This window comes from Prunus persica, chromosome G8 (assembly GCF_000346465.2).
Source record: "Prunus persica cultivar Lovell chromosome G8, Prunus_persica_NCBIv2, whole genome shotgun sequence".
Taxonomy (NCBI): Eukaryota; Viridiplantae; Streptophyta; class Magnoliopsida; order Rosales; family Rosaceae; genus Prunus; species Prunus persica.
The window spans coordinates 17,885,940-17,953,156 of NC_034016.1; the positions used below are offsets into that span (position 1 = coordinate 17,885,940).

Sequence of the window (67,217 nt, forward strand, 5' to 3'; positions counted from 1 at the left end):
TCTGATCCATTTATGTCCAAATTCAAACACAATGAGGCCAGCCCCTTCGGTCAATTTGTCCAAAGCCAAAAATATTCTGTTACGAATCATGGTAGTGGGAGTGAGTCGTGCATGAACGCGTGACGCGAGCCAAATCGTTCATGATTGAAGGCTTTCTGGTAGGCCACACAGATCAGTGTTTGTGATAGCGTTACATGCGCACAATTGATGCTACTAAGAATTGAAGTTATTTTGGGAAATGGGAATGATACTCAAGTTTCAAACACATTAGGAGAGGTGATTCAGCTTCTACTGATAATTGTCCTTTTTTGTTCCCTTTCAACACTTGGGCCTTTTTTTCATACTTATTTTTTTATGTACAAGAAAATTCGTTTATTTATTTTTTATTCCATTTTTGTTATCATATTGTTTTTTTCCCCCTCATTGGGAAAATGAAACAAGCAGCAATCAAGAACTCAGTACAAGCTGGATCACCCAGCAGTAAAATACAACGACAACAAACACACAAAAAGAATTACTCTTAACCTCTGGAACTTTGGACAAAGAAATGGAAAACTGAATCAGTCATCTTTTATGTCACTGCTACCCATTTTAAGGGAAACATAATCCGTTGGGCCATAAGGCTCAAACAATTCAGCTAAGAGCCCCTTCTTTCTTTTCGGGTTCCATCCCATGTCCTTGCACAATTGATCATTGTACCATATATGTAGGGCACCGATACATGATCTCCGGTAGTATTTGCCCGAATATCGCTTGGCGTATTCATCCCATTTTTCGACATCTTTCTCCATCTCCTTGATGCTTGGTAGCTTAAATGTGCCTCCAAGAAGCTCTGCTAGCCATCTGCATCTCATCTCAGATGTGTACAAGTTGGAAACACTCTCGGAGAATCCAATTACAGCTAGTTGTGGAATTCGTCCATGTATACATTCCCTGATTTGAACAAAGTCATATTGAGCTACCACAATTAAATGCCATATTTAATAAAATTACCAAACAAAATTATACGTACCATATTTAATAATCACATATCTCACACAACTAAGACCTAGATGTGACCGAAATGGATTCGTTAACCGGATGTTATCAGCAAATGTGTTACATAGACCAGAGCTTACCTGTAGAGGGGTAATGTTGCATTAGGTGATCCGGCTATGTAGTCCTGAAAGGTGGGAGACACAAAGATGTCTTTGAGCTTTTTATCACCCCTATAACCCGTAGCCAATATGATCAAATCTGTCTTCACAGGGGAGCTTTCTCCTTCAACCAAAATGCCTTCTCGGCAAAAGCTGAAGCTGCTGGGAGACTTTTTCAGTATGATGCTTCCTTCTTGGACATGGTCATAGAACTTCTCAGGCACTGTTGAGATCAGACAAGAACTGATTGCTTGGAGGAAACTATGCTTAGGTACCATTCCATACTTGGCTAAACCAAGCTTCTTAGTTATATAACTTTCCACAAATTTTGAAAATGCCCATCTCTGTTTAATGATAAAAAAAAATTACTAATAAACATCAGCTTTTTGGAATTGATTATGATCAAGTTCATAGATAATTAAAAAAGAAAAAAAAAAGTTTACCAGAGGTGAAAGAATTGTTGCCAGGAGACTGAGTAGGATGCCTTCTCCAGGCTTATGAACCAAAAGCTCCGAGAATCGATTAAGGTATAGGTATGCCAGGGGCACACCCCATGGAAGATAATCAGGGACATTCCAATGTTCAGTCTTGTATAAGACTGTGCATGGATGTTCAAGCCCTGCAAACCAACTAATCAATTAAGAAAAGAAAAAGATGAAAGGTAATACAAACTACTATGAATAAGACTGATCAAAGTATTTTTGTGCAGATGCCACGTTGTTCAAATTTTCTCTAGCAGACTAACAACTCAATTTACCATTTGTGTTTGAACACTCCATTGCAATGTCCAATGCAGATTTCTGAAACCCAACAACTGTTACTTGCTTTCCTCTCACGAATCTGCGAGCGCTTTCGTAATCCATGGCAGCATAATCCATAGAGTGTATAACCTCTCCATCAAATACTTCTGGTCCTTTGTTGGAAGGGAATTCAGGAATGTTTGGGACATCACTGAATCGTCCGATGCAGAGGATCACAAAGTCCACCACGTGGATCTGTTTATCCATCCTCGATCAGCATGACTTAAATATTGATAGTCTAACAACTTAACATAATAAAATATAAACTCGATTGTATATATTATACTTGTACCTCGGTTGAAAGGCTTTGTTTGTCTTCTACTACAAATTTCCATTTCCCTTTGGAGCTGAAGGCCTCTCCAGAGCCACCCCACAAGCTCCAAGCTTGCATCTCATCCTCAGAGGAGCCTTCATACTCAATCCCACAAACTTTGGTGTTGAATTTGATATGCTTGAGCAAGTCAAAATGGTGAGCATATGATTGGATGTAATCCAAAACCTGACGTTGGTTAGGAAAGTCCTCTGTCACAGAAGATGGCCATGGGAAATCTGAGAATCGGTAAGCTTCTCTAGGAGTTTGGAGCTTGGTGGTCTCAATAGTTTTGGTCCAAACTCCTCCAATGGTGCTTGCAGATTCAAACACAATTGGCTGAAAGCCCTTTGAAAGTGTGTACTTGCAGGCAAGAAGGCCACTAGTTCCAGCTCCTATAATGGCCACTTTCTTTCCCATTCTGATCTAAGAAGTGTGTTTGCTGCTGCTATGATCGGTCTTTGTATGCTTATGTAAATATAAGCATACAATTACATGTTATATTCAATAATATATCATATATCCTTTTTCGGATATCTCTATGAGTTTCCTACAGATTTCAGATAGGATTCGGATAAATATAAATAAATAAATAAAAACTTCCTTGGAACTTGATCTAACATCTTCAATGTGTATTATATCAAGGGAGTGCATAAGCCACCATTCCCACCCTTATCCCTGCCACCCAGGCCACCAAGCCACCATTTCTCTTTGTATTGTCTCTATCACAGATCTACCCCTACAACCATGAAATAAGTAGGTGTCAATGCAAAAGCAAAATACAAATCAAACTGGTTCTCCAAATTGTTGAATGTAGGGATATACTTTTTTGGTAAATTGATTATATTGAGAAGGGGCGATGAGTCATGTTTATTCAAAGGATATTCCATATTGATCTTCCATATAACACTTTTTCATGTACTTGGAACGTTATGGGTAATTTTCGTGGATTTTTATTTTATTTTTTATTTAAATAATAAAAGACTTGTTAACTTTAAACACTTATTTTTATGAAAAAAAGAAGAATTTAATACTTAAGTTGTTGATGTGTTATAATTTAAACAGATAAATTAATAAAATGGTTTAAATACAAAATATAGAAGTTCGAAATTCAGAACGATATTATTAAAACTCGAAAGAAAACAACTATAAATATACACACGATGTGCTACCAAAAAGAAAAAATCATATCCAAAAGTTTTTAATAGATCCAACTATTCACGCACGTATTTCTGTGCTTACTTTTTTTTATTCTCATCAAATCATATAAGTCTTTCGACTTGAGATTTATTATGATGCGACATAAATTTTCTTTTTTTTCAATTGAAAAGGGAGGTAAACCCCAAAGAACAACAAAACAAGATGGGACATATAATTTGATATGCACGAGATGAATATTAGGTCTTGTCCTAGTCCAAAACTTCAAAAAGGTTAGCTGGAATTAAAAATGGAAAGATGGCTGCTTAATTAACCTTTGGTATGTTCGATTTTTCAAACCCATCATTAGATTTGACTATGAAATTTTTTTTGATCAATCAACCAATTTTTAAAATTATATAATATACGAAGAGAAAAAACTAACTCGAATGTAAGAAACAAGTACACTACTTTGATCAACTTTCTTCATTCAATTTGCAATTAAAAGATGTTTTTATGTCACCTGAAAAGATTCGGATGAGATTGTACTTTGCTTTACATATCTGGCCTTGCAAAAAAACAATTTGGCATATGTTGTTGACTATGCTGTACATGCTTATATTGGTATTCTCTAAAAAAAACTTAAACTAATTAAGAAATATTATCCTTTTTGGGGTCAAATACTAAGAAAATGATGATGATGATGATGATGATGTTGATGGTTCGTGTCCGCCATTCAGATTTGGAAAAACATAACGTGGCAGACAGGCTCACCAGATTTGCTGTAGATTTTTTAGGGCTGATATTCAAAGAATCATGATAATACCAAAAATAGTAATGGATTCGGTCAAAATGGACGGCCCGATAGAATTTAATTTTGCCTGCCAGAATTACACACGGTCTCAATATGAGAACTTATCTCCGGACAGAGTGGTGTTGAAAAGTGGGGAAAGCCTGTTTTTAAAATCCCAGAGCTACTGTTAATCTTGGTCCTTTTTGTACAATGGGGCTTGCCCATTAAGTCAATTTCTCTAATGCCCAACAGATTATCCATTAAGTTAAATTCTAACTTTTAGTTGCCAGCTTAATTTACTGTATATTTCACAACTGTTCGTGGGCCTTCAACGAATGGCTCGAGGAGGCTGGGTTCGAGTACGCATATTCAAGAATAACATCTGAACAAGATGAAGAAAAAATAATCTCAGTTTTTCTTATCTTCAAAATTGATGTGAATGCCATCCCCAAATCCTAACATGGGACTTCGAACAATGAGTGCCCCTTTGATCGTTGTCCACCTATTAACAGAAATTCAAATGATGGTTGGTTAAGATCTGTCAAGAATTGCAGACACAATTTTTGTAACTCCAGATCCAAATGAGATAAAATAAGAGGGTAAAGAAATGTGTTAAGTTTCTGACGTGGAATCTTACGTGGGATCACTTTTTAGTAGGCCATACGTGCAACCAATTTCACATCGGTCACTTATATATATATTTTATATTATTTTAATTTGGAGTTTTGTTTGATTTGGATTAAATTGGGCCAAGTCAACCGGCCCGCTTTGATACCATGTTAAGATTTCAGAGAAACGAACTCTTGGCCCACCACTAGCAACATCGATATTGTCCCCAATTTAACCACTTGTTTAGCAGGTGTGGGGTTTTATACAAAAGGCCTCGACTTTATTATGAGTGGAGCCATTTATTATATGAGACTTTCTATTTTCAACTTTCCAATGTGAGACTTTTTATCTTCACATTCTCATACGCTCCTGCACGTATGATGAATTTTCAAGCCTATTACGTAGACAACACATATTAAGTGACGTGGAGCACGTGTGACCGTTAGGCTTTCACACATGGACTCACCTGACTCTAATATCATGAAGGAAGTTGAGGATCCCCCCCTATTGCCAATTGGTTTTGGGGTGGAATCTCAATTTTCTTCATGGTATCGGAAAACACACCCTTCATTTGAACTTCATCTCATCGATTTGTTTGTTGGTTGAGAGATTTTTCATCATTTGTAGAGCATTGGACTGAGAGATCTTCCATCTTTGTTAAAGAAGAGAGAAATCAAACCTAGGACCTCTGGAGTAAATACTCGTATTCAAACCAATGAATATGAACAAAATATATTGGTCCAATCCAAGGTATTTTTATTCATAAAATTTACAAATTTTATGAGTTTTATTAATACTTTCATATTGTGAATTCCTTAGTATGCATTGGCAGTTAAAAAAGGTAAACTTAAAATTTGTTATTTATTAAATCAAAAGAAACAAGGAGGCTGAATCCCCAAACAACCAGATGGAACAACTCATGTAGTGAATATTTGATAGCTGGGAGGCCTTTTTAGTGCACAACCCTCAATTATTCCAACTTAATTATATAGATATTCCTGTATTTGGCCTAATTCATAACTGAATTGCACGTTATTTTTAATTATAGGAACATCTAGACAAGTGCTCGATCATTTCCCATAAACAGAATTTGAAAAGTATCTCAGTTTTTCTTCTCCGTGAGCTTAATGTGAATGCTTGACCCAAATCCTAACACATGCTTTCGAGTAATGCGTCCCGCTTTGATCTTTTTCCAGCTATGAACAAAAAAGTTAAAATTCAAAAACCTTGTAGTGAGAAAATGAGACAAAAAAATAAGAGGAGAATGGTGAAATGTACGTACCTATATTTGGTGACCAAGACATGGAGAAAGGTGGCCAAGAACACCCTACTATACTCTGCCCCTGCGCATTGTCTCGATCCTCGACCAAACGGCATGAAGTTCTTCGATACAACAAGGGAGTCAAGGTCCTAATTTCCATAAAATATTTACACATGTGTGTATAAACAAAATTAGCTTATTTTGGAAAAATGGCAATATTACTCTCAAGTTACAACACCAAACCCCTCTCTTCCACCCCACTAAAACGCACCTTCCAACGCCACGGATTGAACTCGAGGGGATCCGTGAATGTGTTGGGACTTAGTTGAAGTGCAGAGGTGAGAACCATAATCGTCCAACCTGCTGGAATTGTAAATCCTGCAAAGCATGTACTTCAACATTTTAGTGAAAAAAACATTTGCAGTTAGAAACTAAAGGCCTAAGCTATTTGTAACCAAGGACGTACCGTTTACTGGGATATCTTTCAAAACTCTGCGGAACAATGCAGGTGCAACATTTCCCAGTCTAAGAGTTTCATTGACAACCTATGTTTTCCAAAGACCAGCAAGTTAATAAGACTTTTTCCATAGTATTGTGTGAGTAGGAACAACATGTTGAGCTTGTGTACTTTGTAGAACTATTTACCTGACGAGTGAAAGTCATCGATTTATATTCGTCCCATGTGAGTGAGGAATTTGGATTTTCTCTGTTTTTGAGAAGTGCCTCATTCTCAGCCTTGACGATAAAAGATAATTGATTATTTGTGACTTAGGTAGAAAATTAAAGAACATGTTAAATTGATGCCTAAACTTAGTGTACTTACAGTCAACTCTTCTAAAGCTGCAGGATGCTCTGCAAGTAAACTGAAAGCTAATGACATTATTGCTGAAATAGGATGAAAGCCAGCAAACAAGGCCCCAAATAAGGCATAAACAACAAAATCCTCGGACAAGAACTTCTCCTTGTCCATGTCGCTGCTGATTTGGTCAAGGAAATCTCCTCGATGTGTGTCCGGTGACGTGCGTCTCTTCTTCAGCATATCCCTCAGCATTGTTGTTATCTTCTCGCGGTCCTGAATAGGTACCAAAGCTTTAAATATCTTTATGGTATCTGATTGAATAATTGAAACAAATTTTGCATGTTTTGATAAGCAAACCATTTTGAATACTACCTTTAAACAGTTATGGTATGCTGTACCAGGAACATTCAAGGGAATTGACAAAAAAGTGCTCAAGATTTTAGAAAATTTGTCACTGAGGTTATCAGATGATGTTTCAGCATCATAACCAATCAAATGCTTGGCACCAAAATTCAAGAGCATCTGCGACGGCGAGAAAATGTAATTTTAATTAGTATAAACAATAAGCGCAGTGGATCATAATAACTAATAGATAAGTGATTAAAAGTAATTGGGTTGAAATTTTTACCACTGAGGTAGCATGTTTAACTTCAACAGATGCCTGACTTGACCAGGAGGCAAGAGTTTTGACGACCGTTTTTTCTATTAGAGGGAGCAACTTTTCCTTAAGCGTCTCAGCGCCCAAGTGATTCAGTGCAACGCTCCTTATGTACTTGTGAACGACGGCTACCTTTATCTCTTCAGAAACCTTGAAGATCTTGGTAAATGAGTCCATGTACCACAGTTCAACTAGCTTGCCTTCTTGTTGAAATAGGTAACTATTGAATTTGGGATCGGCTGAGACTACAATTGGTTTACCAGCCAAACTAGTCCGAAATATCGGGCCATATCTGCAAGGCAGAGAAGAATTGAAGCGAGAAATAAACTGGAATTTGTTATGGTAAATTGAGTAGGCATAGAGTTTATTTACTTTTGAAGTCTCTTCTTAAAGAAAGGATGAAGATCAATGGAATAGCTCGGAGACATCGCATTGAGAGTCTCTCCAACGAGAGGCCAGCCCATAGAACCCGGAGGGAGAACCCCATTGCATTTTGGATTTCTCCATTGTGTAATCCAGTGAGTAATGTATGTCACTAGCAAAACTACTAAACTCAATCCAACAGCAGCCCACATTTTCAGATCAGAGAAAGAATTGTAGTCTTATTGATTCACCTCCCCTCCCTTTATAGATCTATATCTCATTGCGAAAGAGGCCAGGCCATCACTGGAGATGGTGCTGATGGTGTTAGGTCAAAAAATGCATTAAAGTCTCTGTGCATGCAAAATCTACTTACCTAACCCTAAAAAGCTTGTATCTTGACGTTAAAATCTATCTAGTTGCAGTAAGTTTCTACTCTTTTTTTTGGTCACGTAGTTGGTAGCAGCATTAAAACTTAGTTAGGGGCATTGAAACACAATTTAGGTCTTTTAAGTTAGGTTTCTAGAATTCCATAATCTAGATAAGTATTCTAGAGTTCCATATACGTACATCAAATTTTTTAATCTTGCTCCTCAATCAACGGGACCACGGCGTATAAACGTAAATCACTCCACAGAATCAACTCATCAACACTGATTTATTTTGTAAGTCTATTATAAGTTTGGCAGAACCTCATGTTTAGTTAGGTTATGGGAGGGGTAGCCTTCTTGCATTCTAGCTCAATATGAAATACATTTTTTATTTTTTTTAAAATGAAAATTCGGACAATTTTATTGCTCAAGAAATACCATTATCATTGTTAATTAGGAGTTTCTACTCACTAAATCGATGCTTGAAATTTGTCTACGTATGTATGAGCCTTTTTTTTGTGCTTAAGTTGTCTTCTCTATGGGTAACCGTATTTAAGCATTAGGTGGCGCCGCCATTAGTTGGTGGTTGATTTTAGGTCCAAATGTATTAAAATTTCAGTGCATTCAAAATTCTATTTACGTAGGCACACTAAATTTTTATTTTATTTTTTGGTCAAAGTTAGGAAGGGGAATGGAGGAGGGAAACTCATACACATGAGTATTTCAGACTTGAATCCAGGACCATTTGGGAGCACACAAAATGTCTAGGCCAATTTAACTAACATCCGGCCAAAAAAATCTATTTTGGTGTATTAAAAATCATACTTAGGTACATTAAAACTTAGCTGGGGCATTCAAATTAAAATTCTATTTAATATGTAGGAGACTCTAGCTGTTTATTTTAAATTGGTCCCCATTTTTTCAAGCAAACATAAGGCCCAAAATTTCTTCACATTAAGGATCACAAAAATTACATGAATGCCACATGTTCCCAACGCTGTTTGTTAAAATGAAATTATGATTTAGTCCATTTCAAACTTTTAAGTGCCCGTTTGGTATTGCTTATTTGAGGTGAAACGTGATTTTTAAAATTTTTGAAAAGCCTAATCCGTTTGGTAAACTATGAAAAAATCAGTTATTGTTAAAAAGTTACTGTGAGAGAAAGCTATAAGGGAAATCAGCTAATGATGTGCTTTCATTTTCTGATTAGGCATGAATCAGTTTCGAAGAGGCGCTAGGTTTAATGATCATGCGGGAATCATTTTTTCATTATGCGGGAATTAGTACCAATAACACTTTTAACAAAAAATTTACCAAACACCAAACAACTTTCTCTCATAGCAAATCTGACAGCGATTATTTTCACAGCACAATAATGCCAAACTGGTCGATTGGGGTTCTTCAATTTTCCAAAAACTTTTTCTTTTTATTAACTGATTTTGTTAACACATTTATAAAAATAAAAATAAAACTTAAGAAGCCAACCTCTTCAAAAATAAAAACCTCAGATGCCAATAGGTAATACACAAAGTAATGTGTATGGTTTTTTTTTAATTTTTTGATATAGCCAATCGTAAGAGTAGGAGCACAGGTGGATCTAAGTGTGGGTTGGAGTGGGCTCCAGCCTAGTGTTGAGTTTTTAGAATATACAACTTAGGCTAAATAGTCCAAGCCCAAACTAGGTGAATCAAATATTAGCTTACACCTCTATGTAGACAAAAGCCCACCCTCGTATAATCCCAGTTGTTAGATTGATTGGAATTCATGTGATGTAACTTTAGAACCCGTTTGATGCATTTTTATAATAAAGATAAATACTTTTTAATATAATAAATGTTGTTGATAAGTGCCCCATATGGCCTCCCAATCGAGAAATTATAAAGTGATACTATATCACCAAAGTCCAGTTGTAAAATATATTTTATTTATTTTTACAACTGGACTTTGGCTTCCAACTTTACCCTTCAACTTTAATCACTCAAACCCCTCCCCACCATTTTCCCTGTGCATCGTCTTCTTCCCTACGCTATGCCTGTTATCTGCAATACCACATGTCTTCCCTTCTCTCTCGCCACCTACCCCAACCTTCACTGTCTTCATAGTTAATGAATCTAAAGGACTTCTATTGTCAAATGACTCAAAACCCATAAACAAAATCTAGTCAAACTCTACCATTTTATCTCTGGAGACACCCTTGAAGCTAAAGAAGATGGGTAATCTCTGAAAATTTCACTTCTTACTCTTTTAAAAAGACCTTGAATGAAAATTTCAGCGTATGATACGCCCATTCAAAGACAAAATAGAGCAGAATAGTACGGATGTATCACGTCAGCGTATCATACTCCCATTCAAATTTCGATATGTGTCTATTTTTGAAAGAAATTAATTACTTTATTACAGCTGGACTTACTTAACCTTTATCTTTTAAAATAAAATTAGAAAAATAAAAAAGAAAGAAAGAAAGAATTTTCCAACAACCCTTTGTCCCCAACCTGAACACCCCATTACCGCCAACCTGTGCCACCCCTCTCCTTGCTCTTCCTCTTCAAAATCGGATGCTCAACAGACAATTCACCTTAGAATCCGATTTTGAACCCAAGTCTTTTATTAGCCAAATCAAATTGAAGAAGATTGTTCTCCAATTGATGCGCTCTGATCACAATGGCAGCACCTTGGGTTACTTGGGCACAGCCCAACATCCACAAATCCCAAACACAACACATCTTTGTTCACTTGCACCATTGAATTTGCTACAAACACACTCTCTAGTACACTCACTTTGCAACACAAAATCAATGGAAGGCACAGCCGATGTGGATTGAGTTGAAGCATACTCTGAAAGGTGCTACAGACGTCACCCTAGGAATTTGACAGGAAGAGCAAGGGAGAGGGGTGGTGCATGTTTGAGTTGGAGACGGAGGGTTGGAAAGTTCTTTAATTTTCTTTTTAAAGACTTTTCTAATTTTATTTTAAAAGATAAAAGTTAAGTAAGTCCAACTGTAATAAAGTAATTAATTTCTTTTCAAAAATGAACACATGTTAAAATTTAAATAGGAGTATCATACGCTGACGTGGTAGATCCGTACTATTCTATAATTTCTCCAAAATAAGGCCCACGCACTCCATAAAAGTAATATAATGGATTGTTAATTATAAAGGTAAATGATAATTTCCTCTTTATCCTGCTCCATTTTGTCTGTTGCAATTCATTGTTTTCTTATAAATTGTTTTTTTTTTTTCATGAAAACCTTTATTGTGTTTAGGGTTTTTTTCTGTAATTCTTTTTATGCTATAATCTTTCTTCTGCTCAATCCATATTGTTATGATGGTATTAGAGCTCATCTTGATACTTCTATAATTTCTCATATATTTCTTTCAATTTCTACTTTTTGAAGCTCTGTTCTGAATTTAGGCACGAAACCTTCACTAAATTTATGAACTTTTCAATTTCTCTGAGATTCTTCTGTGTTCTTTTTTGAATTTCTGGTTCTTTTAAGTTACTTTTCCTTCCTAAAGCTTGGCTTATATGATGATGGTTAACCATAACCATTGGAAAAAACATAACCACTATTATAATAGATATCACAACAACAACAACAACAACAACAAAAACAAAAAAAAACAAATTTACCCCACCCCTATAAAAATTCCTATGTTCACCATTGGGTAGGAGGATTTGAAACCTAAGACGAATGTAGGAGTAAATGCTCTTCACCACTTGAGCTATACCCCCTTGCAGCATGTGTATGTTTTTGTTGTTAATAACATGAAACACTCAATTTGATTATATATATAGGTAGCACCTAAGTGTTCGATCAATTTATGAGAGAAAAAATATTCATCTCAGGTTTTCTTCTCCTCGAACTTTATGTGAATTCCATCCCCAAATCCTAAAATAGGGTTTCGAGCAATGCGTGCCGCTTTGATTGTTGTCCACCTATGAACAGAGATTCAATAGATGACTTAGCTTTTTGTTTTTTGGACAAAGATGACTTAGCTCTGATAAAAACCTTGTAAAACACACAGTAGATTCGTAACTTGCGGTGAGAGAAAAAAAATGTACCTATATTTGGTGACCAAGACATGGAGAAAGGTGGCCAAGAAAACCCTACTATATTCTGCCCCTGCACATTGCCTCATTCCTCCACCAAAAGGCATGAAGTTCTTGGACACAGCATATGAGTCAAGGTCCTAAATTTCATCAAATAAATATAAAGTAAAATTAGCTGCTAAAAATTGAAGTCATTTGACAAACGACAACGACACTCAGTCCGTCCCCGAGACACGAACCTTCCAACGCCATGGATTGAACTCGAGGGGATCCTCGAATGTGTTGGGACTTAACTGAAGTGCAGAGGTGACAACCATAATGGTCCAGCCTTCTGGAATTGTAAATCCTGCAAAGCATTTACTGGAAACATTTTAGTAAGAATCAACTTGCTGTTAGAAACAAAAGGCCTACGCTATTTGTAATTGAGGACTTACCCTTTACAGGAATATCTTTCAAAGCTCTACGTAATAAGCCAGGTGCAACATTTCCCAGCCTAAGAATTTCATTGATAACCTATATGTTTTCAGAAGTCCAGCAAATTATAAGTCTTTTTCAAAGCTGTTGTGCAAGGAAGAAGGAAATGCTTGTGGAGAATTGGGAACTAACCTGAAGAGTAAAAGTCATCGATTTATATTCGTCCCATGTGAGTGAGGAATTTAGATTTTCCCTGTTTTTGAGAATTGCCTCATGCTCAGCCTGACCATAAAAGATAATTGATCATTAGGGTCTTAAACAGAGGAGTTATGAAAATGAAATTGAAGCTCAAACTTTGTCTACGTACCGTCAACTCTTCTACAACTGAAGGATGCTCTGCCAGTAAACTGAAAGCTAATGCTAATACTGCAGAAATAGACTCAAAGGTGGCAAACAAGCCCCCAAATACCAGCTGAACTGAAAAATCCTCTGACAAAAATTTCTCCTTTTCCATGTCAATGCTGATTTGATCAAGGAAATCTCCTCTCCGCGTCTCAGGTGAAATCTGTCTCTCCTTTAGCATATCCCTCAACATGGTTGTTACGTTCTTTTGGTGCTGAATGAATTCCAAGACATTAAATTTTTGTAAAATCTCATTCGAAGGAGACAAACTTGTTGCTAGTTATAATATGCCAATTTGAATATCACCTTCAAACAATTATAGTAGGCTGTGCCAGGGATGTTCAAGGGAAAGGACATAAGACCGTCTATGATTTTAGTATATTTCTCACTCAGGTCATCAGATGATTTTTCTGCATCATAACTGATCATCTGCTTCGCGCTAAAATTAAAAACCATCTGCAATGGCGAGAGAAGTTATATTAAGTATGACAAGAACAGCAGCAGAAAAAAGCAGTACTGAAAAAGAAAATAAGTGATTAAGATTTAAGTGGGGTTGAAATTTACAACTGAGCCTGCATGCTTCACTTCAACAGAGGCCTTACTTGACCAGGCACACAGACTTTTGTTGACGAATTCTTCTATTTGAGGGAGCAGCTTCTCCTTAAGCCTCTCAGCACCAAAGTGATTCAAGAAAATGCTCCTTACATACTTGTGAACCATACCAACTGCGTTCGTCTTAGATTCACCTTCATGGACGAAGATCTTCGAAAACGTGTCCAAGTACCACAGTTCCACCATCCTCCCTTCTTGCTGAAATAAGTAGTTATTGAACTCAGGATCAGCTGTGACTACAACCTGTCTACCCGCCAAACTAGTCCGAAATATTGGTCCATATCTGCAAGCCAAAGAAAAGAACATCTTGACTGAACTAGGCAGGTAACTTGGTATATCAAACTCCATTTTTTTTAAAAATCATTAGATTGATTGAAATATAATAAACAAAGCAATATGTTCTTAGTTGAGTTTGAGTGAGCAGAGTTTTACCTTTGAAGTCTCTTCTTAATGAAGGGGTGAAGATCAAGTGAGTAGCTGGGAATGATCAAATTGAGAGTCTCTCCAATGAAAGGCAACCCCATTGAACCTGGAGGCAGAACCCCATTGCATTTTGGGTTCCTCCATTTGATAATCCAGTGAGTAAAATATATGACTAGTAAACCTACTAAACTCAACCCAACCAGAGTCCACATTTTTGTTTCAGATCAGAGAAAGAGTGGCAACTAGCAATCTATATGACCAGACTATATATATATATCATGTGGAAATATTGGCCTGACAAAAGAAAATAGGAGAAATTACAAGATTATTCCAAAATATATCTGACTTTTCTTGCACATTAAACATTTAAAATGAAACGTTCTAATGAGAGGGCACACATGACATGACTTATATTAAAAGTAAAAGCCACCGTCTCTGACTTTTGCTCATCTGGTTGAATGAGAAAACAAGCACCCTCAGTCCTTGTTATGGCCCTCAGTCCTCACTCAGGAATAACTTCTAGGTTTAGGCTTGTAGGAAGTTCAGGGAACCTGAGCTATATGAAAGTGTTTTTGGTTATCTGAAAGCGCTTTTAATCTTTATAAAAACATATCGAAACGAGCCAAAGCCTATCGTTGATCAGGTCAAAACAGATGTAGCTTTCACCAATTTGTGTAAGCTTTTTTTAACCAAAAATCATAGTATAATCAATGATTGCTGGTATGTTTGACTATTCGTAGGGATTCTGAAGAGTGTCTTTCAAATAAAATTATTTGAAGAATCCGTCAATAGAATGGGTGATAAAAGCTAAGCTTGCCTGAAATATCAAATACAGTCTTGTCCAATATTAAATAGTACACAAGGTTCCCTGAAATTTGGATCTCAGACTCCACAACAAAGCGAAAGGTTTTTTTTATTTAATAAAGAACAAGCATAGTTGGAGTGGAGATGGTGCATGCTTCATTTTAAATTAATGCTAAATAATAAATAAAAAAAACTTATACTAATTAGGAATATTGTCCTTTCTGGTGTCAAATATTAAGAAAATTCTTAATAATGGAAGATTGTGTTTCGAGAGCATCGTTGAGGTTTAAAATATAAGATGCCAGTGAGGAGCATCAGATTGACGATGATAATAATACAAAATATTGTAATATTTCAGTCAAATTTGGGCTGCCCCCATTCTAAGACTTCTCATGGCCTGAGCAATATTGTATTTGATCTCCCAAGATTTACGTATGACCTCAACATGACAACTCTGGAAAACTGATATACTAATCGATGGGAGCACTTCGCGGCTGACAATATTTCAAAGTTTGAACATCAAAAGATCAAATCTAAATCAATTTGATTCAACAGTTAAGAGATAGAGTCTCACTATAGAATTTTTATTTAATTCCAAGTGAAAGCAACTACGAGAACCCATAAATTTCCATAAATTTTAGTGGCTGACTAGTGTCCAGGAGATGAAATCAACAACCCACTTTGGTGTTTATGCAATTGATACAGTTTTTAAGCCATGAAATCCAAACAACTTTGGAAGGTTAGACTGATCCTGTTGAAATTTCTTTGCTGGTTAAAATTATTTTCCCCATTTGTCCACGTTTCTTGCTGGACTGAACTCACGACAGGACATTTTGTTACATACACAGATATACTTGTCCAATTATTTTTCTTTTTTAAGTTAAAGAAATACATAAAAAGTCAAAATTGAATACAATTATTTTTGTAATTACATGTCGAATTCAAAAAATAATTGAGTGCAAGAAAACATCAACCTAAACTTATAGATAAACAACAGCAACAGCCCCGATCTCTTGGACTTAAACCCTGTTGGTTACAATAGATAACATTCATTTCATGGTAGATTAATATAGTTTCATCAGCAGGTGTTAATATTAAATCTCATCCTTACATGTGATCGAAAAGAAAAATTGATCATCCTTGTATCATTTCGCAAATATTGGGATTGAACTTGAAGTAAGGCTGGGCCCAGGCCCACGTCCAACTATAGCAACATAACCCAATATCAAAATATATAAATACAGGATAACACACACAGGCAAGATGTCATAAGAGTTTAAATCTGAGACCTCTGGTGTGCAAGTCAAGACCCTTTTCAACTGAACTAGACTCCATTGGCCAGTATTCTAATAATATAATCTGATCCAAAATAATAATCTCGGTTCAGTCCAGAATCCTAAATGAAAGCTAGTGTTAACTAGTTACAAGTGAGTTTTGTCTTGTCTTTGCTTAAACAACATTACAGGCCACATTAACAAAAGCCAGACAAATTTGAGTAGAAATGAGGTACAATTTCTCGTGGGAAGGAACAGGAGATGCTTTTCATCAAATTGAAAACTTTGAGCAGTGGGAGAACATTTATTACTGAATCAGTATATGGATCAATTCGGCTTATTCCCGAAAAAGGATAAAAAAAATAATAATAATATTGCATTTTGACAGATGTAGGATAACCTACCAATGATGGAGAAGAAACCATGTGAGAACGCTGGTAAACAATAGTATGAAGTATAACCAAAATAAACACAACAGACGTGTTCCCGGTCAATCAGTCCAGATTAGCAATAACCGCATCAACAACCTCTTGAGTGGTGCTGACTCCGCCGAGATCTTTCGTCCGGTACTTGCCTTCTGAGATCACACGTTTCACGGCTGTTTCAAGTCGATCAGCAAATGAAGGAAACTGGAGATGCCTCAACATCATAGCTGATGACAGTAGCAAAGCCACTGGGTTGGCCTTCTTTTGCTCCCATAATTTTTCGTTTCCGACATTTCCTGCTGAAGCACCTTGCTCAAAAACAGCATGATCAGCACCCACATTTCCTGTAGTCACCGAACAACTAATGAGGCACGGTTAAAAGAGAGAAACTACAAGAACCAGATAGAGTAAACGCAGTGATCAGTCCTTAAAGCAAATGATCTTTCTTTCATGTAATACATCATTCTTACTATGGAGAGACGAAGTAAATACATCGTGATGATAGTAACAAAGCACAACTTGCCACTATATTACCATGATAAAAACAAGAATTCAACTCGCAACTAAAACTATTACAAAAATGACTGGCAATTTATTCTCATAAATTAGACTAATTAATAATGATGTCTACCTCCTGGCATGACCCCAGTGCCTCCAGCAATACCAGCTGCCGTATTTGCCACTAGGTTTCCATAAAGATTAGGAGTGACCTGCAAGATATGAAACCACCTCTGTCAATGGAATGGGAAAAGAAAGTATCAAGTATTAACTAACAGGTAAATTCGAAAAAAAGCAGAAAGGCATGCATGTATTTCAAATTTCAAAAGCCAGATACCTATGTTTTAGCTGGGCAACACAGACAGGTCTATTGGCTAAAATGAAGAACAAGCATGACACATCAGAAGCTCAGGGTTTGGCCCAAGATTCAGTTTTTTTTTTCCTTATACGAAAAAAAAGGAAAAGAAATCCCATGCACAATACTCCTGCATAGCAGGGGTAAATACTCAAGCCCACCCTTCCCCCTCCATAAGGAAAAGAAAATGAGATTCTAAATAAACAAATAATAACAAAATACCTTCGTCATGAATCAAAGGGAGTTTATGATACACACATGATGCAAACCCATGACACAAGGAAGAGGAACAAGATTTTGATCCTAGTTAAAACAGAAACTGAAATTGCACAATAGAAAAGAAGGTAGCAGAACAGATTGTTGGAGTATTACAGTTTGATTCCACTTAAACGAACTTGTTCAGAGCTGGAGCTTCTTAAGAAATAGAAAGGCCGTACTTTTTTCCATTGGCATCATTTCAACAACCAATGAAAACAGAAAGACAAATACCATTAATATTCAAAGAAAATTTATTTCATATTACCCCATTAGTCACAAACTTATCAAAAATTCATCCAGTCACAGCAGTCAACTTTATGTCAAACAAGTACTGTGCAGGAATTCCAAGTTCAAGCACAAAAAGGCATCACTCCTACGACCAAAAAAAAAGGGCATCACTCCATGAAACCTGAATTTTGCCTAAAGTCAAATAATTTTATGTTCCTTGACCCAAGTTCAAGATGTAACAGGATGATAGATGATAACTACTTGGAGGGTAGCGCCCCCTCTTGACAGCAAGTCTATTTAAATAGTTTTTTAATTTTATTTTTATACTCACTTCTTACCATTAACACTAAGCTCTCAAATACAAGAGAAAGGACAGAGTTTGTTGCTAAACAAACTCCGACTCACTAGGCGAACACATCTCTGCTAAACCAACTCCTACAAACCCACGTCAGACCAAGTGCAAAAAGCAACGAAATTTCATCCAAACTTATTCAAATTGTAAAACAAATGGGAAGATTTGAAATGAAGCCACATACCATAACGTCAAATTGCTCGGGCTTCGAAACAAGTTGCATGCAGCAATTGTCCACAATAATCTCATTGTACTTGATACTTGGGTACTTGGTAGCAATCTCTCTACAAGACTCTAAGAACAACCCATCTGCCAGCTTCATAATGTTGGCTTTGTGCACAGCAGTCACCTTCTTTCTGTTGTTCAGATACGCATACTCAAACGCATACTTGGCAATTCGCTCTGAGCAAAACTTCGTGATCACCTAACCAAATTCAAAATCAAATCCCAATTTTTCCCAAAAACACAAACCCACAAAAATTCAAGAGTAAAGATTTGATTTTTGACAGGTTATCATACCTTGAGGCTCTCAACGACGCCGGGGACGACCTCGTGCTCGAGCCCCGAGTATTCGCCCTCGGTGTTCTCTCTAATTACGACAATGTCCACGTTCTCGTGGCGGGTAGGGAGACCGGGGAGGTTGAAGCAGTTGACCAAGGAAGCGTACAAGTCGAGCTCTTTCCTCAGCTGGACGTTGAGCGAGCTCACACCCCCGCCGACTGGAGTCTTTAAGCCGCCTTTCAGGCAGACCTTGTTCTTCCGGATCGACTCGATCACCTCCGTCGGCACCCGCTTCAGATCGCCGTGGACGTCGTACCGCTCAAAGTACACCGGAGCGTGCATCGCCTCCATGACTTGCTCGACGGCGTTGGTGACGAGCGGGCCTATGCCGTCACCGGGGATCAGGGTGACGGGCCGCGGGGCTCCGTCGCCTGGTCGGGGCATGTAGGTGACGGATCTTGTGTTCGGGTCGGGTTTGGGAAGGAAGGGTCCGGGCGTGGGGCGGTGGGTGAGGTTTTTGAGGATCGGGAGGGTCCGCCGAGCCATCGGGTTAGGGTTAGGGTTCTGGGTTTTCTGGAGGGAGGGGGGCGTCGTCGGGTTTGGGGAGGGCAGAGTTTTAGCAGAGGAGTTGAAGTTGAGCTGGTGGTTGACTGATGGAGGGAATAGGAAAATGTTAGTAAATTAGAGGACTTTTTTGCAATAAAGTCACGTTCTAGTTTGCATTTTTGGGTGGACCTTTTGGTCTAGTTGTCAATTGCACTGATTAATAATACATAGCTCCTTTTTTTGAGGGTATATCTTAAAATTTTAAATAATTAAAAATATTCATTTCTTCTACCTGAGTCAAGCCTTGGGGATCATTGGGCACATTTCATGGCTGGAGCTGTTGGTAAGTTGTTCTGCAGCTCTCAACTGATGCCTTTAATGTCTTCAGAACTTCAGATTATGTGTAGCTTTATGACATTTGCGTTAGTTCGAGAATTGCCTACTTAAAACTTGATGCATTTGCTCATATTCATGTTTATAATTTGTGTTGCCTCATCATGATACATTGTTCTGTACAACAGAGGAGGCCATTCCCAGTGGCGCCTGCCGGAGGGCCACCGGCTGGCAGAACGGTGTCGGTCAGTGCAGTATGTCCAGCTCTGTCTTGTCACCAATTAGGATGCCCATTGAGTTTGAAGCACATTTCTTGAAAGTAATTACATTCTAAATTCTTATAAACATGGTTAGTTACAAAAGTTACTGCGGTAGCAGTGACAAAACAAATTGCAGAATCAAAGTTCGTGTGGTGGGATAAGCAGACTTTACAATCTTTTATTGCTTTCTTAGTTTTGATCGTTGTTTCCTCTGTGCAAATCGTTTTTTTTGTTTTTTTGTTTCCTCTCTGTGGGGAACAAACTGTGTGCGCAACTAAATGAAAAGAAAAAACTCAATTTTGGCAATTAAACTGGACATAACATTATTACGAAAATTTACGAAACCTTTTAAAAATTAAGTAACACACTTGTTTAACTAATTCTCTAATCAAATAATCTCTCCTAAGGAATTATATAAACAATTTTCTAATGAACTCACGAGTTCACATGGAGGAGTTGAAGTAGAGCGGCTGAAAACAAAGTTAGTTACACAACTTTGTTTGCAATAATTCCACCTAATTTCCCACATAAACAAGCACAAAAATTGCAAACATAATCCAATATTAATTCACATCTCGTTAACAATCAAATCAATCTATTGAAGAGAGTAATATATTGTACTTCAAACTTCAGCTTTCGAATTTCAGGTACATCAATAAAAGGTCAGACTAGTAAGCTTTTTTCCAACCATAACACTTACAGATCAATGAAATACAAAAGTTACGTGATTGCTAAAGAACTTCTGATTCTGTGAGAAAGTCGATGTAATCTCATCTGAAAACACCATACAGGCCTTAGAAAGAAAGGGAACCACAGAATACCTGTCCTTATATCACTTAACCAAAAACATGCAACAAATTTATACAGTCTTGCACATGGTTTCTTAACTTCCCATAATTGTCCTCGTTCATGAGTAAATAACCACTGAATTGCAGGATTTAAGTATCACTGAGTTGAAGCAGCAGGAGGAGCACCACCCAATCCCATTTTCTGCCCCAATAATGCAAGCTGCTCCACAAACTCCTCTCCTGTGAGTAATTCTGTTGTTCCATAGATAACATGTTTGACAGACTGTTGACGTTGTACAAGCTCTTGCAGGCTTCCGTATTCCACATAATTACCACCACCAATCATGAAGACAATAGCTTCCTTAAAAGGTCCTTTCAAATGGCTGCTACTCATTCCTGAGCTTGACTTCGGGGCACGAGGATCAAACACAAGGTAAGAATCAATTTCTGGATTTGGCTTCCCCTCCATCAAGGCCTCCACTGTTCTTGTTAATGCTAGCTGTCTATCATTGGATAACAGATTTTTCACACCTGCTGTCACGGCGCTTATCGATTGCCCATATAGTTTCTCTGCCCAGTCGACTATGTTGCTTCTGCTAGCAGAATTGGCTGATGCTAATGAGACATTCAATGCCTTGATCTTCTTCACATACTGAAATGCACGGGTATCGACCTCAGACTCCCTGAGGGCTGCTTCCACTGATTCCACTTCTGCCTGATTAATGCTTTCTGAAGAAATAAGATACATGATAGAAAACCGCAGCTTATCCATCTTACTCCCTTTCCCTCTAAGCACACCCAAAAGTTCACTTCGATCAATGCCCCCTCTAACCATCATGTCGTACTCCTTTTTGGCAAAAGAATCAAGCAGCCTCTCTTTGATCTCACTCAACAACACAGTTGCAATGTTGGTGTGCTTATCAATCACCTGCTTCCGCGCGGTCAACTCTGGCAATGAGTTCACTGCACTCATCAAATGTTTTGTGTTCCCAATCATGTCTGTCCCATCAAACTCAGTTCCATCAGTCCCGCCAGTCCTTCTATTGACCTCATCAACATCCCTCTTATACTTATTCAATTGGGTCTCAATCTCCACTGCTACTTCAGGAAATTCTAAAGATCCATTTGCTACCCAAAATGGATCTGAGCTATCTAACTCAAATGACTTCATCCCGCCCTTTTCACCTTGAACACTCAACCTATTAAGCTTCAATCCAAGAACATCATGCACTAATGGTCGGTACCTAAAATCATGCTGTATTCCCACAGATAACTCAAAATTACGATCAAATATACACAGTATCGGGCGCTGGAAAGAGCTCACAAAGTTTCCACCTTCCGTAAACAAATTGTTCTTTGACAACAAGTGGTCACGCAGTCTCTGATCCAATGCTGATGCTACCATCTCGGCCGGTCCACCACGAGGACACCTGATAATTGGGACAACAGCAAGGGTAGCCAAAACGCAGAACAACCCACCAACTATCTTGTCAATAATCTCCTCAATTTCACGGTCCCCTGCAGAGGGATCATTCAATTGAACATAACTGGACTTCTGTGCCAATGAGAACAAATTATCTTCCAGTGTCACAAACTCCAAATACTGATCATGCACCTTCGAAATCCGATGAATTGAATCTGAATTCAAAGTCCCAGATGCCAGATCCTCAAGCAGTGGACGGGGAATCAAGGACGAGAAATTAAGATGGAAGCTATCATAGAGCGAGCTGGAGGTGTCAGCAATGATCCTCTGAATGTTGGAATGGCTGGGTTGGACAAAGTACACAGCGGGAACATCGTGAACGGGCTTGCGGTCCTTGTCAATGAGGAAGTAAAGGGTCACACCATGCTTACGAAGGTCCTTAACATGGATCAATGGGGAGAGTATGTTTTGGCAAAACTTATCATAGATCAAGATCTTGTACACCTCTTCGTTGGCCATACCAGTTGCATTAACGGGTTGGTTCAGATTCAACATACGGGTAATACATTCTGAACCCAAAAATCAGAGACCAAATTCAATACTTTACTAAAAATTCAGAAAACTAAATCGAATATATGCAAACCCAATCAGACGAATCAAATAAAATTTCGTTTAGCATATGACATTTCAATTCCTCTTTTTATAAGCAGAAAAAAACAGCCCTCAAACTAAAATCACAGATCAAATTCAATAACAAAAACCCACAACAAAGTAAGCAAATTTAATCAACTCCAATGGTAATTCCACTATAAATTTACCTGGGTTTTCTCTATTAGCTAAATGGGCTCTCGATTAATTCCACAGTATTTTCATTTTTACATCCTTGGTTTGGTTGAAACAGAGATCTAGAGCAACTAAATGACCAAGAGAGCAATTTACCTGTTTGCCTTTGCCGCAGATTGAGAGCCATGGCCGTGAAATATATATCCTTCCGCGTAGCAAAGACTCACAGACTCACTAGCAATTTTGGTTCGATTTGAAGTTTTATGATTTCCGAAGAGGTCTGCAAATTTGCGGGTTAAACTTGAGCCCTGTGATGTCAAAGAAAAGTCGTTCCTCTACGGCAGGTTCCACATGAAGTAGTCTACTCTGTCCAATAGGAAAGCACCACGACATATAAACCATAAAGTTGTAATTATTTCATTGGTGGACCACGTAGGCTGACTAATGGGATCTCGTAAATGTCATCAATAAAATTACAAACACTAGCAGAGAGTGTAGATGAGAGAAGAAGAGGTGTGTGATGTGGTGGTGGGTTTCGAGATGGCTGAGACGACGACGTTTCTGAGCAACAGATACTGGGTACTGAGGCACGGCAAGAGCATTCCGAATGAGAGAGGCATCATTGTTTCCTCCATGGTTCTTCTTTTTTTTTCTTTTTTTTTTCTTTTTTTTTTTCTTAATTTGTTTTTTGGTCCTTCAGTTTTTGACTATTTTGTATTTGACGCATGGCTAGCTAACATTTCTTGACAGGAAAATGGTACGCGCCAAGAATATCAATTGGCGCCAGAAGGTGTGAGTCAGGCACAGTTGGCTGGGCAATTGTTCCAAAAGGTACTTGCTTTGTGTTTTAAGCATCCAATTTTGTGGGTTTTGCTTTTATGTTTACAACTTTCTTGGATCATTATAATCATCTGATATGTCTTCTCTGGTCTTTTCATGGTTTTAAATGGTTCTGCTAATTGACCACTGATATGAACAAGATGTAGTGGTTTAAAGGGTTTAATCAAGTGGAGACCAAGAAGGGGTTTGAAGATTTGATTTGATGAATTAACAAAGAAAACCAATAGAAATTTGGAAATGTGAGTAGTTTGGTAGGCATAAACTAGAAGGCTTTATTGGTTGCCTGATGCATAATGCTGATATTGGTTGTTATTTAAGCTAAGAATTATGTAAGTTTAGTTAATGACTGTCTTGCATTGTATGTCAGGTACTTGAGGAAAATCACATACCGATTGAAAATGTTTGCATTTGCTACTCTCCGTTTTCGAGAACAACTCACACTGCTCAAGTAGTTGCATCTGTCTTGAACGTTCAATTTGAGGGTGCTCAATGTAAGGTAAGATGGTCCAGCCCCAAAGCTTCATACTAACTTATCTGTCAAACAAGTGATCCTTCCCCCTTGTTGCATTCATTATGAAGTTGATTTTTCTGGACAGGTGATGGAAAATCTTCGTGAACGCTCCTTTGGTCCTTCATATGAGCTTCTGTCACATGATAAAGTAAGTCTGTTGGTGCTGGTGTAGTTTTTCCACTGATTAACTGACAGACTAAAGGCTTGTCTGTATTGTTTGATTTTTAACTGGAGCTAAAATATAATCCTCCTATTCTGAGGCTGTCTTAATTCTCTTTTCCCTTTACCAATAGTATCACGATATATGGGCTCTTGATGAGAAAGATCCATTCACCAAGCCAGAAGGAGGAGAAAGTGTCAATGATGTTGCGTGTAGACTTGCAGAAGCTCTTGCAACTTTGGAGTCACAATTTCAAGGGTAATTGTATATCTATTGATTTGGTATTCCTAATTTCCTGCATTGTATTCATGTTTGCAAAACATCTATAATAAATCTACAAGCATCTTATGTGATGATATTTGACACTTTTACTCAGACTGTTTGAAAACCCCGTCAGTTGAATCAGTTCATCATGTTTCACATTGCATATCATCAGGCACATTGGATTGCAGAGGCATGAAATAAAATATATACAGTTGAGGGTGTGGCACTTAAAAGCCTATTTATAATTTCTATAGATAAAAAGCCATAAAACATCCATTCGGCACTTAAGAGATTGAATTCGAAACTAATCAATCTGAGGAGGAGTAAGTTTGCAATTCTTGATAGAAATTCAGTTCAATTTTCAGTTAGGTCTCTTTTTCTGTTAGCTGTATAAGACACTATATCCAGCTGTGCGGTTGCTTTTCTCTTTCGACTTCCATTGTGTTTAATTAAGTCTTCCCCTTCATTGCCTGCGTATCATCTTAAGTGTGTGGTTGTCTGTTACATATGTTCAATCTACAGGTGCACCATCTTAGTTGTTAGTCATGGCGATACCCTACAAATCTTGCAGACAATCCTGAATGCTGCTAAGCTAAATGCAGGATCCAGTTACAATGACTTGGCATCGAGAATTCAAGCAGTTCAAACCCCTCCCGTCCTGTCACAGCACCGAAAATTTTCCCTGCTTACTGCAGAGCTCCGGGCAGTTATATGAGTATTACCTCTGAAGAAACTTTCAGCTTTTTCTTTGTAAGTTCTGAAAAACTGGGATAGTGTCATTGAAAAGGATTAAAATAACATTTATACATGTCATTAACGAAGAAATATCGTGTCACTTTGGAATTGTTAAATGGTTTTACCAATTTGCCAACCTTGGAGCCGTCATCACTTTGGAAATTGTTGTCTACACAAGCTTTACATTCTCAATGAGTTTGGTTGACATCGCCTTGCTTTATCTTCCCCTTTTGCACTCAAGTAATTTCGTGAAGCAAAGAAATCAGCTTAAAAGCAACCCCAAAGATTAACTTGGCTTTCAAGTAATTGAGTTCTGGCTTAATTAGGATTCTTTTTATATGATGATCTCACGGGATTCTTAGTTCCTTTACCTTAGTATTTGCCCCAACCTATTCCAATGATATTGGCAGTCCATTGTCAGGCCCCGTGTTAAAAACAAAGTTCAAACAACAATTTCTGTAAGTTGGTAGATGACAAGCTCATAAGAAGTTTGATTTTATTGATTCAAGACCACACAGAAAAGGTAGAACTAATAAGAACATAAATGAGGTACAAACTACTGCTCCAATGGGCCTACAAAAAATAAAGTACAAATTAACCACCATTGCCACAGTTGCCGAATCATATCAACCTGTAATGGGGAAGAAGATGAAAAGAGCATCGCACAAGGAAAAACGTGTAAAAAAAATAGAAAAACACAGAATGTCTCTAGAGTTCAAGTATGTCCATGCTGTCTAATTCCATAAAAACCTTTGTTAGTTTGATGATGTAACACGCATATAGTGGTAGCCGATTGGGTTACTATTGAATTTTATGTCGCCTTCGCTTCGATAGATGTACATCGCGGTGGACGTCCTCTGGTTTGTTGATAAATCTTTGATGGAGAAAACCAGCAAGGAGTATAAGAGAGACAAAAAAGAGAAGAACAAGAGAATACATTAGACCATAGAAAAGAACAACAAGGAGAAGCCCGAGAATATTAGACATTGATTCGTTCTTTTAATTTTCAGGCAAAAAGAGGATGAATTGAAGGATATTTTGATAAAGACCAAAGAAGAGATATATTTTATATAAGGAGAGATCACGGCATAAGCTTAAATAGTAAAACGTAAGGAAAGCCTAACCCTATTTAAACTAGGAAAGCTTAACCCTATTTAAACTAGGAAAGCTTAACCCTATTTGACTAGGAAATCATAACTTTGAAAATAAAATCCACAAGAAATTAGGAATTGAGATACTATATAAAATAATATAAAAATTTTAATACCTAATTCTATGATGTTTAGATATTAAGATCATTTAAATTGAATATGGTCAATATACTATTCACGTCATATAACTTATACAAATAGGAAAATCGTAATTATATAATACGTAAACGATTTATACTATATAATCGTACAGTCCCGATCTCTTGGACCACAGGAGTCCAAGAGATTTGTGGTCACTCACCGTTGGATGTAAATTCAAGGGTTCACTCAATTTTGAACTCCTTTTAAGAAACGAATATCCAACGGTGAGTGACCACAATCTCTTGAACTCCTGTGGTCCAAGAGATCAGGACTGTATAATCGTATACCAATATCATACAATAATTTCTCACTTGGTTGAAATACATCACCACAAAAGTTCGTTTTTTAGAGCTTGTTGTACTACTACTAAAGACAAATTAGAAACAGCTGGTTGCGGATTATTGGCTACCATATCAATCGTACGTTCAACCACAGCAGCATGCACATTGCAACACACCATCTCTCTCTCTCTCTCTCTCTCTCTCTCTCTCTCTAAAATGAGGGACGCCAGTCATTTTATGAAATCAAAAAGTTTCTAAATATCAAAAACCCTACAGTCCTTCCTCTCAAAGAAAAGCAAATAACAATGCCTGTTCTTCTCATTGTTCTTCTTTTCTATGTTCTAATTTATTCTCTGGTTCTTTTTTTCTTTGTTGCTCTTCTCTATCTTGTTGGGTTTCTTTACAGAAAAATGTTCATCAAACCAAGGGTCGTCTACAGAATTGTTTCTGGGTTTTAAGTGTTCTTGTTGAGTACTTTGCTTTCTTTTTGCCCATTTTCTTTATCTCACCATAATATCTGTCCTCATGGGTGGTTTTTTCTACTGCCCTAATGGCGCCTTCAGATGATATCAAATTCGTCGGGAGCTCCAGATCTGTTTGAAGGTTAGCCTCACTGCGCCAGCTGATGAGTTTGTTCACCCAGAAAATCAATCTCTTTTTTCTTTTTCTTTTTGGTCAAGTGGTGGTGGAAGCCCAAACAAGAAAGAAAATCAACTATCACCGTCTGCCTCCGGGTTCAAGTAGGATTACAACTTCCTCAGTGACTTTCTTTTTGTTCTTTTATTTTACTGGGGATTTTTTGTTCTTGATCAAATAGTGAAAGAGCCAAGAAAATGTTCAAATGAGCTCAAGACAAAGGTGGTGGAATTTTTATGGAAATATATGAAGTGTTGTGGATGTGATGTGATCCTTCAAAACACTTTTTTCTGAGTTGTATTGCAGCTTTAGTTTATTAATTATTGATTATCCTTTTATCAATGTTCTGTTTGTTTGCTTTTTTTTTTTTTTTTTAAAAAAGGGAGAAATAATAAGCCTAGGAAAGGAAATGTAAAACCCTAAAACGCAGTCCATTGCACCCATAAAAGTCCAGACCCACCTGAGAGCTTGGCATAATCATAAATTACAATGCCTTACTGCATTTGCTGAAGGAAAGAAAAAAAATAAACGAGTTTGAGTCCCCTTCTCCGAAAAAAAAAAGGTATAAATTCTAAGTTTTGCTGTTACAATTACTGTCCGCAAAATAAATGTGCAAATTACATCATCCTAAATAAAATGTTTCCTCTAGACACCATTTACAATTCTCATGCCTCTAGCAAAAAAAAGTAACCCCAGGCAAGAGTTCTCACCATCCTCGTGTATAAAAATGAAATGGAAGAAACAATAAGACAACCCCTTGAGATAAAAATATAGCCAAGCAGACAACAATGGATTACCCACAGGCCAGGCCACAGCATCTGATGATAAAACTGCCATGATCATATTCCTCTTCTAATCTTTGGTTACCCACCTACGGCCTGTTACCTGATACCCACTGTAACTTTGATCACTACTGCTCTCTCCCCCACTTTCTGCACTGGTATATCCAGATTTTCGACGATGCTTCTTTCCCCTTGCAACCCCACTGTCACTCATGCTTCCATTCAAAAGAGGGTCATCTATCCCACGAATCAACTTCTGTGCTGGTGATGATGCCGTTATAAAACTGTCATCTTTCGTTTTTCTTTTCTCTTTGTCATGTCTCTTAATGTTTTGGGAGATCTTGTGTAGCTTCTCATTGAACCTGGTGATCCCCTTCTCTACCGGCTCTACTGCCTGTGTTACTGTGAACCTCACATCTTTCACAATCTGTAGTAGAAGCAAAGAGCAGATTCAGAACTAAGTCTAAATAAGATCAGTATTGTGCAAATTCTTATTGGCTATACTTTGTTTTAATATATTTCATAATAACCCTTGCTTCAGAATCTGTTGACATCTATTAGTTCCATATTCCAGGATATATTCAAATTTGTACTGTAAGACTAAAAAGATGACTTACATATTCCCCGCCACCAACGAAAACGTCCCGAACACTTTCTCTTATGGTCATTCCGCTCCTGACATCAATGTCAGGATTGGGAAGGCGTAGCTTCGTGGGGCGTTCACTGTCCCTAACCTCCTCGGGATCCAAAGGACTGTCAGCCGATACATAGTCTCCAAGAACTGAGACACTTCCAGTGTAACGATCTCCCATCAGCTCATAACGCTTTGCAGGAAACACATATAGGTGAACAACAGAAGCAATGCCCATCTGTGCAGAATGAAAACACAGAACTGTTAAACTAAAACATGTTGCATGAAAATGGTAACGGGAATGAATATTTTAACTCACATTCTTAATAACTTTGAAGACCACATTAACTCAAGAGTTTAAGGGAGAATAAATTATCATTGCGAAGACTATAATAGTGCATAAAGATTGAAAAGACACAATAACATGTGCTGTTCTGACATGTTAATTGATTTACCCAACATTCTGCATCATTAACATTCTACCTCTATACAAATGATGAAGTCCTGAACACTTGACTTAAACTGTAAGCCTTGAGCTATAGGGCTTTTGAACAAACCCAGGGCATAAAGAAGAGCAATTGCCACGCCTTGCCACCATGTCAAAAAAACAATTGATTTAAATGTCAAAAACTTGGCTAATGGTTTTATGTGAGCTAGTTCATCTTTTGTAACAGCGTAAAATTGAACAAGACAGTACAACGCCCATGACTGACTAAAATTTAGAACCACCGCAAGATAAGGATACCTGCAAACAAAAGAAAATTATGGCCATTAGATTCCCTCTGTGTTAAAAGAGCTTCTTGGGAAAAAAAATACAAACAAACCAACTTATCCTATCACATATAACTGCCAATTACGTGCACCATTTCAAATTACAAATGCTTTTCCAAAAACAATTGAGATTCACTTACCCACATCCCCATTTAAATTCTCCTTCACAATATACACCAAAAGCTTCAAGGATAACAGCTAAAATAGCACTGAGAGACTTAATTAACATCTGGCAGAAGATAAAAAGTGAATTTATGTTATATAAGGGAAATGAAATTAGAGAACAAGAAACAACAGAAAGTAATTAAAAAAAATTCAAAGTGATGGTAAACATACATACTGAACAATTCCAAATTTGACAATTTGGTAAAACCATTGACCAAGTTTCCATGGTTTCAAGATATAATTCAATGGAAAAGGATGCTTAACAGTTCCCTTTTCAGAACTATATTCTAATAGGGGAGTCTTAGAACTTGCACGTCCTTCCCTTTCCATAAACTCGATAGTCCTCTCTTCCCCACCTTAGAAGAAGAAAAATATATATACAAAAGGAAAATGTCAAAAGCGCAAAAACATAAACAAGGGAAGCAAAGAAGTATCTTTGTCTATTAAAACAGAAAGGACTACAAATTGAAAAGGGAAAACATCTTGGACATTTATGTGCACCATCAAACATTGATTACTTGAACTTCCCATATAAAGACTAGGATTAAAAGTGGCAACTGTAATAAATTGATATAGTCATTATATGATGGCTCCGTCCATAATAGGTATTTATTTGTGCATCTATCTAGAGAGAGAGAGAGAGAATTGAATGTGTATCATACTGGTGCGTGAACAGTGAAATCTTGTCCACATTCAATTAAAGATTGTTAACATCTGAATTCTGATTAACATTTACTAGCATAAAGCATCTACATTTTAAGTTTTGATGACGTGTTAGCTAAAGCTTCTAAACTTTATGAAACTCTACATAAACAATGGTGTTGTAAAAGCTCTTGAAAATGACATACCCAAGCATGCAACCAGGTATCTTCCAAAGCAATACATGGCAAAGGATTCATAGCAATCCCGTAGAATCTCGCAATCAACGCTTATCGATGGGTTCACCAACGATATTAACTGTAAACAACAACCAAATTAGAATCTTACAAACAACAAAAATGCCAACAATCTGAGGCAGAATACTTTTTCCGTAACACAGACATACAAGTACAATCAATAATAAGCAACAATGATACTTTTAAAGCTAATATATGAACTTAATCTTCACAAATGAACGGTAGCAGCAACTTAATGAACAATACATGTATATTCAACTCATCATCTTCCAGATGTGTCGAAAAGAAACACAGATGTTTGAGAACCAAAGAAATATATATATCAAAATTGATAAACTCAACATCTTTCGTATGTTAAATCTGAATTGAAGGTTCACCGTGCACATTAAACAACAAACTATTTTGCCGCAAACATTCTCCTTGACAGTAACTAAAAGCACAAACGTCATGTGTACACCATAATTCCTCTTTTTCCTGAACTGCTTTCCCTACCTTTTCTCTCCTATCCCTCTTTTCAAAACTAACTTATATGTTTTTGTGAATCCTATAACCCCAAATAGAGGCCTGACTTAAAAAGAAACAAAGAATTATGTGATTCCACATGGTTCTTTATTAAAATAAAAGAATAAACATTTATATCGAAACAAAAATAAATTTAAACCAAAAAAACTTACTGATTCTACTGCATAGCATGGAACCATGAGGACAACACCAATTAAAAACTTTTGCTCCTGAACACAAACCAAAATGGTAAAATGCATGTCCATTAGCAATACATCAATATTGAAGCATGCACATTTTAAATATAATTTGTATCATTGACGAATGAATACCTCAGGAAGTTTGTATGCAGAAAGGTGCTCAAACACAAGATATATTGAAAGAGTAAGAGTGATGAGTACAAAAACACCGGAAACTAGACTTGCCCACGTAGGAGGTGTGTAGGCCAACTGGGTAATGAGATCGATAAATGGTGTTATCTTCATCAGCTGTGTTTCCTTTTAACCAGCCTATATTCTCAAATATTGCCAGCATAATGGAATCATCAATTCACAAACATATGCATAAGGTGCTGAATCACCAGACCACAGACTATGGACCTGTTCACCCAGACGATGAATAATAAGCATAAATTGATAGTTACAAATTACATAGATACCAAAACACACAACCTAATATATGGTATTCATGCAAAGTACAAAAAAAAGGTTGGCAAGGAAACAAAATGGGAAAATGGGTGCAAGGAAAACCAGAAACTAATGCCATAATTTGTTCAGAGATCACCACTCCACTGCATGCCTAAGCTGTGCGTGTGTTACCATTACACCAAACCATTATAATGCATATATTCTTGTACATTTTATCATACAAACCATACTCAGTCAAAAACTGGCAGCTCAAACCAGCAGAGAAAAAAGTGCTAGGAATGGTCCCCCGAAAGTGCATTATCAGTCTTTGGGATTTCTAATAATACCCATAAACACTGCATATAAGAATCATTTTCACAAAATACAATTGGATTTTTTCAGTAATTATTCCAATTCAACAATTTCAGAAGTCAATAGTGGACAAAAACAAAATCAACTTTTTGTACATTGGAAATCAATTAGATCAATCACATAAGAAAGAGAGGGGGAAAATCCAGAAGAACTGTAACAAATTTGAAATCATGAAAAGACAAAAAAGAACAGAAGATATTCAATCTAATTATATTAGGTTATTAACAAAAAGGTAAAAACTCAGCTCGACTAACAAACATGAGCTCATTTAGGTCCAGTTGCTCAGATAATGGAAGTCAAATACATTAAAGGAAGTAAATTGAAATAATTTTCCCACACTTTACCAGCGACCAAGCAGATTATTCAGAAACTAAAAGCATATGAACTGATTGCCGATGTCAATTAATCAGATAATCCAATCAATATGATGGAGGTAAATGAGGAAGATAAGGCTCCGAGACCACTTACAGAGCTTCGTCGACTTGGCCACAGAGAGAGAAGTATCATTCTTGTGAAAATAAAGTGGACAATATAAACCTCACGAAATTCGCATTGTAGAACCATCTGAAACTTGACACGGACGCGGCACGTGACACCTCTTCTAACGGAGTGAGTGGAGAGATTCTTTTTTTTTTTTTTCTTTTCTTTTTTAACAAAATTATATTCTAAACTATTCCAGGAAGAGGATAATCCATCGAGAGTAGGAGCGAACACACTATTTTGATCAACGGACTAATCTCTGTCTTTTTTCTTTATTTTTAGTTTAATAGTATATTGTAAATTTTTAAGTGAAATAAGTTTAATGAAGTGATCATTCGTGCTGAAAACCGGAATACCAAAATAGTACATATCATATTATTTATTCAAATAATACTTTTTCTCTCTTATATATATGTGGTGTTCTCTCTTATATATATTGGTTGCTTAGACTCTGCATTTTTTTCCTATCATTTTTTAAAATGAATTTGAATTCTATCTTGGCATGGTTCAACTTTGTATCCGAATTACAAAGATGAACGTATTAATGATATGATTTTTTTAAATAATAATGAATGGATGGAGCCATGGTTTCTCCAGGTAGCAGGTGCAATGGGAACCATGTGGCCTCGCTGTGTTCTTGCAATGTGAAACATGTGGGCACGTTGTTCATGGAATGTGAAATATGTGTCTTGAATATCAACTACTTATCAAACTTGTTGTAGCCATTTATTTCTAATCATGACGGCGGATTGTCTAAATGCGCAGGAGAAAATGTACTACCTTTTCACAAGAGATTTCATATTGTATTTAGGGTAAGTGTGGTTTTGGTTATATTTAACACCTTAAATTAATGTAGCATTTCAATTCAGATTTCTTTCGATTTAAATCTCAAATTAGTAGTACAATTGAATCGAATTAAAGACTAGTAGGGTCTAACTTAATGAAAAATGATATTAATCTATAGACAATTAAGTTCGAACCTTCATAATTCCTTGATGATGTGCATTCCTAATTTTGACAATAAGAAAAAACTAATTTAAAGATTAATTTAATTTGGATTTTAAACTTTAATTTGAGAGAGGAAAAAAAGTCATCCAGCTTAATGGTTTAAAAATTATGAATGAGAGAGCTGAGAACAAGAGTCAAATTTCTACTACTGTTGGATGTGATGTGAGCATAATTAAGTGCTTTTTTTTACCACTGAAATTTGAAGCTCTAGAACCCCGACACACGAGTTGTAAAACGGAGTTAACAAACAATTCTGGCATGTAAATAAGGCGCGTGAAGTGAACGAAACGACACCGTCGCCAGACGATTTAAAGAATTGGAAGAGAAAAGCATCCAGCTTTCTTTCCACAACATCACTCTCGGTCTCAGATAGAAAATGGAGAACTCGGCAGTTCTGAGAGAGTGGTTCGCCCGAGTTGATTCGGCCAATACGGGAAGCATCACTGCACCGCAGCTCAAGGTTCTTCTTCTTCATCTTATTTACCCTAAACTTCCCAAATTCTCAAATTTCTTTTTTTCCCTCTGCGTTCACCTGATTAACGACGACGTATCGATGATCAGAATGCTCTTGCTGTTGGAAACCTCGACTTCCCTATCTCGGTTGTTCAGCAAATGATCAGGTACAGATACGTATAAATTCACACCATCTTTTTGTATATGTTTACTTCACTTGCACAGATAATTGATAAATATGTAGCCTTTTGCAGGATGTATGATTTTGACCGGAATGGGACGATGAGCTTTGAAGGTATGCTTATATTAATGCAGAAGTTTTTAACTTTCATTAGTACTTTTATGCTTAACACTGCAATTTGTATCCTCTTTGTTTATATTATGATTTTGTCATATGGGTTCACTGATTTTGTACACTTTTGTGTCTCAGAGTTTGTGGCGCTCAACAAGTTCCTTCTCAAGGTGAAAACTTTGATCCTGAAATTTCAATTTTTGGTTCAACACTTCCTGTCTGTCTTGTAATTTTGGTGATATGTGGTTGTGTTATGTCTTTACTCTGTTACTATCAACTCATCTCTTTAAAGGTTCAAGCCCTTATTTTCTGAAAATGTAATACCTCAATTTGAGTATGCCGATTTGTGCCAAGTATTCCTACAACTTATGTGTAATTTTGTTTCGATTTCTGTCTTCTTTTCAGGTTCAACAAGCCTTCTCAGACCGAGAGAGGTGATTCAATATATTTAAGGATTTTTTCTTGTCCACTCTGGTAAACAGGGTCTCATGATTTTGTGAGGTGCAGTGTCTTCATATCGAACTAATTAAAGGTGTATTTGATAGATTCAACCGTGGTAGTAGGAAGCAAAGTTGGCTGCTTTAAGACTTGGTTGACGGTGTATGTTTTTGCTCGTAGATCATGCACTCTACTAAGTATAATAGACATCGGCAGTTAGTTTTTGTCCATGGAAACTAAATTTTCACTTGATAGTCTTTTGCAGAACTTGGGCATCTTACGTAATTCGAGCACTTTATAAAGTAATGTTGTTTGAGCAATGCAGTGCTTGACTTTAACTTTTATGCTCCTCTGATATTCTGCCAACCATACATAATATACATTTCACAATGCCTACAGCTTACTTATTAATTTGTGCATATAATCTATATTCTCCTTTTAGTTGCAAATGGTGATGAGGATAATTGCTTCACATACAGTTGTAAGCATTTAGCAACTGTCTAATTTTGTTGGTTTGTTTTACAGGGGTCGTGGCTATATTGTTCCTGATGATGTGCATGAGGTAATATCTAACTCTTGGATGAAAAATTGAAGTTCGTGTCTTTTAGATATCTTTTGACGGTATCGTAATGGGAAGTCTCTTAGTTTTTCCTCCCTGGCCTTTCTCTTTTTTTTCATTTCTTTTCTGGATTCTCAATTGCTGAACCATTGCGACAGGCATTGGTAAAAATTGGTTTCTCGCTGGACTCTCCCGCTTTCTACACAGTCTGTGAGGTATACCATCCGCTTTCTACATAAAATGACTCTAATATTATCCTTTTGGTTGTGCGCTTGTCTGCTGTGATGAATGTTTGATTTACCACACCACCACTAACCCCAACACACCACCCCCCCCCCCAGCACGGGCGATAAAAGAAATCAAAAAGCTATATGGCTTGAGATGGTTTGATAAGGCTGATTAGATAATTCTTTTTCCTCTTAATTGTGCAGAGCTTTGATAAAAAGAAGAAAGGAATGTTCCGACTAGATGACTTCATATCTCTTTGTATATTTTTGCAGTCTGCTCGGTAGGTTGCATTTCAATTCACAAAAAGCATATGTTTTGAAGAATGGTGCTCGTGCATTGATTTTGAGGTTTTAACTCAGATTTAATGAAGACTGTCATATTTTCCTAGGTTAGATTAGACAAATTATCCATACATGTACAAACACGCACATATGTGTCAGGTTCCATTTTGTGATGCTATGACTTCAGGTGGAAATTTCAAAATTCGATGTTTTGCGTCAACACAAGTTAGACAAATGCCAGTATTGAAATTCTAGAATGTGCTATTCCGAAGACTAATGGTGTTGTTTGTCATTCTTTCCTTGCAGTAATCTGTTTAATTCATTTGATACAGCTAAACAAGGCAGAGTGTCTCTGGATCTCAACCAGTTTGTCTTTTGCAGTAAGTGCCTGATTCAGTATGACATGAATTTATTGTTTATTACAGTTTTGCGCATCCCCATCAATGTAAATGGTCATTTAATTATAAAAATATTAGGTTGGTTGATTAGGGGAAAAAAAACAAAGTAGAATTCCCACCTTCTTCATCCTTGCTGTCAAACTTCTTCCCTGTTTCTTGTGGACATCTTGATTAATTAACAATTAGTTTCTTGTTAGCCCATACCTGGAGTTCAATTTTTTAAGAATGACTAGAAGGGAAGGACTTTGCAACTCCATATCTTTCTTTAAAATCCAGTTCAATTGTATTTGCGCCTATAATCTCGTTAGCAAAAAAGTAGTAGTCTCATTAATTGCTGGATCAAATTCAATCCATTTTGACAGAAGGTTTGCCTCCAGGTGTTATAATTTTCTCCATGTCAGGTTATCTGAAAAATCACATATGCAAAATATGCTAATTTTATTATAATATTCATCAATAATTGACATATATCTAATATCATTATGTCATTCTTTTATTGTCCAGCTGCCAATTGCAGAATATGAAATGCGGCAATGACCATGGGATGTTGGGGAATCCAATTCCTATGTACATCTATGTTTCCTAGTGTCTGTATGTGTGTTTTCTTTTAAATTTATGGTCCGCAGAATATAGATTTGCTTCTCAACATGTATCCCATCAATTTCCTTATTGATGTAGTTTTAATTTGCAATATTGTTCATTCGGAAAAGCTTGCGGATAAAAAAGGGAAGTTAATATTTATTTTTTCACTTGTATATATATATATATATATATATATATATATATATATATATATATACAGAGAGCTTCCATTGAGGGATTCCTCAAATAGCTTATTTGAGGGACACCCCTTGTAGGCCCCACTCCGGATTGTATTTCACTAATCCAAACCGTCTATTTTGTAGATATTCATTCAAAGATCATCCCTACAAAAAATCACTTGAATCCGATATCATTTGACCACTCAATTAAGTTATTGAAATTTTAGCATTTTCTTGAAGTACCGTGTTCATTGATTTTGTAAGACACAATTGGATGTCGAAACGGTTTCCGATTTGTCTAATTTTTTGTAAGGATGATCTATGAATGAAGACCTAAAAAATAGATGGTTTGGATCATTGGGAAAAAAATTGTAGAGTACCCTAAAAGACGTCTATTTGAGGGATCCCTCAATAGAAGGGGACTGATATATATATATATATATATATATATATATATATATAACTCCAAACAACATTATTTCCAACTGGCCTTCTAGTGTGAATATTCAAGGCACATCTTTCGCATTGCTAGAACAGAGAGGCCACATATTTCACATTGAAACAAAATTCATGACTGACTAAAATAGGTTGATCCAGCTAAGTTTCAATTTTCGATGTGTAAAGGCTCATCAATTCTAGCCTGATTGCTCTATATATTGACAGGACAGGAATTTTTAGCATATTAGAGTTTTGCACCGACCAATGAAGGTTTTGTTAGTTAGGTTAGCTGATTGGTGGAAAGAAACTATAGATGATCCCTATCTATGATGCTCTCCTCAAATTTAAAACCTGAGTTCCATATCGATTGGTTTTGGATCGTATGTATATTTCTTTTATGAGATTTTGGGGGAACACCAAAAGAAAGAACGAACTATCCACTCCTGTACTAGTTTCAAGTGATATGATCCGATGTTTCTTCAGTAGCGGCATCTCAAATACTTTCTGAGGCAGTCTACAATAATTTTCCAAAAAATTGTATGATATTACCTAATTCTGATGGAAATAGCAAATTGGGCTGAAAATATCAGAAAAAACTTAGTTGACTAAAATTTGGATCGACTTGACCAAAAACTGAATCGAACCAATTTGGTCATATTTCGGTTCCAATTCTTGTAGTGGAAAAATGGGACCAGGCCGAACGTGACCGATTGTGTATTATTTTATTTTTTAACAAAATTATTTAAATCCAATGCTACATGTTAATCTCGTAACTAATATTTTCCTAAGCCCAACTTCTAAACATTTCTCTTTTCTAGGCCCAATGTCTCTTTTTATATAAAATTTGATCATTTGTTAATTTTTAAGTCCGAAAAATAAAATTTTAGTTGAAATTTGTATAAATTTTATGTATAATAATAATAATAATAATAATAATCCGATTCTAAATCAAAAATTGAACCGAAATTGGTTCAAACTGGAGCAGCCAATTTCAAAAAAAATTCATTAAAATTGGACTGAATCAAACAGGTTTAATAGTTCCAATTTCGATTCAAATTTGAAGTAAAAACCGGAACGAATCGGACTACACCCACCCCTACTTTGATGATGACGAAAATGGGAGGTCCAACGATTTCAAAATTAATATGTGGCTTGTGTGTTTACTAATGCCATATAAAAAAGCTGTTGTCCTTCAAAATAATTAAACATGAAAATCAAACTTTAAAATATAACAAATAAAGGTGCTGATTTTCGCACTCACGTTTTGTCCAGTTACACTCAGTTTTGTTTTGTTTTACTAAACTTTATTTTTATTTTTGATTAAAAAAAATAAAGTCTTAAAGTTAAAGTAATCTAAGAACCGAAATAGGGAACAGAAAGCCTGGCCAAAAAAAAAAAAGGGAACAAAAAGATGTGGCAACTGCATTAACCATCTTAGATAAAATGAAACTGTTTGTACAAGCTAACCAAAAGAGTCACTAATAAATCTCTTTATCTTCATATGCCACTCTGGACCAGATTGTTATTAAAAATAGTTGACCTTTTTGGGATGCATTGTCTAAATTATGGGTAGTTTTCCTACCCCAAAAACAAAAACAAAAAAAATTATGCCCATAAGAGCACTTCCAGCAATTTGCCCCTTGTTATGGCAAGGGGAGGCTAAGGCAACTACTATTCACTTGAATAATGGCTGCCCTTGCAAAAAACAATGTGTGTTTCCAGTAGTTGCCCTTTGCATGGCAAATACTATTCATTTTTTATATTTTTTTCACAACTTTTTTTACCTAAACAATTAATTTGGATAATATTTTCGGATAAGATTTTTGGGTTCCTACATGTTAATACTATTCATATCGGATAAGATTTTCGGTTTCAAATTTTAAATTTCAGATGAATTTCAAATTTCAGATAAGATTTTCACTCTCTAAAATTGCGCTACGTGTCATCTCTATTTGCCTAAATTTTTCTATAAAACCAGAGACTCAACTCATACCTCCCACACCAGATCTTCTCTACATTTCCATTTCTCAGATTTTAGATTTCATTCTCCATTCTCAATGGCAGACATGCAAGAGGTTTTGGAGAGGCAAGAGCGAGAAACTAGAGAAAAAATGCGTAGACGAGCTGCAAGTAAAAGGGCGCAAAGAGAACTAGATGAGCAACTTGCCATAGCAGTGGCTTTGCTTGATGAAGAAAACCAGAGCTGCCGTAGTTCACGAGAAGGTCGTGGCCCGAATGTAGACATACATAGACATTCTCGGGGTAAGAATCTTCTGGAAGATTATTTTATCCCAAATTCTCTGTACTCTGATGTTCATTTTCAAACGAGATATAGAACGCAACCCTATTTGTTCAATAAAGTCATGCATGATATTTGCAATTATGACGAATACTTTGTTCAAAAGAAAAATGTTGCTGGAAATTTGGGACTTCTTCCAGAGCAAAAGTTCACAGCTGTGATACGAATGTTGGCGTATGGGTCATCTGCTAATCAGGTGGATGAGATTGCCCGGATGGGGAAATCCTCTGTTTTGGAGAGCTTGGTGCGATTTTGTGATGCAGTGGAAACTCTGTACACCAAGGACTACCTGCGCAGACCTACGCTCAGGGACCTGCAACTGCTTCTACAAAAAGCCAAGGCTTGAGGATTTCCTGAAATGATTAGTAGCATCGATTGCATGTACTGGCAATGGAAGAATTGCCCAACTACTTGGCAAGAGGATTATGGAAATAGGAAAGAGCAGAAAAGTATCATCCTTGAAGCCGTTACTGGATTCGATACATGGGTTTGGCACGCCTTCTTCGGAGTTACCGGATCCCAAAACGACTTGAACGTCCTGGGTTAATCCCTGGTGTTCAATGATGTTTTGAGAGGTGAAGCCCAAATATCACCTATGAAATCAACACTACCGTCTACTAGAATGGGTATTATCTAGCTGACGGCATCTACCCGAGGTGGACCATATTTGTGAAATCAATTCCGCATCCCCGATCCGAAAAGCAAAAATTATTTGATGCCTATCAAGAGGGTTACATAAAAGATGTAGAGAGGTGCTTTGGTATCTTCCAAGCCCGGTGGGCTATTATTAGGGGCGCATCTCGTCTGTTTGATGAGGAGGTGCTGAGGAGCATAATGATGACATGCATCATCCTCCATAACATGATTATAGAATATAAGTATGATTACAATGCTGAAGATTTGTACGAACCAGATCCCATGAACACGCCTTTGACAAGAATTTATGAAAAACTCATGGGGCCAAATGGAGAACCAGTGCAGCATGAACCGTTGGTTATGGACGGTCATTTCATGCCCTGTATGATTGATCGATACATGGAGATGCAATCGTCTTATATTCATGAACTACGTCAAGTTGACTTCATAGAGCATTTATGGGCGGTGAAAGGCAATGAAGGTGAATGAAGTGAAGTGAAGATGTTTTTTTAATTTATTATGTTTATGTTGTATTTTTAGTTATGCTTGATTTTTTTAATGCTTTGGTTGTGGTTTGCTTTTTATGTATGGAATGTTTTGAATAAAAAGGAATTTTGTGGAATATTTTCTTTATTCACTAAAAGAAAATCAATACAACTAATAAAATAAAATACATGAATTACCACTAATTTTTTAAACAAAACATTAAAATACAATAAAATGAAAGGCAAGCAAAGTAACTTAATGGTTTTGATCATTTAACCAATCCGTGTTGCTAGGTCCATCGTCACAAAAAAGTTTTCGTCTGATAACATCCCTTCGTTCTAGCTTCCAAAATTGTTTTGTTTCAGGGGACATACGGCTTGTATCCATGGTCATGGTTTCCCGATCCTTTTTTTTCAATGTTTTCTTGGCGTACATACTCCATTTCTTTGCATATATACTTCCTTTCTTTTGCATATTCTAGTTGAATTGTCCTATCCTGCTCTTGGGCTTTCATGTCCATTTCAATTCTCATGGCGGTTTGCCTTGAAATTTCCTCCAAACATTTAGATGCATTATTGGTAGAATTACTCCCTCTCTTTGCCTTCGCCGCCTTCCTCCCAATAGGCCTCGGCTTCTTTTGGATAGGTGAGTCTTGACTCATTGGGGAATCCATAAGTGAATCTGATGCCCGTGAATCATGGAGTGGCGTCTCGTTCAACACCACCATCGGACTCGTTGGAATAATTCGGAATCTCTTACAATTCTTCACCACCTCCCACCATTCGGTATGGTTGAAAGTTTTTTTGCCTTGCCTAGTAGCATCATACCACATTTGTGCTTGCATAATCTATATAAAATTCAAATTAAAATGCAATAAACTGTAGAAATATTGGCAATGCAACAAGTATAAAAAAAATAATGGAAATGCAAGAAACTTTGAAAAAATATTGGCAATGAAACAAGTATAAAAAAAAAATGGAAATACAAGAAACTTTAAAACATATTGGCAATGCAACAAGTATAAAAATAATAATAATAGAAATGCAAGAAATTTTAACAATTTATTAGAAATGCAAGAAATATTAACAAAATATAAATATTGCAAGAAATATTTAAATAAAAATTAATATGACATAGAAAATAATAAAAGGAAAATTACAAATAATTTACCTCATTGCTAAAGTTTTCCCCGCTTCTATGGTTGTCCATTGCTTTTGCCAATGTATCTCTTCATTTCGCCAATTCTTTATTGAGAATTTTCCACCTACTATATAATGTCATTTCCATACGGGTCCAACCAATTGCTCTTTCACAAAATTCTTGATGAATTTTTTTTTCCACATATGACAGAATTTTATCTCATTGGCCATTATGAGACAATGACTAATTTGGACCCAACACTCACACAACAAAACATCTTTCATCATGCTCCATGCCCCCCGGGTTTCAATAGAAGAAGCCATAATATGATAGAGAAAAATAAAACTTGAAAGTGAAAAACATATTGAGTAGAAAGTGAATAATAGTAGAAGGAGAAGAAGATGTATGAGGATTTGGGTTAAAAGTAAAGAGTATTAGTTGGTATTTATAGAAAGAAAAGAAAATCAAAAATTTTTTGGCATTTTTTCATTTTTTTAATGCATAAAAATGGTTGCTATTGGATTGGAGGAAAAATTCTGATCGGAGAGCCCAAAGTGCGACACATGGCAAAGAGTCGTTGGCAGCACTATAGCGGCGCTTGCGGCTAACGTCGTCGTAACACAAAGCTTGCATGTCGCAATGCACAAAGTTTGCATGTCGCAAGGCAATATGCTTAAGTACGGGGATGCCGAATGCGACACAAAGCTTGCATGTCGCAAGGCAATGTGGCTAGGCACGGGGGTGCCGAAGGCAAAGGGGATGTCGAAGGCACAAAGCTTCTGGAGCCGGTTTTGAGCCTTCATCCCTTCGGCACGAGCCTTGCCGTTTGGCAAGGAGGCTAGGACGGGCTTAGGATGGGCTTAGGCTAGGCTAGGCATGAGTGTGCCGAAGGTGAAGGGAATGCTGAAGGCACAAAGTTTGCATGTGGCTAGGCACGGGGGTGCCGAAGGCAAAGAGAATGCGGAATGTGGCACAAAGCTTGCATGTTGCAAAGCGATGTGGCTAGGCACGAGAGTGCCAAAGGCAAAGGAGGTGCTGAAGGAGACACAAAGCTTGCATGTCGGAAAGCAATGTGGCTAGGCACGGGGAGCCGAAGGCAAAAGGGATACCCAAGGTGACACAAAGCTTGCATGTCACAAGGCAATGTGGTCAGGCATGGGGTGCCGAATACAAAAAGGATGCCGAATGGGACACAAAGCTTCTGGAGCCGCTTATGAGCCTTCATCTCTTCGGCATTAACCTTGCCGTTCGGCAAGAAGGCCAGGACGGCTTAGGATGGGCTTAAGCCAGGATAGGCATGAGGGTGCCGAAGGTGAAAGGAGGTTTGCACTTGGAATACTAGGCCACCCCAAGATTGAGACCTTTCAAAGTGATTGAAAGGAAGGTTGCTTCAGTAGATAGTATTCAGCATATTGGTTCCTTGAAACCCCATGGTGGCTTCGACATATACGGTGCTAAATGATAAGCTAAAATACGATGATTGAAAGGGTGTTGAAAGGCATTGAAAGAAGGAGAATCGACAAAGGCTTCTTGTGTCAGTTCCCACAGACGACGCCAAACTGTTGATGCTCTTTTTGGGAGGTTAACTTAGATAGATGTGAAATGGTGGGTGATGTGTGAAGACGTGGGTCTTCAGAATATGCAAGTGCCTTCGGCAAGGTAAGTAAAGTAAATAAGCATGCAGAAGACATGGTATATATGGTTCACCCGAATGATGGGCTACGTCCACAGAGAATGATGTTTTCATTATGATAATGTTTGTTTACATTTCTACTAGAGGATTAGACCCAAAGATAAAGGGAAGAAGGTCTAGGGCCTGAGGTACAAAGCTAAGAATCCAAGGCATGGGGGTTAAGTCCCAAGATCCGGAGGCCAGAGGACCAGAAGGGAGTTCAGAAGAGCGAGTCAGTCCCTTTCTAAGGAAAGAGTATTCTTTTATAGGTGAGGGGGAGTCTCAATCTCTTGTAGTTTTTCGATGTGGGACTTGTGCAACTTGCTCTGGTGGTGACACGTGTCTCTGGAGATTAGGTTCGGCAGGTGGTTGGCTGCTTCGGAAGTGTCTTCCTTCAACAAGTTAGAAGGTGATAACATCTCAAAACATGACACGTGGATGGTCTAGGCCAGCTAGTTGCTCGGTCAGTTACGGTAGCAACATCTTCCATCAAATATAGCCACTCATCATGAATCTCAGCCCCTCAATTCTCTCACACTTCACCCTGCACAAGAAAAATAAAATTCCCGGAGAGATCTTTTCTTAGTGCGAGATATCAAAAATAGAACAAAGGGGAAAAAAAAAATCAAACAAGATTTTTCTGTTACCTCCTACACTGAACTGGCACAATATCATCTTTTTTCTTTGCAATTTCAGCGAATGTTGCCTCTGACATCTCAAAGTGTTCTCTAGGAAAATTGCACTAGTTGCCATAATCTTTTGAAATCCCATAATTTGGAGGGCAGAAATATGTAGCAATGAGAGTAATACAGGGCCTCCCTTACAGGCACCACAAGATGTGGTCAACACATCCCAGCTCATAACAAGCCCCACATGTAATCCCTTTGCTGCCACTTAGCCCAGCATCGTGTTTCCCATAGCTGATCTTGTGAAGGTCCCCTTAACCACAAGCACCTTTTGCAACATTTAAAAAAAAAAACGTACTAGTAATAATAAAACCATTTGTTTCTTTGGAATATATTGCAGTAGCAGTCTTCCATTGCTCACACAACTAATTAATAATACAAACTAGTTTGTCTCAAATCATAACTTAATAATAAAAACAAACAATAAAATATTACAAAGCAATTGTCTCTAAATGATAACTTCATTAATAATAAACCAAATAACATATTTTTCTTCCACCACACCATCTCGACCATGCATGCTCCTGCAAAAACAAAAAGCAACATTTTTTCAATTGAGGTCCAGATAAAGAACTAAATCAAATTTACGAAGTAACTACGTCACTAATTATTTTTGCTGCTAAACCCTTTGAGGTGTTTGTCTTTCAAGACTTTGACCTTGAACCCATATGACTTCAACTTCTTCTTTGCTTTCGCCAAGAAACCTTGGTAGGCGTATACCTTTGTGTTTGTCAATTGGAACTCATCAGTCAGCTCGGCCAAAATGTGTAAGCGCCGATCTTGATACATTGACCACAGCAGCAGCAAGTTTTCAACATCACACATGTTCCATACCATGAGGGGAAGGTTAGGTCTTGGTATAAAGGACCTTATGGCTGCTTTAAAATTGGTCTGAGTTTGGGCAAAGGCTTAGGTGGTTTCTAGAAGAGGATTGGGCTCTGGATTACTTAATGAGGAACCCTTTGAGTTTTTCTTCTCAACCGGTTTGACATCATGCCATTTTTCTCTTTTGAGCACAAGCTCTTTACAGGCCTCTGTGATGTCTTTCCAAGGAGTATAAGTATTTCTTAACCTTATCAATTTGGAATCTATTGGAGCACCTCCTTGAATTAACCTCTTAGGCTCTAAGAAAATGGTGTTCAATATGTACTGAAGGTTTATAATGTTTGGTTCCATTGAGGGAGAAGTGAAGAAGAGATGAGAAGTGAGAGTTGTGTGGAGGTAAGAAGAAGAGGATGAGAAGCCGAGAGTTATAGAGAGGGTGGGTTGTAGAGGTGGGTTAGTGAGAAGTTGAGAGTTGTATGGAGATGATAAGAAGAGGATGAGAAGGTGAGAGTTATATAGAGGGTGAGTTGCAGCGTGAACAAGTAGCTCAGCATTCAGTCAAGCTACCCGCTTTATAGATTGTCCCTTCGAGTCATCAACTCTCTCCAGATATATTTAAATATACATATATCTCTTCATTGAATTATAAGTAACTACCCTTAGGTTTTGTACGTATATGATGATTTGAATAACCACACAACTACAATAGCTAAAAGTTTAATGAAAAAATTCGTCAATCCTGAATTTTGTATGTACCGCATCTACTAATCATCTTATTATTTTTTTATGTACGGTGTGTATATATATATTGAAAATGATAATGAGCAAAAAATAACACGGGGATAGTTTATAGTTTTGAAAGTTGAGTTATTCTAGTGATGATTATTGGGGATGCCGAATACGACACAAAACTTGCATGTCGCAAGGCAATGTGGCTAGGCACGGTAGTGCCGAAGGTGAAGGGGATGCTGAAGGAACAAAACTTGCATGTTGCAAGGTGATGTGGCTAGGCACGGGGGTGCCGAAGGCACAAAGCTTGCATGTTGCAAGGCGATGTGGTTAGGCACAGGAGTGCCGAAGGCAAATGAGGTGTCGAAGGTGACACAAAGTTTGCATGTCACAAGGTGATGTGGCTAGGCACGGGGTGCCGAAGGCAAAGGGGATGCCAAAGGTGACACAAAGCTTGCATGTCACAAGGCAATGTGGTCAGGCAAGGGATGTCAAAGGCGACACAAAGCTTCTGGAGCCGCTTATGAGCCTTCATCTCTTCGGCATGGGTCTTGCCTTTCGGCAAGGGGGTCAGTACTGGCTTAGGATGGGCTTAGGCCAGGCTAGGCATGAAGGTACCGAAGGTGAAAGGAGGTTTGCATTTGGAATACTAGGCCAACCCTAGACTGAGACTCTTCAAAGTGATTGAAAGGAGGGTTGCTTTAGTAGATATACGTCTTCGGCATATTGGTTCCTTGAAACCCCATGGTGGCTTAGGCATATATGGTGCTAAATGATAAGCTAAAAGGAGATTATTGAAAGGATGCTGAAAGGCACTGAAGGAAAGAGAATCGACAAAGGCTTCTTGTACCGGTTTCCATAGACAGCGCCAAACTGTTGATGCTCTTTTTGGGAGGTCAACTTAGATAGATGTGAAATGGTGGATGATGTGTGAAGACGTGGGTCTTCAGCATGTGCAAGTGCCTTCGGCAGGTTGTTACCTTCGGCTAGGTAAGTAAAGTAAATAAGCATGCAAAAGACAAGGTATACATGATTCACCCGAATAATGGGCTACGTCCATGAAAAAGGATGCTCTCATTATGATAATGTTTGTTTACATTTGAACTAGAGGATTAGACTCAAAGATAAAGGGAAAAAGGCCTAGGGCCTAAGGTACAAAGCTAAGAATCAAAGGCCTAGGGGTTAAGTCCTAAGATCCGGAGACCAGAGGACCAGAAGGGAGTCCAGAAGAGCGTGCCAGTCCCTTTCTAAGGAAAGAGTAGTATTCTGTTATAGGTAAAGGGGAGTCTTCATCTCTTGTAGTTTTTCGATGTGGGACTTGTGCAACTTGCTCTGGTGGTAACACGTGTCTCTGAAGATTAGGTTGAGGGAGAAGTGAAGAAGAGATGAGAAGTGAGAGTTGTGTGGAGGTAAGAAGAAGAGGATGAGAAGCCGAGAGGGTGAGTTGCAGAGGTGGGTTAATGAGAAGTTGAGAGTTAGAGGTGAGTAGAAGAGGATGAGAATGTGAGACTTTATAGTGAGTTGCAGCGTGGACAAGTGGCTCAGCGTGAACAAATTTAATCTGTTTCTACTGTCTAGTTTAGAATAACTCCAACCCACGTTGAAAAATATCAGGAAAAATGTTTATTACCTTTTTGCCCTTCCCAGCACGTTATCTCTTCCGTATTGGGTTGGCTGTACATTATGGTCCATGGTCCATAACATGAATCTTTGAAAAAAGTAAAGAGTTAAAGTGAAATTGTGAGTTTTAGATTCTATTTCGAAATAGGGAATGGAGAGTAATGGGGAAGTAAAGAGAGTGGGGTGGTGGGTCAAGAGAATCAAATCTCTAATACAAACACTGCCAAAGCCTAAAGCCCAAAACCCCTCCCTCCTTTTGATTGCGGGCCCCATAACCCCATGCATGTATAAGGGAAATATGTAAATGAAGTACGTATACACCAGACCGCACGTTAAGTCTTTCTTTTTGAGCTAGAGTGTAGGAGTGGTTGGGGTTCATAAAAGAAAACCCATGGCCGTGGAAACAACATAAAATAAGAAGAGGACGCAAAATATATATATATATCGCTATGTATAATATGTGTCCGTGGAAAACAACAACCAACTATCCCATTTATTAGCCAATCCAAACACACACCCCCCCCAACAAGTTGTTCAAATCAATTACCAATCCACATTGCAAACATGTCAGTGCCAACACAAACAAGTAACGCACACCAAATAACTCCTTTCGAGAAGGTGATCATGATTCATGGCCATGTGAAATCATGATTTCAAAACACAAGTGCTGGGTTCGGCTCGCTGACATGAAACATTTAGTCCCTTTCAGTGTGAAAGGGCTAAATCTACTGTTGGAGATGGCCTTATGTGTTTGATGAATGGCATGATTCAAGCCTTGTTGCCTTCACGCAACATCACCATCACCGTCTCCCAAACTACATTCTTGGGAACTGGTAGTTGACAATGGCGATCCCATTCATGTCTTCCAACTTGTAACAACTAAAATGCACCCCTTTTTTTTTTTTTTTTTTTTTTTTTTTTTTTAAATAACAACTGAAAATTGTTTGCAAAATCTTTCAATGTTAGGAAAATGAGTATCAGAGACCAAGGAGCTTTTTTATTTTATTTTATTTTATTTTTGTATATATCAGATACCATAATTTCTGTAATTATTTTGTTTTTTTTAGTATTTAGTCAAAGACAAAAAATAAAAATATTAAAGAGGTGACCTTTCACAATTGATATTAACATCAATGTGCCAAGTATATTAACATCATGTTTTTAATGATGGAGATTTAGACAGGTAATGGACCCAAATAATAAACACACAAGCAAACACATTTACCCCTCGCATCAAAAATTATATGGTAACTTCTCCAACTTGGTAACATGAGATGAGTTGATGAAAAAACAGCAACAAGAAAAAAGAAACATGCAAATTATAACCACCCCGTTTTGACACAATTTGGACCCATTAACAAAATCTCTTCACAGGTTTCAAAATTTTTAAAACTCAATTGGTAAAACTGGCATCCTAAAATATTTTCAAGTCAACTATTCATCTACTTATCTATAGGTAATTGGCTGGGTCGCTCAGTTCTTGCCGGCCAATGCTATCATTATCCAGTCTTGAATCAGTTTACAATCTGATTCAACAACCCAACCCACCTTATTACATTCAATGTTTAATAAGTGGAAGAGAAAAAGCTTGCAACACATTATTTGCTAAGCCATGAGGAGTATGTAGTTTTTAGTGGTAAAAAGCACTTGAATTGTTCTCAAACAAATCCACAGTAAAAGTTCCCAAACTTTCTTACAGGTTGAAATTGTGGAAAGTGGAATGGTAATGAAGATTAAAGATCTTATCTTTTCAATTACAAAAACTCTGAAAAGATCAAAATTACCCTGGACTGAAATCTCTGGATACCAAGCTTTTGCAATATGTACTGAAAAATTCAGTATAGACCTTAAGTTGAAAAAAATAATAAATTACCTCAGAGAGAGCAAACACATTTACCACTCACATAAAACGGAACTGTTATATATCACATCAAAGAAACCGTTGGTATTCCAGGAAACACTAGTCAGTGAAAAACTACAAAAAAAGAAACATTCACATTACCTGCAGAGTGCAGATTAAAGATAGTTGTTGGTGTTGTCAACAAAAGAAACCCACCCTATATGTTCTAAGACCCCCCCAGGGCAACTTCTGTTGCTCAGTGACAACTCAAGAAAGACCTTGAAAACCAGAAAGTCTTGATCACTTAAATTTGATCCACGTTCTCTGTCAGCACTGTTAGAGATCCAGGAGGAATGCAGCTGGTTGAGCTTTAGCTGCATAGCCAAATTTCCATGTACTGTACTTCCTGTGTACTCCAGTAAGTTTCCCAGTTTCAGCCTTCTGATGGAAAGTAACCATCATCCTTGAGCATTCTCTGTTGATACAAAAATATACACACAACATTAGCTTTCTGATAATCATGAAATGAGAATGTTGTCCTATATAGTTTTATTACTTCATTGATATTGCTATGAATCATGAAACTCAGTTCAACAACAACTTACAGGAGCTCATCTTCTGAGTAATTAGTATACCACTCGCTGGTCTTGCTCCATTGCTTGAACCGGGACAGACTACACTGAGCAGTGTAAATTGCAGCAGCAGCTAGCTTAGATGGGGGGAACCTGAGCATTTCATACTCCACCAGGCACAGCTCAATGAGGAAGAAGGACAGAAGCTCAATCTGATTCAATTCCAGGAGTACAAAGTATTAATACTTTCTTTTACTGAGAAATGATAAGTGAAATCTAACTGCTTCTTATACTGTGGGGTTACTATTACTGACCTTTTTGTCGGATTGAGCTGCCTTGAGGAATCTCTTCATGAACACAAATGGAGTAGGAACAGAAAAGTTGAATTGTAAACTGTTCACCATTGATTTCTCCATATCAAGGACATCTTTCCTTGAATATGCCTTATCTGATATAAGAACAAAATCTTCCACAATTGGGACAGAAACCTCTTCATACTTGCATGCTAGTAACATGGCTGTCACACCAACCAATTGAAGCTTCTTTCTGATCACCATTTGGCTCTCTAAGAATCTGTCTATAAGATTGACAGTAAGGAATAATGTCTCATCCATAAGCTCAAACTTGTAGTGGACCTGTTAATACATTCAAACCAATTAACAATCTATTCACATCACAGGTTCCAAACTCTTACTAGTCAAATTTGGACATCTTAAAAGAAGCCAAACAACATCCGAATATAGTCACCTCAATAAGCCAGTCGATGAGAATCGCCCTCATTTTCTCATTGATGTCAGGTTGGTGAGCCATGTAAATAGGGGAGATACAGCTTGACTTCTGCATGATTAAGATAACCATTTTTCAGCAAAGAAGAAAGCATTTCTTTGCCAAATTGAAAAATCAGAGAAACCATAAAACCAAAACCCAACAAAATTAAACCCCACAAAAATGCAAGGCAGAAAATGATTATCAACCAAGGAGTCATCTCAATCAGAAGACCACATTGATGTGGTGGCATATACAACAACAACGTAGCCTTGTCCAACTATTTGGGGCCAGTTGCATGAACTTTGCTTCTTTGTTCCATTCTATCCTAATGTGCTAAGCCATATGAGACCACAAAAATGGAACATTTTTACATGTTTGAGCTCATCTCAAACAGACTAGATATCCAACTATTTGGGGTTTGGCTACATGAAGTCAGATGAAACACAAAAATGCAACGTTTTCAAAATCCGGAGCTCTGACCAAACAGATGTGTTTTCATTAAAACTTGAGGTTATGCCTTAAATTGCTAACCCTCAAGATAAAACAGAACTTATGTGGAGTAATTCGTATAATACAAATTGTATAGTGTACGCTTTCTATAGCTAATGAAATATACCTCAGTTTTCCTGTAGTGAGCGTAGATGTCATCTATGTACTCAACAACATTAAGTGGATCCTTCGAGCCGCAGCTGTCAATATCCATAACAGGTTCCTCTACATCTTCATCCTCTTCCTGCAGTATTCAATTAGCTTTCCAATATATTAAAATAGGAACTCTTCATGAAGAAAAATGCTGTCGGTACAAGATAGTAAGACACACATACCATCCTATCAATTTCATCTAGCATGGCTTCTGTGTGCTTCACAAACATTGGCACAGGAGCATCACAAGCCTCATCCTCATTATCCTCCACATCTACAATTTCACAGTCCACCAGACAACTAGAATTGGCAGTAGATGAGCTCAGTTTCTTAGTTTCCAGATCATGTTCCCCCACACCACTCGGATTCGCAACCAATGAAGTCACAGTCACTTCCTTGGTTTCCTAATTGCATACAACCCAGCACCAATATATTTTAATTTCAATTGCAATTAAAACAAATGAATAGATGAATTAAAAGCTTTTGGTCATCAGTCTAGAGGGACTACCTTTGGGCACTGCTGGACCATTTGTGCTGCAAACCTCCTATAAGAACATCAACAAATCAAAATTAAATTCTTGAGAGAAAAAGGAAATAACAAAAGGGGAAATCGAACGAGAGTCAGTTCCAACCTTGTAATTGGTCTATGTGGCAGATTTGCCACATTTTTATTACATGCCGCATCTTTCCTAAATAACGATTGACCCAGGTCTCACATTAGTTAATTGAAATGAAAGATTATTACAAAAAGAATCAAATATCAAAACAAAAACTTAGAAAGAGATTCAGATTATAAGAAAATATCACTAACCCAGCACATTCTCTTTTGTTGACAACACAAGGGTTGACGTTAGCTCTGGTGATGTTTTGGACATCTCTCAATGCCTGACGACGAATCGGCCCCACCTCCTTCACAAACTTGGTACCCACCAATCTTGGACCTTTTTCAGGATTTCAAAGAAAATAAATACAAATGGACAAATTAAAATTAAATTATAAATTATGAAAACGCCATTTTAAATTTAAGGTTTGTTAGGTCACTACCTTGGAAATTTGAGGACCCAACGAGACCTGGGTTGTTCTCCTTTGAACCCATTTCGATCACCTTTAAGATCAAGGGAAACAGATTAGAACCAATCAGAAACCATCATCAAACAACGAAAATCAAACACCCTAAATACAACAGAAAAAAGGGGGAAAACCCATGATCTAGAACAAGATGAAGTAGAAAAAGACTGAAACGAACAAAACCCAGATAATCCGATTTCAAATATGAAAGAACCAAAGAAACCCACTAACCTTGGAGAGAAATCAAGTCTAGAACTTTATCAAAGTACTGTAAATTAAAGCTAATTAGCTTCAATCTTCAAATTCCCGAGAGATAAGTGAATGGCATAGGACCTTGGCAAGCCTCCCTCTCTCTCTCTCCCCCTCTCTCTATACCTCTCTACGCTCTGTCTCTGTCTTTCTTGTTGGGTTCTTTAAAATGGGTTTTTATTTATTAAGCAGATTCATATTCGAAGGAAACAGAATAATAAAAGGAAAAAAGAAATAAAAAGCGGAATTGGGGAGAGAAGGGCATGTGTTCGTCTCGTTTTGAATATAACGGCTACTAATTCCTGACCGTCGGATCTTAATACCACCGAAAAGTCACGATGGTCTGTCTCTAACGGCTATCTCGCTTTTGTGCTCCGTGCCCTATTTTTTCAAATAATTTTGTAGGTCGGGCTTTTTTGTTCTTGATTTTTTGGGCTGGGCCTTGACCTTTTTGTCTAATAAAAGGCCCATAACTACGCTCTGCACCAATGATTTGGCTTTTTTTTCTGGGGTCATTTTGGAAATTTGTTATCGTGGAGCCGATACTCAAACCCACAAGTACGCTCTGCACCACTAGGGAAAGTGTCCCTTACTTCCTAGAAGCTCCTACACCACGTGTGGCTCACAACAATTTCATATAATTTCTCATTTTACAATTTTTTTTTATAAATGGAAAATACACTTTGTATAAAACATTGAAGTTGTTGGTGCTTATCTCTAAATCAATGAATAATGTATCACATTTTATGACTATATTTGACTGCCGATTGTTGCATAATCTGAATTCATTTCATTTGCAGGATCATAAAAGAAAGAGGAAGAGATATGAATAACAATGTTGCAATAGAACATTTCATAAATTTAATTATCCCGTTACGTACAATGATCTTAGCAAACAAGATCTTGTGTATCTAATTTTTATTCGAAAAACATATCGTGTCTCTGTTAATTGCATATTCAGTTTCTCTTTTTCTTTTTTTTTTTATTGCCAAAACAATTTACTTTCTTTCCCATTCAAGCATATAATTGGCATGTAAACTATGATTACTTTAAAAATCAAGGCTTAATATCTTTCATAAGCTTGTAAGCTATAAATTAAGGTTGAAATCTTTATATTCGATGCCAAACAAATATTCATGTTCATAATTAACCAAAGGAACAATGACCTTTTTTTTGTCAAAAAGGAATAATGACTTGACCTAGTAAACTTGGTGAGTGCTCATGCAACGACTTGAACACCAATAGACTTGACCTGCAACGCTGGCTGGCAATCACTCAAAAGTCTGAACTTTCTTCGCTAGTCAATTTGTGGCCCGGCCCTCAAATAGACTATGCAAATAGTTCGATATGAAGTCAAGGTTGACGTGGATACATTTAATCTAAAATGAGACAGACTTCTTCCAATGAGTTTGTCATGAGAAATTCAATATCTGTTAATGAATCAAATCGGACTAATTAATGGATAGGGGAGGATCGAATTCGAGTATAAGAGGGCGAACACACTGTATTTGTCAACTAATTTAACTCATATCGATAATTTGAGATTAAACATAACATAATAAATCTGGACAAATAAACTCAACTTTAGGTTTTACAAGCTAAAGATCGATTTGAGTTTATTTGATCATACTATCTAGTTGAATTTGAGTTCAAACTTGAAATGAGTATGTCAGGTTGAGTTAGAATCTCATCGACTTGTACACATGACCCAACTAGCTATTTTTTTACCTTGGAACATCCTTCCTTGAGTTAAAAAAGAAATTAGGCTATCAGGTTTTACCAGCTCAACTTCTAATTATGGATCGTACCACTATCATCATTCGGATTTTAAGAGATACAACATGACATTTAAAAAACAACGTTACATACATAGTTGGTTAAATGCATGTGAGTAATTGTGGATTATTAATATAACTGGATATGCATTAGTGATTGACTATTCTACGTACAAACGACTCTCGCTAACATAAGTAATAAGTTGTCCATTAATAAATTATATACTATATCTTTAATCTTTGTTCGTGTATGTGTGTCACTATCATCATCTTGATATACATCGATCATGTGAAAAACTGCTACATACACAATGCATGGTGGATTTAGTGCACATGAGTAATTGTCAAATAAACATACACACATACGTGAACGACAGCTGTTAACATACTTGTCTTTTAGTAAGCAAATAGAATATACGTGAATAACAGCTGCTAACGTACTTGTCATTTAGTAGGAAAATGGACTAACTAGTCACTAATGAGATTACAATTTATAAGACAATTAGCTTTAGCAATAGGAAATACTGATCGTACATGGTCCGCAGAATACAAATATAGACAAAACTGACACACACCAAATTAAACTAAATTAGATTCATATGATTATTAATTAGAGCGTAATTGCGACGGCTATCAAGTCGTCCTAGCTTAAGTAACAAGGGTCCCACTCCCTCTCTCTCTCCTCTCTCCAAGTCCAGTTTTCCATTCCACCGTTCGGATTTTCGTATCCTCAAAATCACACCACAAAAAGTGGAGGAAAATCAGAGCAGCAGGCGGGGCCCATGGTCCTTCAAGAAAGAAAAGCCCAAAAAATGGGACCCGTCAGCACGAATACAAGACGAGAACCAATCCAAAAGGTTGCACGTGAATGCGCGTCACTTTGTCAATAAACCGCGTGAACCGACCCAGAGGCCCCCAGCCCTATCCTTTCCCATCCCCATGCATGTATGAGTAAAACATATGCAACTGTTTCTCAAATCCTTTTCTTTCTTTCTTTTTTTGATAAACCATAAAACCCGCCAAACATGTACCTCACCCCCCAAAATTAAAAATTTAAAGATGGAATATCCTAAACATCCGGAACATGACATGACCATGACCAACAATTTGTTTTTGTTTTTGTTTTTAATTCTCATAGTTATCATAATTTTTAGTATAAACAAGATTTAATAACGCGCTTAATATAATACAGAATTTGAGTCAGTGATTATATCGTCTAATGGTATTAAGTCTTCATTTTATTAGGTAAGAAATTTCAAAGAACTTTATGTTTTAAGAAGACCATTTGAGGAGTTTTGTGTAGTTTGTCATGGGGTTAGTTTATAGTGTGCTAGTGGGAATTGGTGGAGCATGACCAACTTTTCCTTTTCTTTTCTTAAGAAAAGCATTATGTGTTACACAACCCTTTAATGATCATAGTAATTAGCGGGGTTTAATTACTTTCTCGGAAAATTCACCATTGTCCGGGAAAAGTTGAAGATTTTTGAGATTTAAGAACACCCTTTTGGAAGTTTTGTGTTGCTAGCTAGATTAGTTAGTTTAGTGCTAGTGGGAAATGGCAGAGAGGCAGATAGTGATGGAGGTTGGGGAGAAGGGGAATGTTGGTGCTTCAACTAACGGTGAAGATGATAGCGATGGTGTTGTTGGGGAATTGATGGGAGTGATTGAGACCGTCGGATCGTATTCGGGGTTTCGGAGAACGCACAGGAAGGAATGCTTGAACTTGGTGAGGAGGTTGAAGCTGTTGGTGCCACTTATGGAAGAGATGAGAGAATTGGACATATTGATACTTTCTACCACCAAAGCTTTGAATTCTTTGGCTAGTTTGAAGGAAGCACTTGTTTCAGCCAAGAAGTTGTTGAGGAATTGTAGCTGTGAAAGCAAGATTTACTTGGTCAGTACTCTCTCTCCCCCTCTCTCTCTCTCTGAATTGACTAGATGGGTTCTGATATTAATGCTTTTGTTATTTGTTTCTGTGTTTATAACATGAACAGACACTAGAAAGTGAGGCAGTGATGGGAAGATTTCATGCAGTTTATGATAAACTAAGCCAGGCTTTGGATGATTTGCCATATAATGAGCTTGGAATCTCAATTGAAGTCACAGAGCAAGTAATTTGATTCCTTACTTTCCTTTTAACTTTTTCTTGTGTTGCTTGCTTTAGCCATCTTCAAATTTTGTACCTTTTCAAGATACTCAAATGGAAGATTTGTTTACCATTCACCAGCTTTACATAAGTTTTTGAGTACGTACTTTGCTCTTGAGTTTTTCTGGTCATAGTATTTTGCCCATTAATCACTGATGTGGCTGTAAACTTGGTCAATTGTCAGGTTGAGCTAATGCGAACACAACTCAGACGGGCGCAGAGACGGGCTGATACGCAGGACATGGAGCTAGCAATGGATATGATGGTTGCATTCTCTCAGAAAAAGGAAGGCAGGAATGCAGATAGTGCAATACTGGAAAGACTAGCCAACAAGCTGGAACTTCATACTGTTGCAGACTTGAAAGAGGAAACAGTGGCTGTTAGAAAGCTAGCTAAGAGAGGATCATTAAGGCAGAATGCTGAAAGCATTCAACAAATCACTGATCTTTTGGGAAAGTTCAAGGAAATTGCAGGCATTTATGAGGACTTCTTCCTTGATGGTCCAGTTTCAACAAGAAGTCCAAGGAAGTGCCAGTCTTTGTTGATCCCTCATGAATTTCTCTGTCCAATTACTTTGGAGATCATGACTGATCCTGTTATTGTGGCAACTGGACAGGTAATCTCAAGTAGACCATATGAACTATTTGTACCACTAGTTGTTACCATATATGCACATTTTGATATATGGTTTCATGGATTACATGTTGTCATGGGCAAGATCATAAGTTATGGTTTCAGCACAGTTTGAATTCTGGTCATCATCTAAACAGAAAACTTAATCAGGAAAAAAGAAATTGCCTCAAGTCAAAATAAAATCTGAAAGCTTTTAAGTTCAACCATATTTTGATTTTCTCAAATGCATAACATGGGGTCTGAGATAGTTTTCCTTGCCTTCTTTTGAAGACTTATGAAAGAGTAAGCATAAAAAAGTGGCTCGATTCGAACCACCGCACCTGCCCAAAGACAGGACAGACATTGGATCACTTATCGCTGGCGCCAAATTTTGCCCTCAAGAACCTAATCCTGCAATGGTGTGAGAAGAACAATTTTGAACTGCCCAAGAAGGAGCCTTGTGCAGTTTCTGATGACTCATCTGCTGAAATCATAGAGGAAGTGTCTTGTTTAGTACAAAATCTATCGTCTTGTAATTTGGAAGTCTTAAAAGAAGCCATTTTCAAAATCCGTATGCTCTCCAAAGAGAATCCGGAGAACAGAATTCTGATTGCTAATAGTGGAGGAATCCCCCAACTGGTTAAGCTCCTGTCTTATCCCGATTCGAAGATTCAAGAACACACCGTGACAGCGCTTTTAAATTTGTCAATTGATGAGGCAAACAAAAGACTTATAGCCAGAGAAGGGTCCATTCCTGGTATAGTTGAAATCCTTCAGCATGGAACAGATGAAGCTAGAGAAAATTCTGCTGCTGCATTGTTTAGCTTATCGATGCTCGATGAGAACAAAGTACTAGTGGGAACTTTGAATGGAATTCCTCCCTTGGTAGATCTTCTGCAGAATGGAACAGTCAGAGGTAAAAAGGATGCTGCCACTGCATTATTTAACTTGTCTTTGAACCAAGCCAACAAGTCTAGAGCCATCAATGCTGGTTTAATACCACCATTGCTTCATTTACTTGAGGATAAGAGCTTGGGCATGACTGATGAAGCCCTCTCAATTTTGTTACTCCTTGCATCACATCCAGAGGGTAGAAATGAGATGGGCCGGCTCTCTTTCATCGAAACCCTGGTTGAAATTATCAAGAACGGAACCCCCAAGAACAAGGAATGTGCTACATCAGTTCTTCTAGTGCTAGGATTAAACAACTCATCTTTCACTTTGGCAGCTCTTCAGTATGGAGTGTATGAGCATTTGCTGGAGCTGGCTAGATGTGGAACCAATAGAGGGAAAAGAAAAGCAAATTCCCTTTTACAACACATGAGTAAGTGTGAGCACATTCCCTAACCAGCCAAAAAAAAAAAAACTTTATTTATAATCCTTAATCATTCTTGAGTGTTGCCTAATTAAGTTTTAGTGGAGTAAATCATAGTTCAAGCTGTGTTATGTTCTTTCCTGTGTGTCTTTGTGCCAAAGAGAGTGAGAACATATTCAGGTATAGATTGTAAAATGCTAAAAAGAGTCTTTGAAGTGAAAGAAGGTTTTTTTTTTTTTCAGAGACAGATTCTTAGACTTTTCTTTATCTTCTTTCTTCTGCACAGCTCCAATGATTATCCAGTGTTTATTGAGTTTTTTCAATCATCATTTTGGACTAATATTTGATTAGTGCCTTATTAGGTGCAACTAATACTATTGCAATGATATCCATCATTAATTAGTGCCCGTGAGAAATTGCTAATTGTGTTACAAAGCTACTTGCAGGACATCAGGTTGTTGAGGAGCATATCACATTTTATTTTTCTGAAAGATCATCATTTCTTGTCAATCTGGTGGATGGAATTAAATCAGGTGGATCATAAATGAAAACTGCGACTAGCAACCCCCATCCAACCAAAAACAAACATTGCAACTAGCAACCTACCTATACAAACTTAATGAAATCTATCAACAACTCATAGCTCTAGATGTCCTTTTCATTTACAATATAAGCATCTCCTAGAATTCTATACACAAATTGATATAGTAAAAAAATAATATGACCACTTTGAATCCTATTTTTATTATTTAAACTATAAGGTGCTTTTATGGTCATGTAGACATCCATTGGTGCATGGTTTTTCTTTGAAAGAAATTGATATTCTTATTGGGTAATTAGATCTTCTGTTTGTGACATTTCTTTTATCATTTTTTTTGCTTAATCAACACCGTTTGATGTTCATCTTTAATTCAAACTTGGTCAATTTTATCTGGGCAAGTAAAATAAGGTTCACTCTTTGAAACACTTGTATTTTTTTTTTCCAGCTGCTTGTTATTTTGCACGAGTTTGCCAAACATGTGGTACTGGAATTTTTATGCTGTTGCAGTATCATAAAAAAAGGAAGAGCTCTTTTGAAACTACAGAAGAAGTGAAAATTGGAATATCGCAGAGTAGGGATGTTGGGTGAGTTATCCTTATGCAGGCTTCATTTGAAATTTATGTAAATAATTAGGGAATTAATTTGGGCAGATAATGTTAAAGCAAAATTTGATTAGGAGAAAACAAATTTATGTGTTTTACAGATGGGTTGGAGGGATAGTGGTGATGGCAGAGGAGAGGAAGAGGTTGGGGGTGACTTGGAGAAGAGAGTTTGATTAACTTTTTTTTTTCATTTATTCAAATTTATATGGTGGGTGGGAAAATAAGGTGAGTGAGAAAATATGACAGGGTGGTGGAAATAGTAACACTAAAAAAAAATCCCCAATATTAGCTAGGATCTCAAGTGCATGGATAAATGCTCATAACAACTTAAGCTACAAGCCCCTTATGTGTGCCCTCCATTTTTAGTATATTAGGAAGTGAGAGAAATAAATCGGGGCTATATGTTGACAGTTAGTGTTTTTTGGTTGAATAAAATCGATAATCTAAACTATAAGGAGATGAAATTTCTCACACACATACTATCAATGTGTGCGCCATAAGGATTCATAGCTAGACCTGTTGACCAGATGGACAATAGTTTGTTACTCCATTTTTAGTATGTTGGGGAATCATAGTGTCTCAATGAGGTAATGGAGCTTAAGGAAGCGTGATCCTGCAATATTTTTCCTTATTTTTTGTTATCTGATTGCATTATGAATGTGGTTGTTGGATGATTAATCATCTTTTATTGTTTTTTTAATTTTATTGGTTTTCATATGAAATTATTACTTCAGACTTCAGAGGGAAGGTGGTTTGATAAAGCTTGAAGGGCCAAAAAAAAAGAAAAAAGAGGTCCCCTGAGATTATTATAACATAATTAGACGCAATGAAGGAATAAATATCATTTGAGTTAATGTTCATCGACTACTAATATCTGGCAACAAGTCATGCTTTTACATGTTTGTCTCATGAGATGTGAAATTAACTTAACTTAAACTAATGCGTGGAAGTCCAACTACGTTATTCAAGATTAATAGATAATCCGATACAATTCGTTTCACTCGTTAAAAAGGTCAATGTTGAATACTGGTTAGATTCGTTAACCAACCGTTAGTAAGAATAAAAGAATTATTTTTTGAACAAAAATTACTTATGTTCATTATTTAGACATTCTACATAAGAAACATAAATGCCCTTTACATAGCTAAAAACTTAAAGATAAAATAAATAAGTAAATTTCTTAACACTTGATAACGGATTTTGTCGGTTAACACGAACATGACATATTTTTTAACGGATCACTAACATATTCACCAGACACTAACAAGTCTATCGGTTAACACGCCGATGTGCAAGATTTCCATATCTATTATGGAGACTTTCAATTCAAGGTGGTAGAACGCTTTAGTATCATATTCATCATGAAAGTTATATTTTTGTTTTTCTGTGTGGAATAAGAAAGTGAAATATGTATGATATCATATGTGATATTTCATTCACAATATAATTACAAACATTGTAACCCTAATCTTGAATGCGAAGATAAACGTCAAACAATTAAAACTATGAAACCTCCAAGCTGAGTATTGTTAAAGCTACAAGGGTACCATAGCAACTTGAACTCAAAGTATCATGGCACAATATGATTGGTCACTAAATAAATTATAATAAAAATTCAACTATTTATTTAATTCTTATTTTCTTTTGATGAGATTTTAATTCTTGCTATAAAAAAAGAAGAAAAAAAAGAAGGGTTCAAGACTTCAATTCCACAACCACAACAAGAATATGCGAACCAAACCGTAGAGAATCTGAGCTCTCTCTGTTCCTTTTTCTCTTACAAAAGGGTTTTCCCATTTGGCACACAAACCCACATATACTCTGATTAATCTTTTACCTGTCCAGTTCCAAATCTTCTTCAATCTCCACCCTTTTCTCTATTTTAATTTTGTAAATTATATATTTTTTATTTTTTATTTTCCCCCAAATTTTTATTTCCCATATAAAATAGCTTATATTTTATTCATAACACAAATTTTTTCTGGGCTTTCATTAGCTTTCACGCCTAAGGGGTTTCGATTTTTTCAATTTCTAGGGTTAGGGTTTTCGTTTCATTTGTCTTCGTGATCGATCGATCGATTGGGTAGGAGAGAATTATGGGTGCAGAGGGCGATTCGAGCGAGCCTAAAGTCAGTGGCGATGGAGGAGAGCAGATTAATATTCGATGCTCCAATGGGTCCAAGTTTTCGGTGAGGGCGAGCCTGGACTCGACTGTTGGGGATTTCAAGGCAATTTTGGCTCAGAATTGCGATATTCCAGCTGAGCAGCAAAGGCTGATTTACAAAGGTCGTATTTTGAAGGACGACCAGACCCTGACTAGTTATGGTACGGTTTGTTGCTTCTCTGATTTGACTCTATGCTCGTTTCGTTTTCTGGGCCTGTGTTGTTCTGCCCAATGTTTTGATGAATATCGATTTTGTAATTTTTATCGAATCTGGTTTTGATTTTGATGTGGGTTTGTGTTATTTTTTCGAATTCTGCTTTTGAATTGATTAGGTTTTTATTGTGAAATTGTTAATTTGGAAAATTATTTGGATGATGATATTGGTATTGTGGCTTTAATTGTGGTTTTATTGCCCGTGCTGCTTTGGTAGTGTTTAGAGTGTTGTGGGTGAGATTGTTGGATTTGGACGCGGTCAGTGGCTGTGAAAGTACCCATATGTCATGATTTAGGTGATTTACTGTAGTCTAATGGATGGTTGGTTTCTTGTATTGAAGGTCTGCAGGCAGATCATACTGTTCATATGGTACGTGCCTTTGCTGCAGCTGCCTCAACCCCTGCTGCTCCTGCTGCTAATGCTACTTCTGCAAGTCCTAACACTGCACCAGGTGTTACACGTGGTGTTGGCTCCACTGAACGCGATGGGCTTCAAAGTCCCGACCTTGGGGCATCTTTGTTATTTGGGCAGGGTTTAAACCCACTTGGTGGTGGTGGAGGAGCTCCTGGTTTATTTGGAGCTGGGCTTCCGGACTTTGAACAAGTGCAGCAACAACTGACTCAGAATCCGGACATGATGAGGGACGTAATGAACATGCCTGCCATTCAAAGTCTAATGAATAACCCTGATTTGATGCGAGGCTTGATCATGAACAATCCGCAAATGCGTGATATCATTGACCGGAACCCAGAGCTTGCACATATACTTAATGATCCTGGCATTCTCCGACAGACATTAGAAGCTGCAAGGAGCCCAGAACTCATGCGTGAGATGATGCGAAACACTGACAGGGCAATGAGTAATATTGAGTCTTCACCTGAGGGATTCAACATGCTAAGGCGGATGTATGAAAATGTTCAGGAGCCATTTTTGAATGCTACGACAATGACCGGGAATGCTGGAAATGATTTGGGTTCAAATCCATTTTCTGCTCTTTTGGGCAACCAGGGTGGGGCACAAGTCAGGGATGGGTCTAACAACCCTTCAACCACTGGTTCAGAAACGACTGCAGGCTCTGTTGCTCCGAATACAAACCCACTTCCCAACCCGTGGGGCAATACTGTTGGTGAGCCTCTCCCATTCTCTTTATTATCCAAATTTTCTTTTTCCTGACAGTGGCCTGAATTTCTTATTCTTAACTAATTTCTGGTATTAAATGGAAAATTTTCCTTTCAGTCGTGAAAATGGGACTGGTATTGTAATTGGATTTGATTTGTACATCAATAATTGGTTAAGCAAACTTTATCGCTGGCTCTTGAATCTCAACGGCAATGTATTTAGTTGTCAATTTTTACATGAAAATGGCCCACTAATTTAAAATGGGGTACATAGATGTTCTAATTTCTGCACCCTTCTCAAAGTTTATGTTCGAGTCTGCATAATATTATTTAAGTGGTTGCATGTTTTAAAGTGTTTAAATGCAGTCGCTTTTTGACCTGAAACCCACTGCAGTTGGCCCCCAAAAATGATTATTAGGTTAACTTATGTTTTTTACTAGCCTAGTTTGTAGCTCTTTCGGATAGGTTATATTTTTAAAAAAGAGGTACTTTTTTTTTTGGCACAGAAAAAAAGGTACTTTGAATACATTGTAAAATTTCTTTATTCATTTATATATATATATATATATATATATATATATTATGATCTGAATTGTCAGGAGGAAATCAACCAAACACCACCAGGCCACCTCCTGCTGGGGATGGAAGGGCACCTGGTATTGCTGGCCTTGGAGGGCTTGGTCTCCCCGGAATGGAACAGATGCTTGGTGGCATGCCAGATGCTAATGTAATGAATCAGCTTTTGCAGAATCCGGCAATATCCCAGATGATGCAAAGCATGCTCTCGAATCCCCAGTACATGAATCAGGTACCATTGTTAGACAAATTTTCTTCACCCAAAAGGTGAATGTTCTCCAAAAGTGGAGTTTTTAATTTATTCAATTTTTATTATAAAATTTTAGATTATGAGCCTCAATCCACAACTACGCGGCATGGTTGATTTAAATCCTCAACTTAGAGAAATGATGCAAAATCCGGAGCTCTTACGTCAGTTAACAAACCCAGAGACAATGCAGGTATTTTCCCTTTCAAAATTCTACCAAAATTCATTAACAAATATAATCTCTGTCTCTGTCGCTGTCTCTCTCTTTAGACAGTTTATATGCTCTACTGGAACTTCTTGTTTATGCTCTTCTTAGTCCATGTATTGATTTCTATTTCGTGGTTAATGTAACTTAATTGCATTTTGTTCTAAGAACATTGAAATTGTTTGAAATGCGAACCACCTAAGCTTAACTTTTATTTTTTTTCCTACTCTGGCTTTTTCTCTTGCAGCAAATGCTTGCTTTACAGCAGTCGCTATTTTCTCAGACCAATCGACAGCAATCAACTCAGTGAGTCTAAATATATGTTACCACGCCTACTTGGTTGCTTCAATCCAATTAGTTAGCTATGTTTGCTGTCAGCATCTGATGTTTTTTCAAAATTTATTTAATACTTTTGTCTAAATACAACACCATTCTAGGGTCTCAATGATTTCATAACATATTTGAATACATCATTTTTCCATAGATTAATCTGTTTGTGTGGAGGTGTCAATGTATGTCATGGTTTGAAATTCCCTACGTTCACACCCCAACACCACCAACCTGGCCTAACTTGTGGTCTAGGATGCCAGCGATCATAGATTAAATTCATAATATATATTTTTTTGAATAGAAACAATTGTATTAAAACAGGAAAAAAAATACAAAAGTGGATACGGAATCCACAGCAGATAGATTAAATTCATAATATATTACTAATCATTTGTTGCTTTGCCAGGGATCCAGCTCAGACTGGTGGTGTTACAGGTACTTTGAGATTGAAGTTCAAATATAATAATTGGTCGTTATCATTTTCTCCATTTAGATATTCACTTTTTTTTTACTATCTATGTGTAATCAGGAGGCCCTAATAATGCTGCTGGGTTGGATATGCTGATGAACATGTTTGGTGGTCTTGGAGCTGGCAGCTTGGCTGCTGCAAACAACCCTAATGGTTAGCCCCCCTGTTCTCACATCTAAATACAATCTTGCACTTTAGGAAATAAATCAGATTTGAATTATAAGAAAAGAAACAAAATATCATAGACTTTTGTGTTGTCTCTGAACATTTGTACTTCTTGTTGCAGTACCACCTGAGGAACTGTATGCGACGCAGCTGACACAGCTTCAAGAGATGGGTTTCTTTGACACCCAAGAGAATATCAGGGCATTGCAAGCCACTTCCGGGAACGTCCATGCTGCGGTAGAGCGACTTTTAGGGAATCCCGGGGTGTAACTTCACTTGGTTTTCATGTTTTTATATTATTCAATTGGGAATTTTTCTTGTGGACGTGTAAAATTAGTAATTTGGAGTATAGTCTTCTGAAAGACACGAGACATACAGGCACTTGTAGATTCCATTTTGGGGGTGTGAATAAGCAAAGAACGCACAATATGATAGAGCTATGAACTTTGTGGCTATGCTTATACATTTCCCAAGTATTTACTTGCGTCCCTCTTTATTTTTAATGTATGCTTCAACGTCTTTGGATCCATGTGTATCTGCACCTTTTAAATAAATGGTTTCAAAGCCTAGATAGGTTTGGTCCAGTACCACTTACATACGTTAACAAATGTATACCAGAACATGTTTTATGGGACATGTATGAAATTGTTGATGGCAGTTTTCTATCAAGCGACTGGAAATTAAAAGGTTTTAAATTTACAGTTCGTATCACGTTCTTCCTCTTATTGTTATTGGATTGTTTTTAATCCTTTTTTTCTTTCTTCTTAATTTTGTATCTAATCAATCTAGGACGGTAATTGATTATTTTAGTGTTATTTTTTTTAATTAAATAAAAGGCTCCTTTAAAGTGGCTCGGAGAGACTCCATTGTTCATTGTTGCAATATTGAATTAATGATTTGCGTTCGAGGTTTTGTAATTAAATTTTCTGTCTTTCAATATTATTATTATTATTATTATTATTATTATTATTATTATTTTAATGAAAAAAAGTTTAGGTTGAGGAGAGACTACTCATCCCAGGTTCATTTCATGCCAAGATTTGAGGATTTAATATTATTTGTATAACAAGAAAACTATAGTAATCCTCTACTACCGTTGTAAGAGCTCAGTTATTAGCCATGTGAGTAGAGGTTTGAAACCTGTAGGAATGCACATGTAAAGCCCCTTCTACCAATTATTTGTACTTTAAAAAAAAATAAATAAATAAAAAATCCTCTACCATATCAGGTTTTTCTTTATTGATTAGGTCGGACATAATATATATAACTTCCAAGTTAAATGGTCCCTAATGAGTATGTCAATTATGTTTTTTGTTTTGTTTTATAGTAATTGAGTAGTTTGAGTGGTTTTTGTTGCTTCCAAACACAGAAGAACTCACAATTTGTAATTTTCATCTTCGAATAACTAGACTTCTAAGAGTTTATGATCTTTTACTTGTCATCTACGGGATCTGAAACTTGTTTTCTAGTTTCAACTTTCATGTCCAACCAATCCAAGTGTAAAAAGAAAAAATAAAGCAGGAAAAGATAAAGTGTTGATAATTAGGTTAGGTCTATATTATATCAAACTTCTGGGGCAAATTATAAATACCAAAAGATTGTGGGACCAAAATCAAATTTCTAAAGCATACGGAGGGACTAAACTACAAACTCCACACATTATCAGAGGCTTAGAGCCAAAGCTTCTGGCTTTTGAAACCCGTCTTTTTTCTGTTTCAACTTGAAGCGGTTCCAATGAGCTAC

At 37.1% G+C, this 67,217-nt stretch overlaps 12 protein-coding genes across 13 annotated transcripts in view; 5 read left to right on the top strand and 7 right to left on the bottom strand.

Moving 5' to 3' along the window:
• LOC18766759 (probable flavin-containing monooxygenase 1) lies at positions 409-2,957 on the bottom strand. The gene is made up of 5 exons (XM_020569686.1): positions 2,229-2,957; positions 1,894-2,131; positions 1,580-1,755; positions 1,119-1,480; positions 409-933 (listed from the first exon to the last, which is right to left on the bottom strand). The coding sequence occupies exons 1-5, from the start codon at positions 2,664-2,666 to the stop codon at positions 561-563; spliced, it is 1,587 nt and encodes a 528-aa protein (XP_020425275.1). The 5' UTR covers positions 2,667-2,957; the 3' UTR covers positions 409-560.
• LOC18767224 (cytochrome P450 87A3) lies at positions 5,611-8,112 on the bottom strand. The gene is made up of 9 exons (XM_020569716.1): positions 7,876-8,112; positions 7,474-7,795; positions 7,218-7,367; positions 6,870-7,118; positions 6,692-6,781; positions 6,513-6,591; positions 6,318-6,424; positions 6,068-6,195; positions 5,611-5,981 (listed from the first exon to the last, which is right to left on the bottom strand). The coding sequence occupies exons 1-9, from the start codon at positions 8,076-8,078 to the stop codon at positions 5,888-5,890; spliced, it is 1,422 nt and encodes a 473-aa protein (XP_020425305.1). The 5' UTR covers positions 8,079-8,112; the 3' UTR covers positions 5,611-5,887.
• Positions 11,784-14,416, bottom strand: LOC18767622 (cytochrome P450 87A3). Its single transcript, XM_020569609.1, has 9 exons — positions 14,146-14,416; positions 13,666-13,996; positions 13,408-13,557; positions 13,067-13,315; positions 12,892-12,981; positions 12,720-12,798; positions 12,525-12,631; positions 12,298-12,425; positions 11,784-12,171 (listed from the first exon to the last, which is right to left on the bottom strand). The coding sequence occupies exons 1-9, from the start codon at positions 14,346-14,348 to the stop codon at positions 12,078-12,080; spliced, it is 1,431 nt and encodes a 476-aa protein (XP_020425198.1). The 5' UTR covers positions 14,349-14,416; the 3' UTR covers positions 11,784-12,077.
• Positions 16,453-19,591, bottom strand: LOC18767236 (isocitrate dehydrogenase [NAD] regulatory subunit 1, mitochondrial). The gene is made up of 4 exons (XM_007199845.2): positions 18,850-19,591; positions 18,515-18,754; positions 17,271-17,349; positions 16,453-16,983 (listed from the first exon to the last, which is right to left on the bottom strand). The coding sequence occupies exons 1-4, from the start codon at positions 19,375-19,377 to the stop codon at positions 16,709-16,711; spliced, it is 1,122 nt and encodes a 373-aa protein (XP_007199907.1). The 5' UTR covers positions 19,378-19,591; the 3' UTR covers positions 16,453-16,708.
• LOC18768964 (SEC1 family transport protein SLY1) lies at positions 20,517-23,331 on the bottom strand. The gene is made up of 2 exons (XM_007201349.2): positions 23,121-23,331; positions 20,517-22,750 (listed from the first exon to the last, which is right to left on the bottom strand). Exons 1-2 carry the CDS (start codon positions 23,149-23,151, stop codon positions 20,916-20,918), a joined length of 1,866 nt encoding a protein of 621 aa, XP_007201411.1. The 5' UTR covers positions 23,152-23,331; the 3' UTR covers positions 20,517-20,915.
• LOC18767409 lies at positions 23,444-25,610 on the top strand. Its single transcript, XM_020570016.1, has 6 exons — positions 23,444-23,600; positions 23,715-23,795; positions 24,172-24,300; positions 24,401-24,463; positions 24,609-24,733; positions 25,262-25,610. The coding sequence occupies exons 1-6, from the start codon at positions 23,463-23,465 to the stop codon at positions 25,452-25,454; spliced, it is 729 nt and encodes a 242-aa protein (XP_020425605.1). The 5' UTR covers positions 23,444-23,462; the 3' UTR covers positions 25,455-25,610.
• Positions 28,166-32,974, bottom strand: LOC18767364 (protein LAZ1). Its single transcript, XM_020570714.1, has 9 exons — positions 32,896-32,974; positions 31,762-32,028; positions 31,603-31,659; positions 30,881-30,989; positions 30,204-30,388; positions 30,008-30,096; positions 29,580-29,841; positions 29,083-29,334; positions 28,166-28,892 (listed from the first exon to the last, which is right to left on the bottom strand). The coding sequence occupies exons 2-9, from the start codon at positions 31,912-31,914 to the stop codon at positions 28,536-28,538; spliced, it is 1,464 nt and encodes a 487-aa protein (XP_020426303.1). The 5' UTR covers positions 31,915-32,028; positions 32,896-32,974; the 3' UTR covers positions 28,166-28,535.
• LOC18766847 (sorcin) lies at positions 34,235-37,313 on the top strand. The gene is made up of 10 exons (XM_007200312.2): positions 34,235-34,375; positions 34,477-34,535; positions 34,623-34,663; positions 34,799-34,830; positions 35,066-35,094; positions 35,624-35,660; positions 35,816-35,872; positions 36,089-36,165; positions 36,473-36,546; positions 37,069-37,313. Exons 1-10 carry the CDS (start codon positions 34,292-34,294, stop codon positions 37,086-37,088), a joined length of 510 nt encoding a protein of 169 aa, XP_007200374.1. The 5' UTR covers positions 34,235-34,291; the 3' UTR covers positions 37,089-37,313.
• On the bottom strand, positions 49,669-53,211 carry LOC18767010 (G2/mitotic-specific cyclin-2). The gene is made up of 11 exons (XM_020569543.1): positions 52,978-53,211; positions 52,723-52,783; positions 52,490-52,619; positions 52,311-52,367; positions 52,187-52,223; positions 51,861-52,082; positions 51,653-51,769; positions 51,016-51,105; positions 50,583-50,903; positions 50,302-50,480; positions 49,669-50,171 (listed from the first exon to the last, which is right to left on the bottom strand). Exons 2-11 carry the CDS (start codon positions 52,772-52,774, stop codon positions 50,033-50,035), a joined length of 1,344 nt encoding a protein of 447 aa, XP_020425132.1. The 5' UTR covers positions 52,775-52,783; positions 52,978-53,211; the 3' UTR covers positions 49,669-50,032.
• Positions 55,843-59,238, top strand: LOC18768521 (U-box domain-containing protein 15). Its single transcript, XM_007199673.2, has 4 exons — positions 55,843-56,664; positions 56,765-56,881; positions 57,101-57,532; positions 57,820-59,238. The coding sequence occupies exons 1-4, from the start codon at positions 56,326-56,328 to the stop codon at positions 58,873-58,875; spliced, it is 1,944 nt and encodes a 647-aa protein (XP_007199735.1). The 5' UTR covers positions 55,843-56,325; the 3' UTR covers positions 58,876-59,238.
• LOC18767936 (ubiquitin domain-containing protein DSK2a) lies at positions 61,640-66,043 on the top strand. The gene is made up of 8 exons (XM_007199715.2): positions 61,640-62,311; positions 62,705-63,490; positions 64,082-64,290; positions 64,385-64,498; positions 64,758-64,816; positions 65,247-65,275; positions 65,370-65,462; positions 65,596-66,043. Exons 1-8 carry the CDS (start codon positions 62,083-62,085, stop codon positions 65,742-65,744), a joined length of 1,668 nt encoding a protein of 555 aa, XP_007199777.1. The 5' UTR covers positions 61,640-62,082; the 3' UTR covers positions 65,745-66,043.
• LOC18767609 overlaps positions 67,144-67,217 on the top strand; it is a 3,409-nt gene continuing 3,335 nt past the window's right edge. Inside the window, exon 1 of one of the 2 annotated variants that reach the window (XM_020570894.1) lies at positions 67,144-67,217. This exon is cut by the window's right edge and continues 1 nt beyond it. The gene's annotated coding sequence lies outside the window, so the exon portion shown is untranslated. The other variant, XM_007200383.2, reaches the window with a different exon arrangement.

What these genes read in the sequence shown, in the direction of transcription:
- LOC18766759 (XM_020569686.1), bottom strand. Translation starts at nt 2,666, where the DNA reads ATGGGAAAGAAAGTGGCCATTATAGGAGCTGGAACTAGTGGCCTTCTT. An exon ending in CAACAATTCTTTCACCTCTG is followed by an intron (nt 1,481 to 1,579) that starts GTAAACTTTTTT and finishes ATCATTAAACAG; the next exon opens with AGATGGGCATTTTCAAAATT. An exon ending in GCAACATTACCCCTCTACAG is followed by an intron (nt 934 to 1,118) that starts GTAAGCTCTGGT and finishes TGTTCAAATCAG; the next exon opens with GGAATGTATACATGGACGAA.
- LOC18767224 (XM_020569716.1), bottom strand. Translation starts at nt 8,078, where the DNA reads ATGTGGGCTGCTGTTGGATTGAGTTTAGTAGTTTTGCTAGTGACATAC. An exon ending in TTAAACATGCTACCTCAGTG is followed by an intron (nt 7,368 to 7,473) that starts GTAAAAATTTCA and finishes TCGCCGTCGCAG; the next exon opens with ATGCTCTTGAATTTTGGTGC. An exon ending in GAAAGATATCCCAGTAAACG is followed by an intron (nt 6,425 to 6,512) that starts GTACGTCCTTGG and finishes CATGCTTTGCAG; the next exon opens with GATTTACAATTCCAGCAGGT.
- LOC18767622 (XM_020569609.1), bottom strand. Translation starts at nt 14,348, where the DNA reads ATGTGGACTCTGGTTGGGTTGAGTTTAGTAGGTTTACTAGTCATATAT. An exon ending in TGAAGCATGCAGGCTCAGTT is followed by an intron (nt 13,558 to 13,665) that starts GTAAATTTCAAC and finishes TCGCCATTGCAG; the next exon opens with ATGGTTTTTAATTTTAGCGC. An exon ending in CGATGACTTTTACTCTTCAG is followed by an intron (nt 12,799 to 12,891) that starts GTTAGTTCCCAA and finishes GAAAACATATAG; the next exon opens with GTTATCAATGAAATTCTTAG.
- LOC18767236 (XM_007199845.2), bottom strand. Translation starts at nt 19,377, where the DNA reads ATGGCTCGGCGGACCCTCCCGATCCTCAAAAACCTCACCCACCGCCCC. An exon ending in CCGAGCAATTTGACGTTATG is followed by an intron (nt 17,350 to 18,514) that starts GTATGTGGCTTC and finishes CATATCTTGCAG; the next exon opens with GTCACTCCTAATCTTTATGG. An exon ending in CACTGGGGTCATGCCAGGAG is followed by an intron (nt 16,984 to 17,270) that starts GTAGACATCATT and finishes CGGTGACTACAG; the next exon opens with GAAATGTGGGTGCTGATCAT.
- LOC18768964 (XM_007201349.2), bottom strand. Translation starts at nt 23,151, where the DNA reads ATGGCTCTCAATCTGCGGCAAAGGCAAACAG. An exon ending in TCTGCGGCAAAGGCAAACAG is followed by an intron (nt 22,751 to 23,120) that starts GTAAATTGCTCT and finishes TTTTGGGTTCAG; the next exon opens with AATGTATTACCCGTATGTTG.
- LOC18767409 (XM_020570016.1), top strand. Translation starts at nt 23,463, where the DNA reads ATGAGAGAAGAAGAGGTGTGTGATGTGGTGGTGGGTTTCGAGATGGCT. An exon ending in GCATCATTGTTTCCTCCATG is followed by an intron (nt 23,601 to 23,714) that starts GTTCTTCTTTTT and finishes ATTTCTTGACAG; the next exon opens with GAAAATGGTACGCGCCAAGA. An exon ending in TTGAGGGTGCTCAATGTAAG is followed by an intron (nt 24,301 to 24,400) that starts GTAAGATGGTCC and finishes TTTTCTGGACAG; the next exon opens with GTGATGGAAAATCTTCGTGA.
- LOC18767364 (XM_020570714.1), bottom strand. Translation starts at nt 31,914, where the DNA reads ATGAAGATAACACCATTTATCGATCTCATTACCCAGTTGGCCTACACA. An exon ending in GAATTTAAATGGGGATGTGG is followed by an intron (nt 29,842 to 30,007) that starts GTAAGTGAATCT and finishes TTTTGTTTGCAG; the next exon opens with GTATCCTTATCTTGCGGTGG. An exon ending in ACTTCATCATTTGTATAGAG is followed by an intron (nt 29,335 to 29,579) that starts GTAGAATGTTAA and finishes CATTCTGCACAG; the next exon opens with ATGGGCATTGCTTCTGTTGT.
- LOC18766847 (XM_007200312.2), top strand. Translation starts at nt 34,292, where the DNA reads ATGGAGAACTCGGCAGTTCTGAGAGAGTGGTTCGCCCGAGTTGATTCG. An exon ending in TGGGACGATGAGCTTTGAAG is followed by an intron (nt 34,664 to 34,798) that starts GTATGCTTATAT and finishes TTTGTGTCTCAG; the next exon opens with AGTTTGTGGCGCTCAACAAG. An exon ending in CTTTCTACACAGTCTGTGAG is followed by an intron (nt 35,873 to 36,088) that starts GTATACCATCCG and finishes TTAATTGTGCAG; the next exon opens with AGCTTTGATAAAAAGAAGAA.
- LOC18767010 (XM_020569543.1), bottom strand. Translation starts at nt 52,774, where the DNA reads ATGGGTTCAAAGGAGAACAACCCAGGTCTCGTTGGGTCCTCAAATTTC. An exon ending in TGGTCCAGCAGTGCCCAAAG is followed by an intron (nt 52,083 to 52,186) that starts GTAGTCCCTCTA and finishes GTATGCAATTAG; the next exon opens with GAAACCAAGGAAGTGACTGT. An exon ending in CAGCTCAATCCGACAAAAAG is followed by an intron (nt 50,481 to 50,582) that starts GTCAGTAATAGT and finishes GAATTGAATCAG; the next exon opens with ATTGAGCTTCTGTCCTTCTT.
- LOC18768521 (XM_007199673.2), top strand. Translation starts at nt 56,326, where the DNA reads ATGGCAGAGAGGCAGATAGTGATGGAGGTTGGGGAGAAGGGGAATGTT. An exon ending in CAATTGAAGTCACAGAGCAA is followed by an intron (nt 56,882 to 57,100) that starts GTAATTTGATTC and finishes GTCAATTGTCAG; the next exon opens with GTTGAGCTAATGCGAACACA. An exon ending in TTATTGTGGCAACTGGACAG is followed by an intron (nt 57,533 to 57,819) that starts GTAATCTCAAGT and finishes CTTCTTTTGAAG; the next exon opens with ACTTATGAAAGAGTAAGCAT.
- LOC18767936 (XM_007199715.2), top strand. Translation starts at nt 62,083, where the DNA reads ATGGGTGCAGAGGGCGATTCGAGCGAGCCTAAAGTCAGTGGCGATGGA. An exon ending in ATCCCCAGTACATGAATCAG is followed by an intron (nt 64,291 to 64,384) that starts GTACCATTGTTA and finishes ATAAAATTTTAG; the next exon opens with ATTATGAGCCTCAATCCACA. An exon ending in AATCGACAGCAATCAACTCA is followed by an intron (nt 64,817 to 65,246) that starts GTGAGTCTAAAT and finishes TTGCTTTGCCAG; the next exon opens with GGATCCAGCTCAGACTGGTG.